We start from the raw sequence: 72,089 nt of genomic DNA, 5'->3' as shown, positions 1-72,089 counted from the left end.
TGAATTATCGTATATCGATTTGTAAGATATTATGTGTTTTTCAGTATCGATTTGTGAGATATGATTTTGTGTGTTAATATCGATTTGTAAGTTGTTATGCTTAACTAATGGGTAGTCGTTGTTATATGCATCTTGAATAAATCATAGTAAATATATGTGCTGGCTAACGCAAATTGATATTTTGCTCATGACAGTGTTGAGCATATCAACTAGTTGCAGTGAAGATGATGTATCTCAATCATTGGAAAGTTATGGAGCAATGGACATTCGCACTATCGACGCACCTGAAGAATTGAATATGTGTACTAATGATGCACATGATAAGAAGGGTGTAGGCATTGGATTCACTCTTGACTTGAATATTCCAGCAGACGAAATGCAATTCGATAATGAGGTAGATGATCACGACAGTGCACTTGACAAAGGTGCAGGCACCTCAAGTCTACATGATAGTACACTTAACTCTGTTCCCGTAGAGGGAATGCAGTTTAATAATGAGAAAGTTGCATACAAATTTTATGATGATTATGCCTTAAAACTTGGTTTCAGTGTTAGAAGGTATTCTTGGGCAAAAAATGCACAGAGTGTCGTGGTGAGAAAGGCATTTGTTTGTTCTAAGCAAGGTTAGAAGAAGTCAAGTGGAAATCAAACAAGGAGCAAGTCAGATTCAAGATGCGGCTGTCCAGCGAGAATGGCGTTAACAAGACTTCCGAATGAGAAATATGTAGTTTGTACTTTAATCAATGATCATAACCATAAATTAGCCGCTTCATTTATGACTCCTATGTTAAGGTCACATCGTAAAGTAACTAAAGTGCATGCTGCAATTGTTGAAATAGTTGATAGCACCGACATTGCACCAAAGAAGACATATAATTTCTGCGCGCATGTAGATGGTGGTCGCGAGAATGTACCATTCACACTTATGGATCTAAGAAATCACTTGAGAAGGAAGAGGTCAGAAAACATGAAGAATGGAGGAATATGTTCTTTGGTTGATTACCTACAGAAAAAATCAAACATTGACACTGGTTTCTTTAGTGCAATGCAACTGGATGAAGATGAGTATGCTCTGAATATGTTTTAGGCAGATTCAAAGTCAATAATGGATTATGAATGCTTCAATGATGTGCTTATTTTTTATACGACAATGAAGATTAATACGGAATAGTGGTCATTTGCGTAGTTTGTCGGAGTGAATCATCACTCACGGAGTTGCATATTAGGCGGCACTTTTTTGTATGACCAGACCAAGGAAACTTTTGAGTGGTTGTTCAGAGTATTTACACAGGCAATGAATGGGAAGCACCCTGGAGTTGTACTTATAGATGGTGATCATGTAATTGCAGCTACAGTGTCTTATGTATCGCCATATGCACATCATTGCCTATGTTTGTGGCATATCTTTCAAAATGTAGCAAAGAACATATGACACATTTTTAATCAGAAGACAAGGTTTGATAAAAACTTTAGACAGCGTATACTTGAGAGCATAGACGAGGTCACCTTTATGTCTGATTGAGAGCAAATGATTCAGATGTACGACCTTGAAGATTGTGCGTGGTTACAATATTTATATGCAGACAAAGAGAAGTGTGCATTGGCATATGGAAGACAATACTTTTATGCAGGTATGATAAGCACACAAAGAGCTGAATCTATGCATGCCACACTAAAAAAACCTTGTATTCATGTTTAACAATGTTTCGTTTCATGAAACAATATGAATTATTTATAGACGGTCTTAGACATAATGAGCTTGAACAAGATGTGAAATGCTTCAACACCCGCCCTGTAACTTTGGACATGAAAATATTGATGCGATCTGCAGATATGTATATACTAACTGTATTTGAATGGACTAAAAAGAAGGTTATACAAGTCATGAATTGCAACATAGAAGGATGTATGCAATATGAGAATATGCACAAATATCATGTTGTATGGGAGGGTGAAGAGCATCCAAAAAGGCAAGAAGCACATGTTACGTACAATGTTGACAACGGAATAGTTAAATATACGTGCAAAATGTTTGAATTCAAAGATATTTTATGTTGTCATGCATTAAAGACACTTAATCAAGAGAAGATATAAGAAATACCTGAGTCATATATAATACGAAGATGAATGAGACAAACAAAGATTGAACTGCTAGATACAAATAATGTCAGTCCATCTAGTATTGATGAGAAGTGTCAGATAGCCTCCCGTTACCAACAACTATATAGGTCACTTATGCATGTTGCAGATTTGGCATTGAAAAGCGAAGAAGCCTATGTATGTATGAGAAAAGTGTCAAGGGAATTACTTGAAAAGTACAGTTAATTTACCATGAGTCTGTTGCAACTCATGAAGACCAATCTAAGAAAACGGGATCGAACAACGTAGGTGAAAATCACGCTTTCCCTGACCCTTGTGAGAAGTTGCACCGAAGCGTAAACATCATCTTCGACAAGTCAGGAGTAAACGTTGTAGATTATGATGAAAATATTCACCTAGCAAAGGGTATCAAAAGGAAACATGCCTCTGATCGCAGTCGTCGGAGGACAAGGGGTGCACTGGACTTGGTTGGCAAGAAAATGTCTAAGAAACAACCAAGCCCTTCGCATGAACATGTATGTAATACAGCATATTGCTTCCCATGTAAATTGTATTACGTGCAACCTATCAATATCTAACTTGTGTAATTTCTAACATGCATCACTACCATACATATGTGCACTACAATGTTGGAACCTGCAATCCACCTGACCTGTTTGAGTGAAACGATGACATGAGTTTGACAAGTCTTTTGGTATGTAACAATTTTGGGAGGATGTTTGCATTTCTTGTTGACCTTAATGTAGTGTCTGATATTGTTATGTTTCATGACAGGCGTTGTTCAATTCAAAAGTGAGCAACGCAACACATGAATCACGTGTGGATTCTTCAGCTACAAAATAGTTGTAGCATTTAACTTTTATATCTTACAAATCGTTGTAATGCTTAGCATTCTATAATTCTTTTTTGTAGTTCTATAATTCTTTGTTGTAAATCGACAATTCTTTGTTGTAATTCTACAATAGAAATCATACTATAAATATCATAAAAATTGACACTAGAAAATAATAAAATCGATATACAACAATTGAGCATAATATATTACAAATCGATATACAAAAATTCAATAAAATAGCAAACAAATCGATATATAACAATTCAGCATAATATATTACAAATCGTTATACAGCAATTCAGCATAATATCCTACAAATCGATATACGACAATTTAGTAAAATATATTACAAATTGATAGTAACAAACAAAACAATATCTCATAAATCGATAATAGAAAATACATAATATCTTACAAATTGATATACGGAAATTTAACATAATAGCTTACAAATCGATATTAACAAATAAAACCATATCTCACAAATCGATACTCGAAAATACATAATATCTTACAAATCGATATACGGCAATTCAACATAATATATTACAAATCGATATCAACAAATAAAACAATATCTCACAAATCGACACAAGAAAACACATAATATCTTACAAATCGATATACGATAATTCAACATAATATATTATAAATCGATATACGGTAATTCACCAAAATATATTACAAATCGATATTAACAAACAAAACAATATCTCACAAATCGACAATAGAAAACACATAATATCTCACAAATCGATATACGAAAATTTAATATAATATATTACAAATCGATATTAACAAACAAAACAATATCTCACAAATTGATAATAGAAAACACATAATATCTTACAAATCGATATACGATAATTCAGTATAATATATTACAAATCAATATACGACAATTCAGCATAATATACTATAAATCGATATACGGCAATTCAACAAAATATATTACAAATCGATAGTAACAAACAAAACAATATCTCATAAATCGACAATAGAAAATACATAATATCTTACAAATCGATATACGGCAATTCAACATAATAGCTTACAAATCGATATTAACAAACAAAACCATATCTCACAAATCGATACTAGAAAACACATTATCTTACAAATCGATATACGACAATTCAGCATAATATATTACAAATCAATATTAAACAATTCAGCATAATATCTTACAAATCAATATAAGACAATTCTGCATAATATATTACAAATCGATATACGACAATTTAGCATAATATATTACAAATCGATATTAACAACCAAAATAATATCTCATAAATCGACACTAGAAAAACATAATATCTTACAAATTGATATATGATAATTCATCATAATATATTACAAATCGATATTAACAAGCAAAATAATATCTCATAATAATCGATATAATATCATATAAATTATAAGATGTGTCGATTTGCAAGATATTTGTATTATAATTTTGAAACGTGTGCTTGCAGAATTTACATTGTTGCGATTTGGGCACTAGAGGTGGCGATTTGCGTATTCAACACATGTGTGCCAGGTTCGTAATTTTGGTTTATGGATCAATGTGAATTTTGTACATAGTCTTACAAAATTTGTTACAAATATCTGTACACAAAAAATTTAGAAATTGAAATTTGAACCAAAAATTGCTCTCTCTCTCTCTCAGCAGTAGAACGTAACCCTCTTTATGTTATCCTTGAGAACAGGTAGACGTTTTAAATGACTTCCTCTTACTCCTGAGGGCCTCACGTCCTTCATAGCTTTCTAGGTAATCATGCAGTATGGGTTTTTGTATCTTCCTTAACTAGAAAGTCTTTCAATTTTTCGCATAGTTCTGTGCAGAATCGAGGTATAGCATCCTGAAAAAAAACCCTAAAAATCAGACCAATATAAAAATGTAGTCACCAATAATATAGGATAGTAAAACATGTTTAAGTATACAACATACAACAGTGAATTTTGGTGCTCGTCTATAGTATATTGCTTCAATATACTTCATTACAAAGATGTCATAATCGACGCCATTATTTTGTAAAGCAGCATCCTCTGCGACGTGAAGCCTCCACGGGCCAATGTTGACACCCAACATGTCTCTGAAAAATCCAACCTGTGGTTTATGCAAAAGCAAGTAAATTCCAGGCCACGGTACAAGATACGGTAATCTTAAAGATAGAAACTTACCAAATGCATAATGTCACGATCTACACCAATGTCATAGTCCAAGGAGTTGTATAGCCATATTCTTTGTTCTCGTACATCCAACACATATAAGATCCAATGCTTTTCCGATTGCCACAATGTAGGAATCAATATCTGCAAATTGTTTATAAAATATCTTAAAAAATGGATATGAAAATACATACTGATACCATAAAAATCGATGTTAAGAATCAGAACAAGATCTTAAATAGATTTAACATCCTACAAATCGATATGGTCATAAACCTTTTCACTTGAACAAAAGTTTGTCATTTGGTCATCGTTACCCCAGTCTTGTATTCCGTCTAGAAATCTAGCCACGTATGGCATTCAGTGGACAATACTTTGTTGAACGGAACACTAATAATAGTAAGTTTAAAACACGAAGGTACAATAATAAATAAAAATAGAAAATAAACATATAAGATAACCGATATGCCATAAAATAAAAGGTGACGATGCGGACCAACATGGTTGTTCCCTTGCTTTGAATATACATGACGAAATCGTGTATAGTTTGTTTACAACAAATATGCATTTGTTAATATACATACCCATGGCATACATAAATGTATAACTGATAGTGGTTTCATACATACAAAATTACTGATAGTGTGCCCTTCTGTAAATTTATCTTGCATCCGGTCGATGTTCTCTTCGAGTACTTTGTTAAATTTTCTGGCACCTTGTTTTGTAGATGTTGCACTGAAATTAGTTGAATATTCAATAAAATAACTGTAGCATTATATTCAGTAAACGAACTATAAACAACATAAAAAAGATAAAGCAGGTTATAGGAATCGAAGGTACCCTTTTTTATGGACGTTCGACTGAATCGTAGCGTCCTTCTTCGACATCGATGCAGCTTTTGCAACGAAGAAGGTTAGAGAAAATGTCAATTTTTATGTTCATTGCTCATGAAGCAGGTTATAGGAAAGGCTCATTTTCTTCTTTAAATGAAGCATCATCTATTCCATGCTCTTAAAAGAAACGTCTTATGTTCCTTGCCGAACACGTCACTTCATTCATTTATTCTTCACGTTGTTTTACATCCCGTCAGTTTTCAAAAATCACACAAAATGAATATTAACAAATAAATAAATTATATTATGCATTAATTAAAAGATGTCATTTCATTTGCTACTATCATCGAAACACTGTTAGTACGTATAAATGAATGATACGTCGCATAACATCAGTAGTGTGTCAGATGACGTCTCCCTAAACTCTAGACCCTAAACCCTAAACTAATGGTATGCGACGTTCATTGCAACTAAAGGAAATGCTATAAATAATAAACCCTAAACCAGTAATCGCTTAATGATGGAACAAACCTAAGTACAAATCGTGGTAACATCATAATCACTATACATAGTAAGCGCTATTACAGAAATCACTATACAAATTAAAACTCAAAACTAGTAATCACTATAGGATTTAGCAAACGAAAGTACAAATCATGATAACATCATAATCGCTATACCTATTAATCGCTCTACTAAGTAATCACTATCACAGGAAATGCTATAAGTAATAAAACCTAAACCGGTAATCGCTATACGATTTATCAAAAGTAAGTACAAATCATGGTAGCTTCATAGTCGCTATATTGAGTAATCACTATTACAGGAATCACTATACATAATAAACTCAAAACTACTAATCGCTATACGATTTAGCAAACATAAGTACAATTCATGGTAACTTCATAATCGTTATACCTATTAATCGCTATCACAGAAAACACTATAAATAATAAACCCTAAACCAGTAATCGCTATACGATTTAGCAAACGCAAGTACAAATAATGGTATCTTCATAATCGCTATATTGAGTAATCGACATATTAAGTAATCGTCATCACAAAAAATGCTATAAGTAATAAACCCTAAGCTAGTAATCGCTATACGATTTAGCAAACATAAGTACAAATCGTGGTAACTTCATAATCATTATACATAGTAAGCGCTATACTGAGTAATCGCTATCACAGGAATCGCGATACATAATAAACCCTAAGCCAGTAAGAGTTATACATAAGTACAAATCATAAAAGAATTATATAATTACAAACCTAAGTTTATGTAGTCTTGTCAATTTTTCAGTGGCACTTTTGTGTTACACTTATTAAGGAAAAAATTATATAATTACAACAAAGAATGACAGAATTACAACATAGAATTATTGGGATACACAAATCACATATGTTTATTCACTTACACTTGATGACTCAGATGGACATAGAAATTGTCTCTTTCTTGGACTTGGTGGAGTCTCTTTATTCGGTAGCCTCTTCGTTCTCTTAATCTCATAAAACCCACTGGTAATCATCTCAACCAGTGACCCAGTTTGTTTACTCAAATTCTGCACGTCCTTCTGTAACTCCTTATTCTCACTCTCCAGCATCGCCAACCTTTGGTCAGACGATACCTTCTCGAGCTGTGTTTTCTCCTTATCGTGTACTGCAATAAAGGGAATCGTAGTATCCGCCAAATGGACACGATGGACGTTACGTCTATGCTGGAGGACGACATGCTTGGTGACAAGAGATAACTCACTTTCAGGTTGCTTCTCCTTAATCTGTCGATTTCCATGCATGGGTTGCCAATATTGTTTGAAATAGTAGGGGTCATATTGTTGTTCTTTATAATCATATGGTATGGCACGAACACCTCCTTTAGTCCAGCTATCCAATTATTTCCTAAAGTGTTCGTGCCAATTCACGTTTGTGGCCCCACCACTATTCATCTTCCTTTTCAATGCCATAGGCAATTTTGGTATCGATTGTCCCAAGCCAGCTTGTAGGAGTACTCAACTACCATATTGCAACTCGGCTTCGAATTTGCTAAAGAGCCAAATATCACAGACAGACAGTCTCACAACCTCGTCTTTCTCATCCTCCCCATCCCCATAAGGTCTCCACACAACCTGTATAATCGAGATTATGGTTTAGATACAGACATAATGATTCATGCAAAATGTTGAATGCGATAACGATTTGTACTAAGGAAGACAAAATGTTGAATGCGATTATTAGTTAAGAATGCTAAACATTACGATGATTTACGATAAAAAAAGTTAGATGCAAATGCGATAACGATTTGTACTAAGGAAGACGAAATGTTGAATGCGATGATTACTTGAGAATGCTAAACATTACAATAATTTACGGTAATGAAAATTAGATGCAAATGCGATGACGATTTATAGTAAGGAAAACAAAATCCTAAAGCGATGATTACTTAAGAATGCTAAACATTACAACGATTTATGCTAATGAAAGTTAGATGCAAATGTGATAACGATTTATACTAAGGAAAACAAAATCCTAAAGCGATGATTACTTAAGAATGCTAAACATTACAACGATTTACGCTAATGAAAGTTAAGATGCAAATGTGATAACCATTTATAATAAGGAAGACAAAATCCTAAAGTGGTGACTACTTAAGAATGTTAAACCATATAACGATTTACACTAATGAACGTTAGATGCAAAGAAGATAATGATTTGTACTAAGGAAGACAAAATAATAAAGCGATGATTACTTAAGAATGTTAAACATTACAATGATTTTAAACCATTTACCTCATTTAATTGCAGCCCATCTAAAATGAATTGAGCATTTTCCTTCTTGACATTTATTGAAGCGCACTCGCCGATCTTGGAAAAACCACAAACTGCAGAGCCACATTGAGGACATAAGGTAACAATATGCTCCCACGTCCAGGCCTAAAAAAATAATATATTAGTAAGACTACAACCTTCAATGAGCTTAGTCCACAAGCACTAAATATGTAATAAACAAATACTTGAACAAATGGCTAAAACCCCCCAACGGTTTTTGTACCCCTACTTATACGGTAAGTTGACTGTACGAGCGTGTGAGCATAGCAACACCCCATACCCAGTTGTCGACTTCATCTAAGTCTTTCAGGAACTGCAGCCACAAGTAACTTATTCTCGAACCAGAACAATCGGAAAATAAAGTAAGTCCAAAAAAATAAAGAAGGAAGCCACACAACTCTTAGTCAGCTGATTCAGATGCACATGCAGCGGACCGGCCTTCCCATTTATTATGAAAAATATGAACTTTCATCATTGAAGAATTGTCTCCACCAGAAATACACTCATGTCATTCCTCCATCGACATTCCTAGAAGAGCCGTGCAATTGTCCCTTGGGTTATAGTTTGAATCCCGTGTTAGGACAACACTTCCATGGCACTTAAGACCCGTAATCCGTGTCACATCTTCTAGGGTCATGGTGATCTCAAAACCCTTAAACTAGAACGTGTTCGTCTTATGGTTTCACTTATTAACCAGGTGGGTCATAGTGTTCCAACAATTTTCAAAATAATGTTGGTCCAAAAGGCCGCCGAAGTGCATCTTTCATAATCGGCCCTTCTGATATTCACTCAGCTTTCTGAACCACGATAGAACTACAAGCCACTGACATCACCCTCTTAGCTTTTCACCTGCTGCTCTGCTTCTATTCTAAGCTGCCTATAACACAAAATATCAAATCACAGTTAATCGTTATCGTAGTAATCGCTATACAAAGTAATCGCTATCATAGTAATCACTATACAGAGTAATTGTTATATATAATAATAGTTATACATAGTAATCACTATTCATAGTAGTCGCTATTCATAGTAATCTCTATACATAATAATACCTATAACAGTACATCGCGATATACAGTAGCGATTAACGTACCTTGATCACACTTTTCTCCTCTTCATCCCCTCTCTTCCTCTGCTTTTGTACTTCTTCCTTCCTTCCTTCCTTCGCATCCATCGTATGCTTTTTCCTTTATGTTTCCTTCTCTTCCTCATCCTCCTTCTTCTTTCTTTATCTTTCCTTCTCTTCCTCATCCTCCTTCTCCTTCCTTTGTCTTTCCTTCTCTTTCTCGTCCTCCTTCTCCTTCCTTTGCCTTTTCTTCTTTTCCTCGTCCTTCTTCTCCTTCCTTTGTCTTTCCTTCTCTTCCTCGTCTGCCTTCTCCTTCTCATTTCTTTGCCTTTCCTTCTCTTCCTCATCCTGATGCTTCTTCCTTTGCCTTTCCTCTTCCATCTTCATCATTTGGCTTTCCTTCTCTTTCTCTTCCTTCTTCTTCTTCAATTGTTTTTCCTCTCCTCCTTATTCTTTTTTTGCCTTTCCCACTCCTCCGCCTCCTTCTTCATTTGCCTTATCCTCCTTTGCTTTTCTAAATATTCTTGCTTCATCAGTTGCCTTTCTTTCTCTTCCTCCTCCTTCTTCTTCTTCAATTGCCTTTCCCTCTCCACCTGCTTCTTCTTTTGTCTTTTCTTCTCTTCCTTGTCCTCCTTTGTTTGATTTTCCCTCTCCCCCTCCTTCTTTTGCCTTTGCTTTTCCTCCTTCTCCTTATTCTTCCTTTGCTTTTTCCTCTCCTCCTCCTTCTTTTGCCTTCGCTTCTCTTCCTCCTCCTTATTATTCCTTTGCTTTCCCCTATCTTCCACCTCCTCCTTCCTTTGTCTTGATTTCCTTTGCTTTTTTTCATTATCCTCCTCCTTCCTTTCATTTTGCTTCTCTTCGTCATCCTTCTTCTTCTTTTTCACATGTACTTCTTCCTCATCATTCTTCATTGGATTATCATCTTCAATATCTGACGAATTAGGCTCCGCTCTATACTTTACCAGCAATTGCTCTCTTTTTTTATCATTCTCAATCTTTATTATTCTGTAGTACACTTCTAATTGCTCATACAAAGCATACTGTTGGACGATTTCGTCAAGAGTTTTTTCCGCTGACGACGAAGCGTTTCTTCTCTTAAGAATGTAAGCCATTGGTAACCTGCACAACACAAAAACTTATTGAGACGACAAAGGGTGCTCTGGCGAAAGAAGATGAAGCATTAAAATTTTTATGGAACATTTAGGGGGAAATATTGCGAAGAACTCCTTTTATAGCTGAAGAGTTTAATGCTTATGGGACCCGCCAAAGATTTTTTGTCGATTCACATTTTTGGCGATTCACGTCTTATAATAAAAGATTTTATAATGACGTCGTTGTCGGCCACAAAGATTTTCCTTTGGTATGAAAATATTGTCATAGTATAATGCAATTCGATGATCAAATATCATACAAATCAATATGAAAATTACTGTTGATAGCTTATAAATCGATATACAGAATCAGGATAGAAATCGATATTTAGAATCAAGTCAATATCTTAAATCGATATTAAGAATCAAAACATGTTAAATCAATATGAAAATTCCTATTGATATATTAAAAATTGATATTTAAAATCAAAATAATGTCTTAAATTGATATTAGGAATCAAAACAATATCTTAATTCGATATTAAGAATCAACATAAAAATCGATATTAAGATTCAAAACAGTATCTTAAATTGATTTAAAAATTCGTATTGATATCTTAAAGATCGATATTTAGAATCAAAACAATATCTTAAATTGATATTAAGAATCAAAACAACATCTTAAATCGATATGAAAATTCCTATTGATATCTTAAAAATCGATATTTAGAATCAAAATAATATCTTAAATTGATATTAAGAATCAAAACAATATCTTAAATTGATATTAAGAATCAGCATAAAAATCGATATTAAGATTTAGAACAATATCTTAAATCGATTTAGAAATTCGTATTGATATCTTAAAAATCAATATTTAGAATCAAAACAATATCTTAAATCAATATTAAGAATCAAAACAACATCTTAAATCGATATGCAAATTCATATTGATATCTTAAAAATTGATATTTAGAATAAAAACAATATCTTAAATCAATATTAAGAATCAAAACAATATCTTAAATCGATATTAAGAATCAGCATAGAAATCGATATTAAGATTCAGAACAATATCTTAAATTGATTTGAAAATTCGTATTGATATTTTTAAAATCAATATTTAGAATCAAAACAATATCTTAAATCGATATTAAGAATCAAAACAACATCTTAAATTGATATGAAAAATTCTATTGATATCTTAACAATCGATATTTAGAATCAAAACAATATCTTAAATCGATATTAAGAATCAAAACAATATCTTAAATCCATATTAAGAATCACACCACAACATAGTAGATTAGCGACGACCATATTCTGTCGCTAATCCGTCGCTAACAGGCGTAGCGACAGATTAGCGACAACGAGGCGACGGTATGCTTACGTCGTAAATTTTTCGACGCTAACTGGCGACAGAATAAATCCGTCACCAGGTCCGTCGCTAATTGCGACGGACTAACGAGCGCTTTATTCTGTCGCCAATCCGCCGGTACTAAACGGCGACCTCGGCTTGGCGACGGATTTACGTTTGTCGCTAAGACGTCGCTAGATATATATACATAGCGACAGATATATCCGTCGCAAAAACAAAAAAAAATAAAAAAAAAATATTTGAAAATTAAATACTGAGAACGGTACAATTTATATTTCTTGTACAATTTATATTTTCTGTAAATAAAAAACAAACTACACTAAAAAATTCCATATAAAAGGAATCTACAACAATTAATCGTTCCACCTTAAAATTAACAAGTTTAATTATTTACAATTCAACAATTATAATTAGGAAACATAAAAAAATAGTTCTTCAACATAATTCTCTAATCATTGCGAAGATTTTGTGTGTTTTCTTGTTCATTGTCTTTATCTGTCCATTCAGCTCCGCTACGCTGATTATCGCTAGCAACCTACACAAGAAAAGAACAGTCAATATTGATAAACAAAATATAATGAAATAAATTACACACTATATGTGATTCTATCATGTGCTCATGTGTGTTCTAAGGCAATAAAAAAACTCTATATGTGATTCTATCATGCTCATATGTGCTCTAAGGCAGGCAAAAAGTTATATATGTGATTCTATCATGCTCATATGAGTGCTAAGGCAGTCAAAAAACTGAATATGTGATTATAGCATGTTCATATGTGTTCTAAGGCAGCTAGAAAAACTCTATATGTGATTCTACCATGCTCAGATGTGCTTTAAGGCAGGCAAAAAGCTATATATGTGATTCGATCATGCTCGTATGTGTGCTAAGGCAGTCGAAAAATTGAATATGTGATTATAGCATGCTTATATGTGCTCTAAGGCAGGCAAAGCAAAAAAAATTATATGTGATTCTATCATAAATGATATATGTTCTAAGGCAGTAAAAAAACTCTATATGTGATTTTGGCATGCTCATATGTGTTTTAAGGTAGTCAAAAAATTGAATATGTGATTATAACATGCTCATATATGTTCTTAGATAGTCAAAAAACTGAATATGTGATTATAGCATGCTCATATGTGTTCTAAGGCAGTCAAAAAAACTTTATATGTGATTCTATCATGCTCATATGTGTTCTTATACAGTTAAAAAACTGAATATGTGATTATAGCATTCTCATATGTGCTCTAAGGTAGGCAAAAAACTTTATATGTGATTTAGCATGCTCATATGTGGTCTAAGGCAATAAAAAAACTCTATATGTGATTCTATCATGCTCATATGTGCTCTAAGGCAGGCAAAAAGTTATATATGTGATTCTATCATGCTCATATGTGTGTTAAGGCAGTCAAAAAACTGAATATGTGATTATACCTGAGAGGGACCTGCAATCGAAGATCCTCTATTCAGCACAATACTGGTGATGTCATCTCGGAGAAAGGGGGCGACGGTGTCATGGAAGTAGTCATTCATTGTGTCCTTAATGATCTGGCGTACATCATCACCGGAAAGAATAGGCTACTGCTTGGAGCTTATGTCGGCAAAAGTAGCCTGTGAGTCGTAACTGGAAGAAGCAATAACTGGTGAAGTGTTCAGATTACTCCCAAACCCGAACACGCGACCTTTTTTGGGTTCATCTGCTGCAGTCACTCATGCTGCAGGATCAAATGATGGATGCTAAGTAGCGTCATTGCCATATCGCTCTACCATCTGTTGCTCATATGCCTCCTACAAAATAATGTTTAAAGTATGCATTAATAATTAATGATAACATTATGATAACTTGCATATTGCAATGATTATTAATAGAATAAATACATACCGTTGTCGTTCTCGCCTTCTCTGATACGAAGACTCTCGTGGTCTTCCGTTTATGCGTTTCAACAAACACATCCTTATATGGTACAATGTCTCCTTTTTCTGCTTCCTGCGAAGTTAAAGGACAAAATATTTAGTGCACAAGTTTGCAACAATACTTATAAAATTAATATTATATTTTGATGAGTTACCATTTTCTTCAGGTGGCTCCCAAATGTCTTAGATCCACCTGTGTGTAGATGGGCTTCAGGCATTTTCCCTCGATTTTGTGCAGCCTTCGCAGAGCGATTTCTAAATGCATCTTCCGCCCACTTATCGCACATTTCATTCCAGTAATCTCTCCTAATAGTAATAGGGCCATGGCCCTTCCACTGTAGTGGATCATCTACTACGCCAGATATTTTTTTTGCTGCAGTCTTCATAGTGTGCAGCATGTCTGCAAATCGATTGACAGTCACCTTCTGTCACACCTTCCTTACATCATTTTCTTCTACCGTAGTTGCGAAGCGATTCGAAGCCTACAAATATTTTCAGAAAGTTAGTAGACATTACTTAAAAAAATTAAATATGAAACACATTAACTATGAGGAACAACTGTATACCGTGAATGAGGACCACAATCTGTCTAACACCTCCTTTGGGTACTCTTTCCATTGAGCAACCAGTCCTGGTAGATGTTGAAGAAGTGAATTCCTAATCTCCCGTACTACTTCTTGTGGCTCAAACCTCATGCTGCACATGAATTGTTACACAGTAAATATCAATATAAAATATTTATAAGATATGCAATAATTGAAAACGAAATACTTACGGTCGATTATCGATATACACTATTCGAATGAGTCTTCTTGTGCCAGACTGAGAAGACTCTGCTTCCTGTGTTGGCTCCTGAATTGTGTGATCAACTGGTGTAGGTGGATCGTGTATAGGCGAAACATCATTTGTAAAAAAAATACGTTAGAAGTTCTCAGAATGCGTATTTGAACTAATCAAGCATCCAATTAGTTAATCAATATACCTATCACAGGAGCCCGTGAAGATGAAGGTTGGGCCTGGCTATTACTGGATGAGCGACCACTGTAACCTCCACGAACCATATTCTAACAAATAACATATGTCATACAATACAATCAAATAATTCACATCAAGTATTACAATACATTCAAGTCATTCGCATCAAGTATTACAATAATTCAAATCATTCATATCAGGTACTGCAATGCATTCAAGTCATTCACATCAAACATTGCAATGCATTCAAATCATTCGCATCAAGTATTACAATGCATTCAAATAATTCAAATCATTCACATCAAGTATTGCAATAATTCAAATCATTCGTTGCATAAATTACAATACATTCAAATAATTTAAATCATTCACATCAAGTATTGCAATGCATTCGAATCATTAGTATCAAGTATTACAATACATTCAAATAATTCAAATCATTCACATCAAGTATTGCAATGCATTCGAATCATTCGTATCAAGTATTACAATACATTCAAATAATTCAAATCATTCACATCAAGTATTACAATGCATTCAAATAATTCGTATCAAGTATTACAATACATTCAAATAAAATTTTTAATCATTCACATCAAGTGTTGCAATACAACTCATGCATTTGCATCAAGTATTACAATATATTCAAATAATTCAAATCATTCACATCAAGTATTGCAATGCATTCGAATCATTCGTATCAAGTATTACAATACATTCAAATAAAATTTTTAATCATTCACACCAAGTATTGCAATAGAACTCATTCATTCGCATCAAATATTACAATACATTCAAATCATTCACATCAAGTACTGCAATGCATTTAAATAGAGGTTTGTAGTACAAGATTTTGCTCACTAGCTTGAGAATTCTTCCTCGTCACCAGTTTGACTTTCTTCTTCTTCTTCTTCTTCTTCTTCTTCTTCTTCTTCTTCTTCTTCTTCATTGTTTGCCCATGCACTTGGTACATCATTTGGATCACATTCCTCTATGAATGTTTCATCGGCCAATGGAGATATGACATGCATATCATGCGCAACATCGTGACCATAAGCGAAGTCATAGACATCATCTGATTGATAGTAATCATTGTCTTCAGCTAACTCATCTTCCTGTAACTGATCATACTCGGGGTATAGTTTAGACTTCACCTTGCAAACTGCCCACCATTCATTTCTATCTGACTTTTTTATACTCGGATATGAAGTATAATAAACTTGTTGAGCTTGCGAGGCTAATATGAATGGTTCATATGTTCCAAACCTGGATTTATGATTCACCTCTACAATGCCTGAAGCTTTGTCGAGTCTTGTTGCAGTTGGATCAAACCAATGACACTTGAATAAAGTTACCTTGTTATTTATGCCTAAGTAAGTCAACTCCATTATTTCCTCTATAACACCGTAGTAATCATGTTCATTTTCACCGTAGTTGCTACCCTTGACACACATGCCACTATTTATCGTTGATTTGTTTATACCGTAATCTTTTGTATGGAATCGATAACCATTTATGATGTACCCGTTGTAGCATTGCACAACTTTGGTCGGACCATTTTCTAAATCACATATTCCTTGATCTTTAACATCACCATGGCGGACCTACGCACAGACATAAACAATGAATGTGATCACGATCAATTAAGTAACTTAGTGTTGTTTATAAGTACAAAATTTATGTTAGCTTCTTTACCAACTATTTCAACCACTCCACAAACTTAGTTTCACGTTCTTTTTGTACTTCTGCATCAGTGAGATGTGAAACTTCTCTTTGCAACTCCAAATCAAATTGTCTGCAAACCACAAATACTTATATTATCGAGTCATGTATCTACATATAGAACATAAAAAGATTTATAATTGTGTTGCATCTACATATACTTACTCGATGTATGGGTCGATCGCTGAGCAATTAAAAAGAATATAGATGTGTGTTGTGTCTTGCTCTCGATCTGTCAATAGCCTTGATCGACAACTACCAAATGCATGCCCAAGTGGTTGAAATATCAACAGCTTGTCAGCTACAGTTACTTGTTCTCCATCATCGTTACGGGGCAGACATGTGTAACGTGTTGGAATATGAGGTTTGAAGTACATAGATGAGAAATTTGAAATCCCTTCTAAAGTGTACGCCTCACAAATAGAGCCTTCTACTCTTGCTTTATTACGAACCTTTTTTTTTAGGTCGAACATGCATCTGACAAGAATATACATTTCAAATTTTAAATATCTGTTATTAAAGAGACAAATATAAAAAAACATATACCTTTCAAATGGGTACATCCATCGATATTGCACAGGGCCACCAACCCTTAGTTCATATGGCAGATGTATGATCAAATGTTCCATAACATCGAAAAATGCTGGCGGAAATATCTTTTCTAGCAGACAAACAGTGGTGATGACAGAGTCCTCGAGATTCTTTACATCTGATACTACGACCTCTGATGCGCACAATGTTCTAAAAAATCCGCTCAACTCAGACAATACCCCCCATATAGGTTTGTCTAACATATCATGGAATGCTAGGAGTATCAATCGTTGCATAAAGATATGACAATCATGGCTCTTCAACCCATATAACTGTCTATCGTCAATCTTCACAGCCTGAGCAATGTTAGAGACATATCCATCTGGAAATCTCAGTTGTCTCAACCATTGACATACATGTTTTATTTGATCAGGTCCGAGCACGTACTTTGCATTTGGTTTCAGTACTTTGCCATTATACTCTTTGAGTTCCAATTCTGGTCTTTTACATATTAATTTTAAATCCATACGGGCCTTCGGATTATCCTTCGTTTTTCCTTTAACATTCATTACTGTATTGAACACATTATCAAACACATTTTTCTCCACATGCATCACATCCAAATTATGTCGTATCAATAGGGTCGGCCAATACGATAGTTCCCAAAAAATAGATTTCTTTGTCCAATTGTGATCCTTCCCAAATCCATGGAAGGGTATAGGACATCAGGCATTTGTTAATACATCTGGAAAATATCGCAATCTTCTTAGAATCTCTATGCCAGACAATCTTAAGGATGGACCTTCTGTTTCAGTCGTGCCCGCTTTAAACACATTCTTTTATCGTCGGAATGGATGGTCGCTGGGTAGAAATCGACGATGGCACTCAAACCAGCAAGGCTTCCTTTCATGCCTCAATCTAAAAGCTTTGGAATCCTCCATGCAGTACGGACAAGCCAACCTCCCATGTGTGCTCCAACCAGATAGCATACCATATGCAGGGAAGTCACTGATTGTCCATAAAACAGTGACCTTCATGTTAAAATTTTGTTTTTTGTGGGCATCATACGTGGTAACACTGTCATCCCACAGTACTTTTAGTTCATCAATCAATGGCCTTAGATATACATCAAGATTTTGGTCAGGTGAGGTCGGACCAGAGATCAACAGAGACAAGAAAAGATTTGGACGTTTCATACACAAGCTTGGTGGAAGGTTGTATGGAGTTACAAATACTGGCCAGCATGAGTATGGAGTTGATCTACCCCCAAATGGATTAAATCCATTTGTACATAGATCGAGTCTAACATTTCGAACTTCCATTGCAAAGTTCTGATGAGTACGATCAAAGTGCTTCCAAGCTTCAGCGTCAACAAGATGCATGATCTTGTTTTCATCGTGTCGAACTTTATTTGCATGCCATCTCATGTATTTAGCTGTCCTTGAAGACATATATAATCGATGCAATCTAGGAGTGATAGGAAAGTAGCGGAGCGACTTGTATGAAACTTCCTTTGATCTCGTGCTACCATTGTCTCTTGTCTTTGGCTTGAACCGAGGATGCCCACATGACAGGCATGATATGTTGTTTTCCTGCTCCTTGAAATACAACATGCAGTGATTTGGACAAGCATCAATCTTTTTGTAACCCATACCTAGAGCGTTGACCATAACTTTTGCATGATAGAAATTTTGTGGCAATTTCTCATCTTTGGGCAACATACTCTTCACAATCATGCACAAATGATCAAAACATGATTGACTCAAATTATACTCGGACTTCAAATTCATTAGTTGAAGAACTGCAGACAAGATAGTGTGACTCTCACAACCGTTCCAAAATGGCTCATCAGCATCTCTAAGTAAATCATAAAATCTACTAGCTGCATCGTTTGGTGATTCTTTATCTATGGCAGTTCTTACATCACTAGAACTCATAGCAGAACCCAGTTCTGTTCCTGCGGCATCAAATATCAAATCCGTATATGGATTATCGTGCACCACATTCACCCGTGCATCAAAATCGTTTCTAAATTCTTCTCCATGAAACATTCAGTTCTGATAATCACTCACAAAACCCTTCCTGTATAGGTGATGTCTAACGCTATGAGGTTCTACAAATCGATTATTCTTACAAATCTTGCAGGGACACCTAATCTGACCTGTGGGATCCACTGTACTGACACTTGCCGTTGCAAATTCAATAAAACTGTCAACACCATCCATATATTCATGCGATAACTCATTGTCCACTATCCTACGGTACATCCATTCACGGTTTGCAGTCATTTTTTTATGATGTTACGAATAATAACCTAACGAATTAAAAGAGAACAATCAGAATGCTACGATGAAAAACATATCAAATTTATCATGCAATATATAATGTCATATAATAACAAGAATTTTGATGCATGCATTGATACCTTAATATTTTCATGTGCAAACTATTAATGACACGATACAATCATTTGAAACATGCTTTCATTATACAATTTCACATGGAAGTCATAATCAAATTGAAAGTTACATGCAAGCATGAATACAATTACATCAACATTGCAATACATTGTAATCATTCATATCAAACAAATGGCAAACATGTACCTGCAGCAAACACAGTTCAATATCTCACTAATTACTACCATGCCTAGCATGGACTCCGTACTCCAAAAATAAGAACACTTCAATATTCATACATTAAAATCATGCTCAGCATGATCTCCGAACTCCAACGAAGCAACCCTAAATATCAACAACTAAGTGAGTGTGTGAACAATAAAGTGTTACATCTAATAAATTAAATAATATGTGATACGCTTGCATCACTTACTCACCACGGGTATTTACCCGATTTGTATTATTTTTGGCACTTACTTACCACAGGTGGCTGAGCACGAGCTGGTTCCGTTGAAAAATCTGCACAAAAAAACACTGTTTTAAAATGAAGTCACCACGAAAAAAAATTTGTTCTGACAAGGGGTCGACTCCTCTGTTGTTCCGGCAGGGGGTCGACCCCCTTACGGAACATAGGGGGTTAACCCCCTTACGAAACGTAGGGAGTTAACTGACCCCCTGTTCGGGCAGGGGGTCGACCCCCAGCCTTTCCGCCAGTGAGTCGACCCCCTGCCGGAACAGCAGGGGGTCGCCCCCCTGCCTGAGCAGGAAAGGCTTGACCCCCTGCCGAAAAGGCAGGGGGTTAACCCCTGCCGGGGTCGACCCCCTGCCCGAGTCAACCCCCTGTCGGAAACGCAGGGGGTTAACCCCCTGCCGGAAAATGCGAAGGTTAACCCCCTGACTTTCCGACAGGGGGTCGACCCCCTACCGGAAAACGTGCGGGGGGGGGGGGGGCGTCCTTTACCTTTCTCCGGGCGGCGGGGCCGGCGAACGGTGAGAGTGGGACCGGCGAACGACGGGAGCGGCGAACGGCGGGAGCAGCGAAAGAAGAAAAGGAAAAGCTGTCTGGGATTAGGGTTATTCGAAACTTAGCGACGGATTTAATCCGTCGCTAAGCCCACGTAAATCAAATTTACGAAACCAGCGACGGACGATACGTCGTCGCCAAGTCTGTCGCTACTTAGCGACGGACTAAAGTTTGTCGCAAGAGTCGTCGGTAAATCGTGTGGACATAACGACAAAATAGTATGTCGCAAAATCCGTCGCAAAATAGCGACGGACTAGGCGACGGACTATATTTCGTCGCTAATTTTGTATGCTTCATGGTGTATAGCGACGGATGTTTTTCGCTCGTTAATCCGTCGCTAACTAGTGACGGAACGATATTAAGATTCAGAACATTATCTTAAATCGATTTTAAAATTCGTATTGATATCTTAAAAATCGATATTTTAAATCAAAACAATATCTTAAATCGATATTAATAATAAAAAAATATCTTAAATCGATATACAAAATCATGATAGAAATCAATATTATGAATCAAAATAATATCTTAAATCGATATTAAGAATATTATGCTGAATTGCCGTATCGATGATTAATACATTATGTGATATGTATATCGATGTGTAAGATATTAGGTATTTTCTAGTATCGATTTGTAAGATGTTATACCATATATTATTCTATCGTGATCTACACAATGATGTCTATGTCGGCCACAACTGGATAAAAATCGCAATTGGCATGAGCACAAATCATGATACAATTGTACGGACAAATCGTTGTCTCATCTAGCCTTCAAATTTACACATCATTATACACATCGTTTAGGGTTTAGGGTTTAGGTATAATGTTTAGGATTTAGGTTTAGGGTTTAGTAAGATATGACACAATTTATAATATATTTTTCCATATGTACATCGATTTGTAAGATTTTATGTGTTTTGCAGTGTCGATTTGTAAGCTATTAGGTTGAACTTCTGTATCGATTTCGTTCACAAATAAAGAGTTTTGGGATGAATCCATTTTCATGAATCGTGAGCCACAAAAATAGAATTGTTAATATTTTTTTGCATCACCATTCATGAAAATGGCTTCATCCAAAAAACACGTGAATTCTGTTTAATAATGTATCTTTCACATATATGAATCGTTATAACAGGTATCATTCACATGTATAAATCGTTGTCTCATCTAGCCTACAGAGCTACAATCTTGAAAGTCCTGTTGATAGCATCATACAAATCGATATGGAAAGTCTTGTTGATAGCTTATAAATTGATATACAGAATCAACATATAACTCGATATTTAGAATCATAACATATAAATCGATATTAAGAATCAAAACAATAACTTAAATCGACATCAAGAATCAGCACAAAAATCGATATTAAGATTCATTTAACGCAAATTGATGATCAAATATCATACAAATTGATATGAAAAATCTTGTTTATAGCTTATAAATCGATATAACGAATCATCTTCATAATCGAGGCTTTAAGTATAGGGTTTAGTCTATAGGTTTTAGGGTTAGGGTTAGGGTTAGGGTTTAGGGTTTAGGGTTTAGGGTTTAGGGTTTAGGGTTAGGGTTAGGGTATAGTAAGATATTAAGGGTTTAGGGTTGAGGTTAAGGGTTTAGGGTTAGGGTTTAAGGTTTAGTAATATATTAAGGGTTTATGGTTTAGCATTACGGTTTAGTAAGATATTAAGGGTTTAGGGTTAGGGTTTAGTAAGATATTAATGGTTTAGGGTTTAGGGTTTAGGGTTTAGTAAGATATTAAGGGTTTAGTGTTTAAGGTTTAGGGTTAGGGTTTAGTAAGATATTAAGGGTTTAGGGTTTAGGGTTAGGGTTTAGGGTTTAGGGTATATGATTTAGGTTTAGGTTTTAGGGTTAGAGTTTAGGCATTAAGGGTTTTAGGGTTCCTACTTTAAACGTACAAATCGGTGCTTCAAACATACAAATCAATGTAGAAATCGCACCCTTCATAAGTACATATAGTTTTAATGTTTGGACTTCAACATTAAACATCGTTGTATAATTTAGCAAACTTGATTACAAATCTTGGTAACTTTATAAATCATAAATCTCTACTACATTAAATGTATAAATCGTTGCTGCTTTAAATGCGTAAATCATGAATCATAAATCATAAATCGCCACAACGATTTACCTTTGTTACAAAAACATGTGTCATTCATTATTAAAGAAACGTCGTTTCACATCCCGCTCGTTGTCAAAAATCGATATGCCTTGTGAGACCTGAATTCCGGTTATGATGTTTATGATTTAAGAAATGACGTCTATGTAGGCAACAATGATTTGCCTTTGTATAGAAAATATTGGAATAGTATAACGCAAATCGCGGTTGTAGTAACATACTATCGATTTGGGAGATATTATTTTGTTTGTTAATATCGATTTGCAAGCTATTATGCTGATTTTTCGTATCGATTTATAATATATTATGGGATATGTATATCGATTTGTAACATATTATGTGTTTGCTAGTGTCGATTTGTATGATATTTGTATTATGATATTGAAACGCGTGCGTGCGACATTTACATTGTTGCACGATTGCGGTGGTGATGTGCATATTCAAATCGCTATTCATTTAGCGATTAAAATTAAAATCGCTTCACAGTGTCATAGATGTCATTAAATTATTGTCTCTTGAATCGTTATTGTCAACACACATATACGATAAGTCATTTTTTTTATTGGCACGGTAAATAACAACTTGATGCATAGTATAGTGCGATGCAACTGACGATCATGACAGATAACATGGAGAATGATGTGCATATAGATTTAATTTTGCATGGTCGGCAGGAAGAAATCTTTTTGCCTCATAAGTGCGCGTAGTTTTCATTCTCCTCCTCCTTCTTCCTTTGCTTTTCCTTCTCTTCGTCATCCTTCTTCTTCTTCTTCTTCTTCTTCTTCTTCTTCTTCTTCATCTTTAGTTCTTCATCATCTTTCTTCGTTTGCTTTTCATCTTCAATATCTGATGGATCAGGCTCCGCATAATAAATATCCAATAATTTGTTCCTGTCTTTTTCATTCTCAATGTTCTTTACATAACCCTCATATATATTTGATTGATGGATGATTTCTCCAAGAGTCATCCCCTCAAACGGCAAAGGCTTTCTTGTCTTACGAATTGTAGTCATTGCTAACCTGCATAACACATAAATTTAACTGCATCATTGTATGTTACAACTGCTTTCCCAAGTATATATTATTATAAATTATCACATTCGTTACACAATCACCAACATTACAAGCCGTGGTAATATTTGGCTTCATAAATAAACATCGTAGTACGATTTAGCAAAATTAAGTACAAATCAAGGTAACTTCATATTTACACATCGCTACTGCATCAAACGTATAAATCGTTGTTGCTTCAAACATATAAATCATTGTACAAATCGCACCCTTCATAAGTATATATCATTGTAACATTTTTGCTTCCTAAGTAAACATCGTAGTACGATTTAGCAAACTTAAGTACAAATCGCGGTAACTTCATAAATCATAAATACACATGACTATTGCTTCAAACGTATAAATCGTTGGTGCATCAAACATACAAAGCGCTCCTTCAAACGTATAAATCATTGTAGATATCGAACCCTTCATAAGTACATATCGTTGTAAATCATAAATCGCTACTGCATTAAATATATAAATCATTGCTGCTTTAAATGTATAAATCATGAATCATAAATCGTAAATCGCTACTGATTCAAACGTATAAATCGTTGTTGCATCAAACAAATCGTTACTATATTAAATGTATAACTCTTTGTTAATTTCAAACTTACAAATCGTTGTAGAAATTTAGCCATCATAAGTATATATCGTTGCCTTTCACGACTCTTGTTTGAGTATGAAAATAGGTGTTATTTAGCATGTATAGTACAACCACTTGTAAGATTTAGCATTCGGATTTACAAATCGATTTGTTTACATAACAAAAACTTACACAAAAATCACCTTCTAGGACACAAGTTCTGCTAATCCGACAGTGAAGGAGAAACACCTAGAATGTAGATGCAGCCGATGGTGGCAACAATGATCCAACTACGCTCCGGCGGCAGCAGACGATGGCAAAGGGTGCTCCGACGGCAGCAGACGACGACAAAGGCTGCATCGTCAAAGGGAGCTCCTGTTACAGAAGATGGTGTGTCGTCAAAGGGCGATCCAGAACGTTTAGGGTGACATATTGCGAGGAGCTCCTGTTAAAGCAGAGGAGTTTACTCTTTAGGGCGAAAATGATGATGATTTTAACCCTTTCTGGCGGGAGGACATTTTTGTCCTTTAATCAAAACATCATTTTATAAGGGTACTTAAGTATTTGCAAACTCTGACAGGAGGACATTTTTGTCCTTTACTCAAAACATCGTTTTATGGCGCTAATAGCGGGAAAGGGTACTTAAGTCTGTGCAAACGCACTAGACTTCGATGCTAAGTGATGCAGACACACATGGGGAAATGAGCCCCACATGCTTACATATGTGGCGCTCATTCAGACCCTAGAACATGCACCTGCGTGTTTCGGGGGGGAACATATAACCTGCTTCGGTATTTTTTTGTAGTTCGTGTAAGAGGACATGACATGAGAGCAAATTGGAGTATCCTTGATGAAATTGTGCATGTTCCCCTTAGAGCACAAAGAGAAAGACATGCTTCACATATTTAAGGAAGAAGAACCAAGCAAGTACCAAAAAAAAAAACCACTTCAATGAGGTTAGAACAAACACAAAGCACTTGATGCAAGGGTTTACCCCTAAGTTGTTGCATGAGGGTTTTTTTTTTCCTTCTTTTGGATGACAAAGAGAAACCACAGTCATGGTTAGGCCATCCTATATGCACGTTTGGAAGCAAGAAAGATGCAAGAAAAGTGATGCAAAGTGAAAAATCCGTACAAATTTTTTGACCCTTCCAAACGAGAGAGACTTTTTCGCTAAGAGAGTTTTTTTTAAAGTACACGTATTGATAGGAAACATTCCTCCATGAGGGGGGTGAAGGAATGTTAATTTTCTACGAAGAAAAATTTTATTTTTACACTCCCCACCACCCATCTCACTACCACCAACCATCTCATCGTCACCACCACCACTACCCTCCTCTTATCTCTCATTTTTTCACATTTTTCCACTATGTTTCTCATTTTACACAAACAAGTGAAAAACTTTCTTTTGAAAAACTTCTCATATAAAAAACTTTCATAGGCAAAACATTCTTTTCCTATAAAAGTTTTTTGCTCTTCCAAATGTGCCCAAAATCTGGTTACTTTATACTGCATCGCCCCTCCCAACTACACTCCCATCTCCATCGACCCTCCCAAAACAGGGAAACCAAACGATAGAGACTGATGGGGAGTCGGTGAATCTCCGTCTCCGCTCCCGTTGCAGACTCCGAAAAAGAGCCTAACTGTGGTCCTGTTTCTGTGTCAACGGTGTAAAACTTCATGGATACTCCCATGAGGGTTACCAAGCATAACTAGCCAATCTTGGTAGGTAAAAGACATTCAGACTTTGGGCTGACATGTCCAGATGTTTTTATGTGACTTTCGGTATCCCCTCATGAATTATGAAAAGTTTGATCAACCATCAATCTGATACATGAATGGGCATAATTGTCACCAATCACCATCCTAATGCCTACCATCTTCCACAACTGGGGCCCCAAACTTTAGCAGCAACCAACAGAAATTTCGTGCTGTTCCAAGACGACTTCAACCGAAAAGAGGATAAGGCAACGCGTTATCTAAAATGTTCCAAGACGACTACAACTGGGAATTCTGTATTGTTACATCATAGATCTGTTGTGGTCACAGTGTTCAGTTAGCAAGAGGAAAAAACACGCAAAAGAAAAACAGATATAGTTGGGGTAGTTGAATCAAATTAATAAGCATCCCACACACACGGACTATATTTGGTCAAATATCACCATCTTACCAATTTCGCGTAATCTTTGAATAGAAATCTGCATGTTCATGACCTTAGGAGCTTGGGAAAAAGCTATCCTAGATCTTGAAAGATTATAAATGCAACAACCAGTCTTAATATTCATTTTAACAGTAACAAATTGAGCATAATTGCATCATGGGTCAGCAATCTTACTAAAACTGCAAGATATGATTGTAATTATATCAAACATATGCACCAACTGTTATATATATATATATATAGAGAGAGAGAAGCATTATCTGATGCTCTTCCGCCGCTGATCCCGCAAAAATCAGCTGCAGAAAAAATAAAAAAAGTTAAAAGTTAAAATGTGCATTAGAGGCGATCTGGACTGCCACTAATGCTCATTTTTTTGTCCGGAGCATTAGTGCTGGTCATGACCGCGGCTCTATTTTAGAGCAAATCACACGAGCAAGGCACGTTCGACGCTTGTTCGATGGAACACCTATCCACTGTTACAGGCATTCTTATATATATATATATATATATATATATATATATATATATATATATATATATATATATATATATATATATATATATATATATATACTGTTTTATTCATGTAATATCTCATCCCCTTTACGGGCATTTTTGTTTTTTTATAATGTCTAATAGTTCCTATCCATTAGGGGCAGTTTTGTATTATTCAATTTTATTTTTTATTTTTTTATTCTAACCGTTTGGACCAGCTCAACTAGTTGTTGGGCTAGTCCAATTCTGCCCTCTTGCCGTTCCTTTGTTGTATATATATGGTATCTCTCTTATGTTGAAGATATGCTTCTCTTAAGCATTTTCTAAATGAATAAAATACTATTTTTTATATTTTGAGTGCTCGCTTGTAAGCGATTATGAAGTGTGTCCTTGTGAGTATATTTGCCTATTAGAGGCACGTGTATGGCTTTTGTGACTTTGTGTTTGTGCCCTACATTGTGTACTCTTATGTGCATTGTGATCATTCTTGTATTTGAGCTTTCATTTCATGGTACTAGAACCCTTAAAATCTTGATCCTTGGGCCTTGTTGACCGTGGTTCTCGTTAGGGGTGGCAATCGTGTCGGGTTGGCGGGTCAGCATACCTCAACCCGAACCCGACCTGTTTATTAAATGGGTCGGCTGTGGCAAACACGAACCCGACCCGTTTAATAAACGGGTAACCCGACACGACCCACCAACCCATTTAATAAATGGGTTGGGTCGGGTAAACGGGTTCTCAGGTTCATGGGTCAGGTTGGCGGGTCGGGTTGACGGGTCGGGTTGGTGGGTTGACGGGTTGACGGGTCGGGTTGGCAGACGGGTTGGCGGGTTGACCCACCCGCCTAACCCGTTTATTAAACGGGTCAGCCGGGTTGGCGGGTTGGCATACCCCGAACCCGACTTGTTTAATAAACGGGTTACGCGGGTCAACCCGTTTATTAAACGGGTTGGCTTAAGCCCAACCCGAACCCGCCTAAGAGGCGGGTTGGCGGGTCGTGTCAGATTTTTCCACCCCTAGTTCTCGTGTGATGATCGTGCATGTAGTGCTCATATCATCTTTCTTCCTTTCACTTTCTTCCTCGTTAGATAGTGGTGATCTTAGGTCATTGAGTGCTTGTTGTCATTCTTTCACATTTCTTTTCTTTGTAATAGCCAATAAAAAAGACTAAAATTGAGCTCTCATTCAAATTAAATAGATTGAACTACTTGATGTGGGTGGCCACAATAGAGAATCACCTCAGAAGAAAGAAACTTTAGGGTTATGTTTGTGACATAGTTCATGTGCCACAACTCAAGCTCACAAAAAATGAGGGAGATCAATAAAAGGATCTTGTTAGAGATGAAAGAAAAAATCATTTAAGATTATCAAATGAAAATGAAGGATTGAGAAAGAAATCATATTAATATTTTGACATGTTTTATGAGCAATGTGGAGTTAAAGATTTGTGTCAATCTTGCCAAGTTCAAGAAAGCTAATAAAGCATGAATCTTCGTAAAGGGCATGTACACTAAAAAAAATCTTGCATTTCTTTCAATTTTATGTTTTTCGCTCAGAATTTAAATAAGATTGGGCCTCTTTGCTTCATAGAACATTTTCTTATCTTTTAAATGAATTTCTTAAAAAAATATGGCAAGAAGAAACTTATTTTTCTATGCCTAAGGAGGGAGATGAGGTGCACACCATCTCAAGATCGAAGAATAATATAAGGACCTATAAGCCTCCTCACTTTGAGAGGCAAAACAATGAAGAAATGAGAAAATCATTTCACTTTTACAATGAGCCCGTACATATCAAACCCAATTATCTTAACTCAAAAAGAAAGTGGCCTTCATTGGAGAGAAATCAACTAAAGCAAGTGATGATTCAAAGGAAGGAGGTGATCTCATGGATTTATCCATCACTCTATTGGCGGAAGCTCCCAAACAAATTTTGAAGACTAACACCTCTACTCCATCCACATTTGGTGTCGCGGTCTAATCCTTAACTCCTGCTGGTATTTCTTAGGTACTTGTCTCGAAGGCTTTTTTTCACATGATACCTAATGCATTTTTACTATCCAATCAATGCACCAACTCTTGTACATCTTTTGTTTATACCGGTGATTTTTTTGAAAATCAAAAGAACTAAAATTTTGAAAAAAGTTTTAAAAAATTCTAAAGAATATTTTATTCTCAAAATTGAACTTAAATTTATTTTTTGTTTCACAAATTTTCAACCATGGTTGTAAAATCTCCTTCTCACCTATGGGCTGGTTGCAAGATCTCTAGTCAAGGAAGTTGATTGGGCAAGGTCATAGTAGAGGAGATCTCTATTACATAATTTTTTTGTCTCTCTCATTTAAATCTTTTTGTAATTATGTTCACGACAAATATATTGTTACTTAACACAAAAGACTTGGTCATCTAAGTACTTTTAAATTGTATCTTGTTTTATTTTAAAAAAAAATTGTAATAAAAGGGAGTTCATTTGTAATGATTGCATTCTTGAAAAAATGCATACTCTTCATTTTTTAAATAGTAGCTTTGTTTCTAAGAGACCTTTTGAGTTAGTGCGGATGTGTCGGAACCCGTGTCTATTATGTTGAAATGTTATTATTATGTTATATTTATTGATGATTATATACATGAATCTACTTTCTTATATTTAAATCAAATGTTTTCACCTATTTTAAAGAATTTCACATGCTTGTCAAAAATCGATTTCAAACAAATATTTCTACTCTTTGCTCAGATTCGGGTAGAGAATATATGTCAAATGAATTTTAAAATTATTTGAAATAAAATAAGATTGTTCATTAAAGATCTTGTTCAAAAAACTCCACAACAAAATGGTCTTGCCAAGAGAAAATATAAACCTATAATTGAGACAACTAGAACCTTATTTATTTCAAAAGATGTTTCTAAGAATTCTTGGGTTGAAGCCATGCATACCGCTATTTATTTAATTAATATAATGCCTTCTTCCCTTAAAAATATTTCACTTTTTGAAATTTTGTTCAAAATATCTTCAGAATTTAAAAGTTTAAGAGTTTTTTTATGCAGTGTTTTGGACTCTTTCAAGGAAATGACAAACTTTCATCAAAAGCCATTGAATGAGTGTTTATTAGTTATGTCCGAGATACTCAAGAAAAAAATTGAGAGTCAGTGATAGCACTCTATTAAAATATCCTACTCCCTATCGTCAACTAATTAAGTTTCTTACGTACTTGTCTATCATTCGACCTGACATAGCATATGCAATTCACAATGCAAGTCAGTTTCAGCATTCACCCACTTCATTCCACATTGTAGTTGTTACGAGAATTATCAAATATTTGAAGGGCACTATAACTAAAGGGCTTTTCTTATCTTCTTCTCCATCTTTTAAATTGATTGCTTACATTGATTCAGATTGGGGAGCCAACCCTAATTATCGTATTTTCACTACAGGTTATTGTGTTTTTCTCATCGATTCGCTCATATCTTAAAAGTTATTGTATCACTTTGCTCCATTGAAGCTAAGTATCAGTCAATGACTATTACCATCGAGATTATTTAGCTAATAAGTCTATCAAAATATATGGGTGTCACCATGTTCACTCCATCAAAGATAGATTGTGACAACAAGAGTGTTATCTACATTGCTAGCAATCATATTTCATGAGTGAACGAAGTACATAGAGATAGATTGTCACTATGTTTTGGAGGAGTTTCTCAGAAGCACTATTGAAGTACCTTATGTGATATCTGAATACCAAATTGCAGACTTCTTCAACAAGGCTTTGCTGACGAAGCGTATATATGGGGTGATATATATATATATATATATATATATATATATATATATATATATTTATTTATTTATTTATTTATTATTTTATTCAGGTAATAGGTCATGCTCTCTAAGAGTTTTTTTGTCTTTTTACAATGTGTAATAGGTCCTGCCCATTAAGAGCAGTTTTGTATTTTTTAATTTTCTTTTTAGTTTTATTTATTCTAGCCATTAGGACTAGCCCAACTAGTTGTTGGGCTAGCCCAACTGCTAGTCAATAATCTAACGGTTAGTTGGACTAGTTCTCTTGACTTTCTTTTGTTGTACTCATGTTGAAGATATGCTTCTCTAAAGCATTTTTTAAGTGAATAAAATATTATTTTTTATACTTAAAGTGATCTCTTGTGTATTTTTGTGAGCTGCCCTTGTAGCCTTCTATTTGCTCATTAGAATCTTGTTTATTGCCTTTGTGGCTTTGTGTTGTGCCTTACAATGTGTGCTCTTATGAGCATTGTGATTGTTCTTGTATTTGGGCTTTCATTTCACCACCACCATGCACAGTGTGCTGAACACAAACAGTTGTGCATAGTACCAACTGTGACAACCGTTTTTTTCATCATGGAAAGTCCAAAGAATACTTCAATTGGCTTATTGTGAAAAAACTGGAAAATGCCTGTGTTTTGAAATGAATAATGAACTTACTGCCACGTAACAAATCACATACACTGTTAGCTCTAGGATCTATTATGCACAAAATTGAAACTTCTACAAGCTATAGATAGCATCAACTATACAGCTTATACAACTTCATGCCTCATTAGTGCTAAACCAGTGTTTGTAATCATCATCATCATCATCAGGATTGGTATCATAACCATCATCATGCTCATTGTCTGTGTCATCCAATTCGCCTTCTTCATAGTCTTGTGTCAAATTATGCAACTTTGCCTCATTGGAAGTGTAAGAACTCCAGCTAGAAGGGAAGGTCCTCTGCAAAGCTTCTGTAAGCTTGCCGCCTGACCTTTCAATTTTGCGTAGGCACTTGGACCAGTGAACCGCTGTACCCATGTCAACAGTGAGGCCAAGCTCCACCATTTCTTTACAGATGCTTAGGATCCCAGAGCATATGTACTCATCAGTGACAGCTGCCCTTGACAGTAATGATGTCATAAGGCAGTGATATACTGCTTTGTCTGGCTTCAATCCGGCATCCTTCATCTCTTGAAAGCACTCCAACGCTTTCTCAGGAAGCAAAGCATGCGCCCATCCATGTATTAGTGTGGTATAGGTTTTGACATTAGGATCCACTCCAGCAGCTTCCATTTCTTCCAGCGTCTTTGTGGCTCTCTACCCAACAGCCAAAGTATAAAGTTATAACATGCATTTCAAGGAAAGAGAAGGGAATGAAATTCTTAGCAAGAATATTCAAGGATAATGCGATCACCTGATATCTTACATTTGTATATAACCCCATAACATCTCTCTCTCTCTCATATTATTATTCATTTTTATTTTTATATTTGTTGGGGGGTGGGGAGGAGGGATGCAGGGTGGGTGCAGGTTAGTGAATGTTGGACCCAAGAACTATGGACACAATACCAATATAGTAGCACCCAAGAACTATGAACACACAGTACCAATATAGTAGCATCACTGCCACCAACAGCAATTATTGTTATTGACTTTTTTTTTCTATTATATCATAAATTGGTTGATGAGACTACAAAACAGTGTGAAACAGTTGATGACTACATAACAAAGGAGTGCTTCTAGTAGTACCACCAATGCTTATATGCTGAACCAGTGGAGAAAACAAGATGATTATGAACATTAGAAAACCTAAAATGTCATAGAGAACCAGCAGTGACTGGTGGCAGCTGTTGTTTTTGTTCTTACTAGTGTCGTGTTATATAAACAAAGACTGAAACCGAGGTTGCCAGGATACAGGTGCAGAATACAGGAGAAACTTTTGTTATATTGCTTTTGGAAAAAATGTGGGGGTAGCTAGGGCTGTCAACAGGCCAGGTTTGTTTCAGGTAGCCGATCCGATCCAGGTCCATATTGACAGGTTTGGCTGAAAACAGAGACCAGAATAAAATACTACCTGGTTTGGGTTCATTTTTTCAAACCCAGCCAGCTTCTGGTCAAGTTATGAATAATATGTAAGAGCAACTTGTCAGGTACTGACTTGGTAAAAGATGTATTCCATTTTCACATTGGTGTCAGATACCCAACCCAAAGACTCATGCATGCCCACATGTACGTTTACTTTAAAAAAGTAGGGTGAGAACTTTAAAAAGGTAGGGTGAGAACTTTAAAAAAGCATAGTGAGAAGCCAGCCCGCTCTATTGATCGCAAAACATTCCTTGCCATAAGACTGCATCTTTGTTGTCTATGGTGGTGAAAACATTCTATAAAAATCACAAAGGAACCCAACATCAAATCTTGACTCTGATCCAACCCGCAGTTAGATAATATTGGGCATGGGATTCTGAAAAAAGTTGGTCTGGTAGTGAGAAGCCAGCCCACTCTATTGATCGCAAAACATTCCTTGCTATAAGACTGCATCTTTGTTGTCTATGGTGGTGAAAAAATTCTATAAAAAACACAAAGGAACCCAACATCAAATCTTGACTCTGATCCAACCCGCTGTTAGATAATATTGGGCATGGGTTTCTGAAAAAAGTTGGTCTGGTATGTGATCTCTGATATCTGACCTGATACCCAAACCTGAAACTGAGTCCCCTATATGATATATGGTCAGATTTGGGAAAATCCAAATGGGTCAGATACCCGACCCCTTGACAGCACTAGGGATATCACGACGGCTCTGATCATTTGATAGGGGTGATTCATGAATGCCACCAAGTAGACAAGATGTCAAGAGTTTGAAATGCATGGGTCCTTTGTCACAAGGCCGAAGCTGGGTGTACTCCATGGTGGGCACGAGGTTTTATGCCAATGAACTCAGTGAGCAGACAATTTTTCCCAAGTTATTAGAAAAAAAAAGGTAAGAGAGAACGTGAGGGGAGGGACATGAGGTATGGTAGTCAAAATGGAATAACTTAGTGTTATGGTAGTAGAAATCATGAAGAGAACAGTAAATATACAGCTGATATATCAAGATCAACGGCAATGAATACCATAAAGGTTTCAAACCACAATATCATGGGCAGTGACAACGAATCAACAAGGTTATAATCTAATTTTCCACAATCGCTGCAGAAGCTATAGCTTAAAAGAAGAATACAGAGTTTGCATGAAAAAAAAAATTAACTACAACATTTAACAGAGATCCAATCAAATAAAAGATTGACTATCACAAACAATATTACCTGCATATCCCCAGCCTTGCTACATGCATTAATGAATGATGTATAAGTATGGATATCCGGCAGAACTCCATCGTGTTTCATTTGTTGCATTAAATCAGCAGCCTCCCATACATCACCTCTTCGAGCCCATCTATAAACCAAAATATACATATAAAGTTGGACAGAATCAAGCAACAAACATAATCCAGAATGGCTCATCATGAACTCCTTCACTGACTACAAGAATTCCAAGTAGCTGGAAAAATAAAAATCAAAGAATACAAACCAGTGGGCACACACGATCCTATAAATCAAAGGCCAAGTGTAGGAAATAGTAGCTAAAATTTGTCTCTCAGTATATGCATGAACCAATAGTACACATGGAAGAAATTAAAAAGAATATTAGGATATCTAAAAGAGGCCCTTGGTGATGGTACTAGCATAATAGAAATGGTTTTATGATAAAGTTTCGTTATAACTATTATGTAAGCAAAAAGTCATTAAAAATGTATAGATTGGTTTTTTTTCGTTTTATAGCCAAGCTGGCGATGGCCCGAATAGGATCAAACCAGATATCCCTTGGTTAAGAGAGTGCAAGTCTCACCGGTCCACCTATCTTATTCAACATTAAATAGCTGAGGGATTTACAAAATAATAAGCATGACATATCAAAAGAACATTAAATTTGCAATGGGGAAATGAAAAACAAAATTCAGGTGTTGCATACTGACCAAAAGGGAGACCTACTCAACTTATGCCTTACCGTCAGATTAAAGTAACAGATATGATATGATAATAAAGAGGTAACTAGCATCAATTAACAAAATAATAACTGAGGTCTTAGACAGAAAATTTCTTCGCATTGTTATACTAACAAAAAAATTTGAAGAATAATCTAGGGGCACTCTTACACAGGGAATTAGTAATTCAGATGACTATACTCAGAGAGATAGAGGCATTCTTTCATGAGTAAACAAGAAAAAAGAATTACTTAAAACTAGAGTTACCGGAAGCGCCATAGGACTTGGGGAAGCACGCTTCCCCGAAGCGCGTTTCGGAAGCGCGAAACGTGGTGCTTCTGAAACGTGCTGGGAAGCGCCAAAAAATTGGGAAGCTCGCTTCCCCTTTTTTTTGTTTTTTTCTTGTTTTTCTTTTTTTTTTCTCTTCCCCCTCGCTTCGTAGGTCGCTTCTCTTCTCGCTTCCGAGACGATTCCTGGTTCGCTTCTAAGTCATCCCACGCTTCCCACTTGCTAAAATTTTGGAAATGCCTCGCTTCCCGCTTCCACTTCCTGAATCGGTTCCCGCTCCCACTTTCCCGCTTAAAACCCAACTAATGTAAGATGAAATGCTTACCCATCAATCAAAATGTTGTAGATAAAAGTATTTCGAGGAATTCTTTGTGCACTCATTTCTTTTGTGACAGCCAGAGCACTCTGCATCCGGCCAGACTTGCAACATGCCTTAAGTAGTGCCTCATAAGAGAACACATCAAGCTTCAAACCTTCATCTTTAATTTTTGTAAAATACTCAAATGCTTTGCCTGTTTCACCAAGAGAAGCATAGCCTTGCATTATCGTGGTGTAAGTGCGCTCATTTGGAACTATGCCAGCCATAGACATCTTATTAACGATATCAACAGTCTTTTCCATCTGCTTATGAAAAAAAAACAGCTGAAATAATTCTAGTTCCTGGAATGATATAACAAGAAAATGCAAGGGTCTAAATATTATTCATTTATAATAGGAATCATCAGATAAATACTGCATAATAATACCTGTTTATTCTGAACAAGGCCAAGAACTAGAACATTGAAAGTCTCCACCATAGGAATACAGCCAGATCGTCTCATCATATCAACAACTTCCAAAGCCCTTTTCATATCTCCAACCTTTGCAAAACCATGTACGATAGGTGTAAATGTTCTAGATGAAGGCTTGTGCCTCTCTTTACACATTTTTTCAACAATACATAAAGCACGATCCATGTTACCCATCTTACAGAATGCATTGATAATAATATTGTAAAGGACAGCATCAGGCTTCAAACCTTCCTTTATCACGTCTTCAAAAATAGAGAAGGCATTTGCACAATCATTAAGATGCACAAAGCCACTGATCAACATTGAGTATGTTTTGCTGTTATGCTTTATGCCTGCAGCTTCCATGGTTTTGCTTACTTCCAGAGCCTTATTGACCTTCCCCATCTGAATAACAGAAAATTATATCAATAAGATAGCTTATGGTATATTGAGAAACAGAGACATTCCTGCATTTTTTAAAAATTTAAATAAATTTACATTTTTAAACAAGTTGAAGAATTTTTGTCAAATCCTAGAATTTCCACATTAAAAGTACAAAAACAAGATATTAAAATATTAGATTTTGAAAAGTAGCATTGCTTTGCTAGTAAACATCAGTATATAAAGAAATACACAATACTCATCTTGAAGTAAACTTGAATGTTGATGTTGAATTATAAGCTATGCCACTAGAACTCTAGGAATGCATAAGTGAAGTGACAAACTTGCTTATGGCACATAGGTTTTTATTAATGAAAGGGAACCTTTCATTAACTACAAGAAGTCACAACAGAAAAAGTATCAGAGACAGTCAATAGATGTACTTGGACATATTTAAGATTTACCATAAACTTGTTATGCAGGTCCTAATAGTCTGCTGAAGCCTTAAATGATAGACATCACCTGGTTACTCTTGTTCTTTAATACCCATATGTTTCTCTAAACCACCAGGCGTGAAAGAGCCAACATTTCCAAAAAACAAATTACAACCATTTCCGTCTAGATTTAGCCCAAGGCTGGTGCCAGATTAGCCTCTCCTCAGGTTCTAGGTACTCCAGAATCAAAACAGGACACATTTTTGAACCACCAAAATTAAACATTCTTCTCAAGGATGATGACAAAAAGATAGAATGCACTTTATTTTCCATCTATCAACAACCTCAAGTAATTGAAAAAGTATTGCAAGAACAAGAGAAGCTACAAAGAAATGAATACAATCATGCTCAAAAGAGATACTTCTGCCAGCAATTTGCAGGATGGAAACTGCAATTCCTTGGAACATTATACTTCCATCAACAACTTTCCCAACTCAGTGATCTATGTAATGAAACAAGAGGAAGTACAGAAGAGAACCCACTAAGGGTATACAAGAACAATAAAGTGTGCACAAGCACTAATCCATCAAGGGACAATACAAGAACTAAGTAGAAACAATCACAAAAGCACAAAAGTGCAAACAATAGCCACTATGGGCAAAGCACAAAACATAAAAATAATAACTCTTTATTCACTTGAACAATGCTTGAGAAAGCAATACAAGAGACTTAACCCCCTTTAAATAGGCACATTGGACTCCAATGTAGCCATCAACAGCTATATTGGACAAAGTCCAATATGCCCTTACATGAAAATAAAAAATACAAAAATAAAAAATATATACAATGGCAGAACTGCCACTAATGAGCAGTACTAATTACAGACATGTAAAAAGACACAAATGCCCCTACATGGGCAAACCTATCACAATGAGAAAATGTTCATATATATAAATTATATATACATATATATACTCATATATGTATATATACAACACTATAATTTAACAAATATAAACATAAGCTAAGCAATTATTAATTACATTATATATCAATAAATGCATCACCTTTATGTAGAGGTTAATCAGACATCCGTAGCTGATTACTGAAGGAGTAAAGCCTGATTCCTGCATAATCATTTAATGAGTTAGGAAAATTGCTTGTGGTGAAGGAGTGAATAAACGTGGATGGTTCCAATATCATTTCTATGTTCTAAACATGTGCAATCAGAAAGTGCATGTAAACTAAAAAAACCAACTTTCCCTAGAAATAAAAATTTCTTATAAATTTCAAGATGCTTTTGTCAATATTAAAATCATAGAAAAGTATCAGTGTCATTAAATATGATGGAAGTCTTCAAAACTAAAGTCTTCCATATTAATATCTTTTCTAGCATCACATGCCAAGTACAAGTAATCATGCTAAGACTTTTCTTGCTTTCATTCACCCAACTTTGGCTCTTTTCCTGGTGCATGCTACTCCTTTGTTGCATATCTTCCCTATCAATGTGTTTTCTCCTTGAAGGCATCTATCTAGCTCCTCTCTGGCTTCGCTTTGGAAGCATGTGATCTCTATATGCACCTTTTGTAAAACCTGTAAATTTTTAAGAAAAAATAAATAAAGGAAATGCTTTATTTTGAGTTAAAAATATGTTTTTATCTTTTATGGTCAATTTGGTGTGTTTTATACGCTTAATTTTATCTTTCTGACAAAGAAGGGTAAAATGGTCATTTCAATAATTTACATAAATAAAATACTATTAAAATATTCAATTTAATCATTTTAATAAATCACAAACCCATTTAAGGCGTAGTTGTTGTTGTTGTTGTTGTACAAACCCATTTAAGCGTTTTGGAGGTGTTTCAAACGTAACCGGACATATTTTGATGGCTCTCGAAATGATTTTGTAAAAAGGGTATTTTATTCATAAAAGTTAATTTCAAAAATATTGTAATTTAATAAAATATCAACTTTAAAATCAAAATGTTGTTTAAAATAGGATTATTAACCTTCAATTAAATTAAATATTTTATTATCACATTTTTACACAACCCATTTTATCATGAAAGTCCTAGTTTGAATTTTAAATGGTTTTTGTTAGCTTTTTCTAATTTTTTTTTGTTTTTATCGTGTTTCACGGGTCGGGCCCAAACCAGACCCGATGATACACCCGTAAAGGAAGCAGATCAGGTCATGCTGAACATGAGCGTTTTTGCTCATGCCAACATCGTGGCCATACGATTTGCATTTTAAAAAGCTCAAAAGTCAACAAAACCACGTGGCATTCATCCAAAATGCAAACAGAAGGCCACGATGTCAGCATGAGCAAAAACGCTCATGTTCAGCATGACCTGATCTGCTTCCACCCGTAAATGCCCTAACGCAAAACCTATTCCCATTTTCATTTCATTTTCCTTCACGCAGCCGCCGAACCCCCTTCCTTCTCCTTCCTTCCCCATTCGAAGACTAGCCGGAGCCGGGTGCCATCATCGACCCCCACCTCACTGACGTTCCCTCTTCCTCACCCGCAAACCAGCCTCCCTCTCCTGTTCCTTTTCCCCACTCATCACCTCTTTCCCTTCCGTCCGAACACCGGCCAGCAACCGACCTCCCCACGCCGCCACCGTGACCACCACCGCCCCTCCTTCTTCCTTTTTCTTTCCCTCTTTTCTTCTTCTCCCCTTCATTTCCTTCTTCCTCCTATTCGAGTGCCAACGACCAGGAGTCGCAAACCAGCTACTGCCAGAGTTTCCTTCGGCTGTGATGGTTTGTCGGTGAGTCCATCCCCGAATTCCTCTTTCCTCGTTTCTTCTTGTTTTTATTATATGGCTTTGAGAATCCTTCCTTCTTCCAACATCTAGGGTTCAGTTTTCACTCTCTGGCTGTTCCTGATTTCTCTATACAGGAGGAGGGCGGAGCAAAGGGCCAGATCAGATCATGATCAATAAGCGTGTATTCATTTGATTTGAGTTCTTCTTTAGGGTGATTTCTCTTCTATGCTATTTGTGATCTATTTTTGAGGAAAATGTGGTGTCGGTTTGGATTTTATTTGATATAAGATGATTTTGAGGTATTGATTTCAAATATTTTCTTCGCCTTTATGATCTTGCTTTAAAGGATTCGCGGTAGAGAAGACATATGAGGGAAAGGCAGCCTTCTGTTGGTTAGTCCCCTGCTGGTACGTCGTTCTTCTACATATGACTGCTGAGTTGAAGTTTTTGATTTAGGCTCGTGGTTAGTATGGTACAAGCAAACGGGTAAAAAAATTTCTTCATGGTTAGATGTGCGGAGATGCTGTGAAGGGTTTTACCATTCGGGTGTGCCATTCTTTGTTGCGTCCTATTTGGGAATACCGTAGGCAATGTGATTAAGAAACCTAGGTCGTTAATAGGTAATTTTTGTGCATGTTGTTAAACACATATTTTTTGTTTAAATGTCTATTAGAATATTTTTTTTAGCTGTGATTTAGCATATCATAATGCTCTATTAAGAAAATCTGAGAAGAATAGGTGGAATATATACATACTTTAGAATTTATAGACTATCACGAGTCAATGCTTGCAGAGTTGATTCTCGAGTTTATAGTCTCAAAACATTGTGCTTGACATGACGACATTCGATGTTATTCCGGGCATGGATTGGCTCTACGAGCACTATGTCATTATCCATTGTCGTGAAGGTACAATGGTCTTATCATGACCTAATTGTCCTGAGATTGCTTATCGTGTATGTAGACCTTCTTTGGGACAACGTGTTGTTTCATCTCTAAAAGCTCAAAGGTATGTGAGCAAAGGAGATATTGTTTTTCTTGTGTGTTTGACTTCTGAGAAGCCTAAGGTCACATCTTTGAAGGAGTTGGAGGTAGTGTGTGACTATTCAGATGTTTTTTAGGACGAATTACCAAGACTTCCTCCACTTCGTGATGTTGAGTTTGACATTGAGCATTTGTCAGGGACTGCTCGAGTCTCCAAGGCTCTGTGTCGTATGTCGGCAGCTGAGTTGGAGGAGTTGAAGAAGCGACTCCAAGAACTTTTAAAGCGCGAATTTATTCGACCGAACGTGTCACCTTGGAGAGCGCTCGTTCTCTTCGTAAAAAAGAAAGATGGATCTATGAGGTTATGCATCGATTATCAAATGCTTAACCAGGTCACCATTAAAAACAAATATCCATTACCCTGTATCGAAGACCTTTTCGATCAGTTGCAAAAGGCAAAGGTAAAGATTACTTTATAACTATGTGTGCATGATTGTAGTGTTGCTTGTTTGTGTGATCGTTGTTGTAATATATGCGTAGGTCTTCTCAAAGATTGATTTGAGATCTGGGTATCATCAACTGCGAATTAAGGCAGAAAATATATCCAAGACTGTGTTTCGTACTCGTTATGGGCATTATGAGTTCATGGTGATGCCATTTGGACTCACAAATGCTCCAGTCGCGTTTATGGATATGATGAATCGTATTTTTCAATAATTCTTGGATTCTTTTGTAATCGTGTTTATCAACGACATCTTGATATATTCAGAGAATAAGATCCAGCATCAAAAGCATCTACGTGTGGTTTTGGAGATTCTTAGGGAGCACCAACTCTATGTTAAGTTCTCCAAATGCGAGTTTTGGCTAAGGCAAGTCTCCTTCCTTGACTATGTGATTTTTACAGATGGTGTGGTCGTGGACCCCTCCAAAGTTGAGGCAGTGTTAGATTGGAAACAACCACAGAATGTTCAGAATATTAGGAGTTTTCTTGGTCTGGCTGGTTATTATCGGCGATTTATTCAAGACTTTTCTCATATTGCTTTGCTGATGACGAAACTTCTGAGGAAGGGAGTCAAGTTCGAGTGGTCAGAGAAGTGTGAAGAGAGCTTTCAGATGCTTAAGCAGAAGCTCATTTGAGCTCCAGTTTTGTCTTTGCCATTAGGCAGTGGCGGTTTCGTGGTTTACTCAGATGTATCTGGCACGAGTTTAGGTTGTGTTTTAATGCAGAATGGCAAGGTGATAGCGTATGCATCGCGTCAATTGAAGGTATACGAGCACAATTACCCGACATACGACCTCGAGTTGGCTGTTGTAGTTTTCACGTTGAAGATATGGCAAGATTACTTGTATGGTGAGCAGTTTGAAGTGTTTACGGATCACAAGAGCTTGAAGTATTTGTTTTCGCAGAAAGAGCTAAATATGCGGCAACGTAGATGGTTGGAATTCATCAAGGATTACGACTTTTCTTTGTCTTATTATCCGGGTAAGGCAAATGTGGTAATCGATGCGCTTAGCAGAAAGACTAGTGGTGTTCTATCCAGTAGCTTTAGTGGAGGATAGAAGCTATTAGAGGATATTATTGCGTGAAAGCCCTTTGTTGTGGGCCAGGGCACAATTAAGCTAGCTAGCCTAGTCGTGCAACCAGATATCTTCAACATGATCATTGCAGCGTAGCAGAAGGACCCTCAGTTTGAGAAATTGAAGGCCCTTACCCTGGTGAGTGACACCTCTTTCCACCTTGGAGAGGATGGAGGTATTTATATGAGAGACCGTATTTGGGTACCCAACGATCTTGATTTGAGGCGTGAGCTCCTTGACGAGGCTCACAAATCCCGATATACCATTCACCCTAGCTCGACCAAGATGTTTAAGGACCTTCAGGGTGGAACGACATGAAGAAAGATGTTGCAGATTATGTTTCGAAATGTTTGACTTGCCAGCAAGTCAAGATCGAGCATTAGAGACCCGGTGGTCTATTGCAACCTATTGAGATTCCGCAGTGGAAATGGAAAGAGATCACTATGGATTTTGTCGTGGGACTACCCAAGACTCGTCGTTAGCATGATGTCACTTGGGTAATCGTTGATAGATTGACCAAGTTAGCACATTTCTGGCCTATTCGTGTGACTCAGACTCCTGAGTCTTGCAGATCTTTATATTAAGGAGGTAGTTCGTTTGCATGACATACCTATATCAATTAATATTCGATCGCGATACTCATTTTACTTCACGTTTTTTTAATCAGTTTTAGCAAGCTTTGGATATGAGGTTGAAGTTTAGCACGGCATTTCACCTTCAGACAGATGGTCAGTCTGAGAGACCATTCAGACCCTCGAAGATATGCTTTGAGCATGCACTTTAGATTGGAGAGGCGATTGGAATAGTCACGTGATTCTCGCAGAGTTCGCATATAATAATAGTTATCATGCGAGCATTGGCATGGCACCCTATAAGGCACTCTATGGGAGGCCATGTAGATTGCCTGTTTACTGGGATGATGTCGGCAATTGCAGTGTTGAGTCGCCTATGGTAGTTCAGCATTATATAGATCAGGTACAGATTATTCGTGATCGTTTGCGTTCAGCACAGAGTCGTCAAAAGAGCTACGTGGATCGTCGACATAGGGAGCTTACTTTCGAGGTTGATGACCTTGTGTTCGTTAAGATCTCTCCAACCAAGAGTGTCTTTCATTTTGGCAAGGGTAAACTCAATCCAAGATATGTCGATCCTTTCAGGGTTTTAGAAAGGATTGGCAAGGCAGCCTATCGCATGGAGTTACCACTGCAGTACTCACAGATTCATGATGTTTTTCACGTGTCCACGCCCAGGAAGTATGTTCAAGATCCTTCTCACGTCATTCAGTACGAGGATGTGGATATTCAGGAGGACCTATCTATCATCGAGGGGTCAGTTCAGATTATTGACAGGAAGGAACAGGTTCGGCGAACCAGGATCATTCCTTTTATCAAGGTTCTTTGGCAGCATCATGGTACCAAGGAGTGCACTAGGGAACCCGAAGCGGGAATGAGAGAGAAGTGCCCTCAGTTATTTGTATCTGAGTAAATTTCGAGGATGAAATTTATTTTAAGGGGGGTAGGATGTAAAACCTTTAAATTTTTAAGAGAATAAATAAAGGAATTGCTTTATTTCGAGTTAAAAATATGTTTTTATTTTTATGGTCAATTTGGTATGTTTTATACGCTTAATTTTATCTTTCTGACAAAGAAGGGTAAAATGGTCATTTCAATCATTTACGTAAATAAAATACTATTAAAATATTCAATTTAATCGTTTTAATAAATCACAAACTTATTTAAGCGTTTTGGAGGTGTTTCGAACGTAACAGGACATATTTTGATGGTTCTCATAATGATTTTGTAAAAAGGGTATTTTATTCATAAAAGTTAATTTCAAAAATATTGTAATTTAATAGAATATCAACTTTAAAATCAAAATGTTGTTTAAAATAAGATTATTAACCTTCAATTAAATTAAATCTTTTATTATCGCATTTTTACACAACCCATTATCATGAAAGTCCTAGTTTAAATTTTAAATGGTTTTTATTTGCTTTTTCTAACTTTTTTTCGTTTTTCTCGTGTTTCACGGGTCAGACCCGAACCGGACCACAATCGAGTCCGAACCGGACCCGACGATACACCCATAAATGCCCTAACGCAAAACCCATTCCCATTTTCGTTTCATTTTCCTTCACGCAGCCACTGAACCCCCTTCTTTCTCCTTCCTTCCCCATTCAGAGACCGGCCGGAGTCGGGTGCCATCGCCGACTCCCACCTTGTTGACGTTCCCTCTTCCTCACCCGCAAACCAGCCTCCCTCTCCTGTTCCTTTTCCCCACTTGTCGCCTCTTTCCCTTCCCTCTGAACACCGACCAGCAGTCGACCTCCCCACGTCGTCGTCGTGACCACCACTGCCCCTCCTTCCTTTTTTTCTCCCTCTTTTCTTCTTCTCCCCTTAATTTCCTTTTTCCTCCTGTTCGAGCGCCAACCACCAGGAGTCGCAAACCAGCTACTGCCAGAGTTTCCTTCGGCCATGATGGTTTGTCGGTGAGTCCATCCCCGAATTCCTCTTTCCTCATTTCTTCTTGTTTTCATTCTATGGCTTTGAGAATCCTTCCTTCTTCCGACATCTAGGGTTCGGTTTTCACTCTCTGGCTTTTCCTGATTTCTCTATACAGGAGGAGGGCAGAGCAAAGGGCCAGATCAGATCGTGATCAATAAGCGTGTATTCATTTGATTTGAGTTCTTCTTTAGGGTGATTTCTCTTCTTTGTTGTTTGCGATCTATTTTTGCAAAAAATGTGGTGTCCGCTTCGATTTTATTTGATATAAGATTATTTTGAGGTATTGATTTCAAATATTTTTTTCGTCTTTCTGATCTTGCTTTAAAGGATTCGTGGTAGAGAAGGCATCTGAGGGAAAGGGAGCCTTCTGTTGGTTAGTCCCCTGCTGGTATGTCGTTCTTCTGCATATGACTGTTGAGTTGAAGTTTCTGGTTTAGGCTCGTGGTTAGTATGGTACAAGCAAACGGGTAAAAAAATTTCTTTGTGGTTAGATGTGCGGTGATGCTGTGAAGGGTTTTACCATTCGGGTGTGCCATTCTTTGTTGCGTCCTGTTTGGGAATACTGTAGGCAATGTGATTAAGAAACCTAGGTCGTTAATAGGTAATTTTTTTGCATGTTGTTAAACACGTATTTTCTGTTTAAATGTCTATTAGGATTTTTTTTTTAGCTGCGATTTAGCATATCATAATGCTCTATTAAGAAAATTTGAGAAGAATAGGTGGAATATATACATACTTTAGAATTTGTAGACTATCAGGAGTCAATGCTTGCCGAGTTGATTCCCGAGTTTATAGTCTCAAAACATTGAGCACAAACGAGCCTCGATTTTTTTTTGTGCTATCACTGGGGTGATGCATTGGGTAGCGTGCAGCCTGTGGAGTTGCTCCACACGACTGTCCAATCTTGTTTGGACTTGTTAGGGTATTGCTTCGCAGTTTTCGCCAATCGAATTACCAATTTACGTTTTGATTTTTATCGCTCATGTGCAAAAGCATATTTAGATAAAAGTTATCATTCTTTGTGCAACATTGTAGCACCCTCTCATTGTGAGAAGGACAAGTAGATCGTGTTGTGTGGCAGTTGCACTGGACTTTTAAGATCTCGAGTTTCATTTCACATCGAAAAGGTAAAATTCCTAAACTAAAATTTTAGAATGTTATTCATGTTGTATGATAGAATCTAAAAGTTAGTTAATATACGCACTGAATTCGTAGCACAGTCACATTGCTAGAAAAGGTTAGAAATGTATTGTATTGTCTACATAAATGTGCATTGCAGGTGCGTAGTTGAGCAAATTGCGCGATGCTTAATGCTAAGCATCGCACGCGGCTAAAAATGCCATGCAAAAAAAAATAAGAAAAATACAAATACAAAAGCATGCAAATCAGGTAAATACTCGTGGTAAGTAAGTGGTGCAAGCACATCACAGGTTAATTACTTTCTTGAATGCAATACTCTCCTGCTCACACACTCACTTAGTTGTGAATATCTAGGACTGTTGACAATTGTAGTTTGGAGACCATGCTGGTCATGGTTGTAGTTAGCGGGATATTGGAGTGTATTTGTTGCAGGTACATGTTTGACATTGTTGTGAAATGAATGGTTGACTGTATTGCAGTATTTGAATTGACTGCATCAAATGTTTGCATTACATTGTTTTTTTTATTAAACTTGCCATGCATGTGAAATGTGTATCATGAAAACATGCCTAAAATGAATATATCATGCTTGTTACGATGATTACATTTTTCTGTATATCCTGTTAATGTGTGCAAGTATGATGTGATGTATTTTGCGCATGCAATAGTTGAATTATCTATGCATGCATAATAGCTCATGTGAGTGTATCTTGTATTAAGCATGTTGAGATTAAATCATGCATGAAATCATCTTAGAATTGAATCATGCATGTAAGCTTGTATAGTTGAATCATGACATGATAAGGTCATGCATGAAAGTGAATACAAATTAGTTATGAACATGCATGAGAGTATATAAATTTGAATTATGCAAGTGATATAGACTTTGATATCACGCATGAGAGCATGTAAATTTGAATTATGCAAGTGGCATAAATTTTTATATATGTAAGTAGCATAGACTTTGATATTATGCATGAGAGCATGTAAGTTTAAGTTATGCAAGTGACATAGACTTTTGAATTCATGCATGAGGGCATGAGAGTTATCTTGTGATAATATAATGTTTGGCTCTGACCTATGACTTAATAATAAAGATAACCCCAGACTATTGGTTCATTTGAGACACCGGCAAGGCCAGGCTCTCTGAGATGACTGGATTCGTTCTGATCTCGTGTCCTTCCAGGAGAGGGAAGGGCGGTATAAGCCTCGTGGGACATGTGTTTTCAAGGGCTGAAGGCGTCTCTTGTCCCCGTCCCACGGAGGTTAGGGGACAGGTCTACCAATGAGTCCTAGGTGGTAGGATCACAGCTCTGCAGAGTTAGCGATGTATGCCCCATTTTTCGCCAGCGATTTTGATTTGGCATAAGCCAAGACTTGGGACTATGGGTCCGTTCTCCCAACCACTGCATTGCGGGGTTGAATCGCTCGACAAAGAACCACTTAAGTCATAGGTGGGCAATAAAAAATACATAGAATAATGAATACTCCTATGCTTGTTTATAGATGTCTATACCATTTTTTTGTACCAAATGGGTTTAAATAAGCAAGAGAAACAATTAATTAGATTTTTAGGATAACTGATTTCATATGTATAATCATATATTGTGAACAGGTAGAGACTTTTAAGATTTTACATGATCATTGCATATGAATTTGTTACATGTGAATGAAAAAGACATGTTTATGTTTGATCATATGATTTGACCTGTTGATACGAGCCAAGGGCTTGAATGATGCACGTGAGGTGCTTGTGTGTGCGAGGCAAATGGGAAGGGTCAAGATAGGACATGTTCCATTATTATATTTGAATGCAAAGTGCATAAATGATCTGATAAATGCCATGTGAATTTGTAATTGAAATAATGCATGCCTTAGTCATAAGTTGGACATAAGCATGTTCCTTTTGATCATAAAGAAAGTAAATGATGGCATTACATGATATATTGCATTTTTACTTCACTTTGGAGTATGCTATGAATTGTTAGTTTCATATATCTATGCAAATGATTATCATGTATACGAATGGTTATGAAATTGTGTAATAACTGCAAATTTTTCCATTAAAAATTTTAATGTTTTATGCGTAAAATAGGTTGAATTGGGCACGGATCCAAGTTTCGGATCCAGAACCATACTTAAGTGATACCCTTATACATATAAACCTATTAAATATCTATATATACGTAAATAAGAAAATAAATAATATATATATATATAGATTATTAGGTGGGATTTGGACCCAACTATGGGTCCACATCTTTAAATAAGACCCGGATCCAACACGTGGTTGGATCCCGAGTGCGGGTCGCGGGTCGGACCCGGACCCGGCCCACACCCTGTAAGAAGGATACAAAAGGGGGGGGGGGCGATAAGGGGGTTGCCCGATAAAAATGAAGGGGGAAACCCCCCGATAAGTCACTGGTTAGGGTTCTTTTGAACCGTAACATTTGGAAATGGGAGGGGGGAAGCCGAAGCCGCCGGGCTTCCTTCCTTTTTGGAAGGTCACCCACCTACTAAGGGGGACCCCAAACCCTTCCTTCTCCCTCTCTCGCTGTCCCATGCTCCCTCTCTTCTCTCTCTAACCCTCGGATTCCCCTCCCCCGAGCTCGGGCCTGCTGTTTGAAGCCGTGTCAGGAGACGCAACCGACCTCTCCGGTGGTGGTGCTGTCCAGGCCGACCGACCCCTCCAGTGGATGCCGCAACACCCTCGCCGGATAATGGTAGGGTTTCTGTAAAATTTTTGTTCAGGTCGAGCATGGATCGGGTGGGATGTGGGTTGTCCGAAACCCAGACTGTCGAGTTGTAAATGGGGAAAAATCTCCAGTTGGGGGTTGTCTGTCAACCCCAAACCGGGAACTCCAAATCAACAATTTGGGGTTTCGGATGCTTCCTTTCTTTTCTTTTTGAATCATGATCTAATCCCTGTGTATGTCTCTTTGGGATTTCATGATTTAATTAGACCTAATGAAATTTGTGATTGAGTTGTATACACGTTCATCTGAATTTTTTTTTTGGTTTATGTATATATATATATCTGTAAATATATATATACATTCATGTAAATGTTATGACTTAGCATTGTATATAATCTTTGGGACTGCATGACTTGGCTGGGACTATATTCTCTTGAATTTAGAATTTATTTTGTGCAAATCTTTTGGACTGATTATGAAATTGTTTTTACCTAACTCGTGAGAGGCTGATCTAACTCGTGAGAGGATGATCTATGATTTACCTGCGGTTTTGGGTTGTAGGGACTGGGTGCCCACTAAAGAACTAAAACGGTAGATTGTGTACCTTGTGTATTAAAGTGGTGGTTAGTCGCATACTTAAGCTCCTGCGCTGTGGTGTTTTATGTTTTGGAAAATTTGCTGTAACAGAGTTGAGGTGTTATAGTAGACTGACATAGAGTCTGTGCACATATGGCCATGCTTGAGGGTTGTAAAGGTCTGGACTTTTGTTTTGCATAGGCTTAATCAAGGTGAATGCATGTTTAACTCCTATGTTTTTAGTTGAATTACTTATGATAAACCAAGGTGCTGCCAATAATTGAGTCTTGTATCTGTTTAGTGATAACGATTGTTACCTAATTAATCAAGGTTGGTTGTATGTATTCCAGAGGGTGCAAAGACTAATCAGCTGTCTGTTATAATGGTCTCCCATGTTATATGAAGCTGCATGATTAATCAACTGCTAGATGCCTAGTTAGCTGCATTATATGATCATATTCGTTTCATATGAAACAACATATTAAACTGTTACTCCATGTCGATTTAGTTGCATGTAAGGTTGAGATTCAATCTAGTATTTAATTTCGTATTCACTTTATATTAAATGCTTAGATAGTTGCATATTAAATTGCATAGTAACTTGTAAATTTAAATAGATGATTAGTTGTATATTAGGCGGCATGTAAATTTGGTGTTCACTCCATAGTAACTAGCAATTTAAAATGATGTTTAGCTGCATATTAAACTGCCTAATTTATATGGGTCAACTGCATATTCATTCAAAGGGTTCCAATGATTCTTTATGTGTACATCTAGAAGATTCAAATGGCCATTAAGATGTTTATTTTCCAATGTTCATAGGCTTGTCAAATTGTATTTTTGCTGTAGTACTATTGCCTAACACTACATACTTGCTGAAAGTATCAAGTGCCAAATAAGCTGTATATCTTGTGGAATGTTCGAATGAGAGGATGTTGGGAGAAATACATATATTACCAAATCTTTAGGACTATACTGCACGTTCAATAAAGTACACCAACTGTGTTTTTGCTTGTTGTCAGAGCTTGTATTACATGCCACCCTTCATAATACCCGGAGGAGTTGTAGCAATTTGCTATTAAGGAATAAATAAATGATAATAAGAATGATAAATGAGGTTTTGATAACCGAACATACGGGTCGGGTTGTTGTGGACATATGGAGGTCTAGCTAGGGTATTGAGGGTCTTGAATAGGCCGTCGAAGTTATGATGTGAACCCACATGAAAATGAAAGTAAAATATTGTTGCTTGATTGGTTTAAAGGCACCAGAGCGCTTTGAGTAGGTTATGCAATCAATACGACAAAGGATGGGAACTGTCTATACACCTTGGTAAAATGATTAAGGTTGGGAATTCTACTGTTAGGATAGTAGAAGGAAGTTGGGGAAATGCCCTGTACTTCGGGAAATAAAATAAATGAAAAGCTTAACCCACTCAGTTCGGGCTTACCTTGGAGAGGGTAGGTGGTACAAAACTTCGGGGACGTGTTTTCTGTTCGAGCTAAAGTGACTCGTTGGTCCCCAGTCCTCGGAGTTGGGGGACCCAGACTACCAATTGGTCCTAGGTGGTAGTTTTATGTACTTTTGCAGAAGTTAGGGATGCATCCTGGTTTGGTTTTGGCCTTTGGGAGTTTCTCTCGGTCACTGGCCGCTCCCTTGGGATTTCAGTCACAGTTAGAATGTTCGGGTTAATAAAACAACTTTGAATAATATACCCCCGAACGTCCTCTTCTGTGATGGTTGCCTTGGCCCGTGTGTACCCGCGGGATAAGAAAAGATAAATATTAACTAGAACAGTTAGGTATCACTGTGTTGGAGTCATTAAAGAGACAACTGTTTACTTTTTTATCATGCTTTATATTCGGTGCTTATGATAAAACCACATCCTAAACTGTGCGCATAGTAGTTAATTTAGTTCATATTATGGACTTTATATAGATGTTATTCATGTTAGTGTAAGTTCTGCTTTAATTGCTTAATACCTTGTTTAATTGTTGTAGTTGAGTAAAATGCTTTTTGTGCTTAAGTATAAACTGTTACATCATCTACCTTTCTATTCAGATATATGTCTATTATTGCTATTGCATCGAATTCCCTATGTGGTTATGTTTAGACTGAAATTCCAACACAACACCCACATCACATCTGACACATGATCTACTTGCAAGAATAATTACAGTTTTCCTACTTAGACGTGGTAGTCTAATTCCTATAATTTCTATTATTTTCAGGAGAAGAGTAGTTCTATGAGCGATACGGGATGAGGCGCTGACCGAGACTTGATCCATTTGTTCCCTGGCGGTTCTGCTTACTTTCAGATTGAGATTTTTGTTTTGAGACTAAATGTGAAAACTCTGATCTTGGATTTTATTATTATTAAAGTGGAAATAAATGGTGTGGTTTGCTTTTACCTTCCTGTATCGTTCTGAAATGCTTAACCCGAGAATTATTAGTTGTTTCCGCTTGAAAAAAAAAATTCCTAAAAATTTGGGTTAAATTTCGGAGCGTTACAGTTATGGTATCAGAGCCTGGGAACAATAAATCAAGGATCACGGTCATGCCACATCCTGAGATCGCTCTGTGAGTATATTTTTATCATTCTTACTTTATTAGGCCTGATAATTGCATTGTTTTCTATATAAGTTTAGATATATACTTGTGATAATTTTATGGACACTACAATTCAAAGATAGTAAAACTGTGTGTATTGAAATGATTATTAGATGTATCGTCGATCCCAAGCTAGTTCGAGCACGGCGAACGAATGGCAGGACCAAAGGGGTTTCGTGATGGAAACTCTCGGTAATCTGGCTCAAACCATGGACACTCAAATGCGCCATCAGGCGGAGTTAGCCGCAGCCATAAGTGAAAGGCATAATACAAACACAATCACCTATGAGAAGTTCTTGAAGTTGAACCCGCCTACCTTCTCAGGCAAGGCTGATCCTGAATTAGCTGAGAGTTGGATTGCCGAGACAGAACGAGCTTTTCGGGTTCTGTCTGTTCCCGAGGATAAGCAAACGGACTTCGGCACCTACCGCTTGACGGAAGATGCACAGAAATGGTGGGACACAACCCGCACCATCCACTTTGCTGGAGTGGATACTATTCCATGGGAAGATTTCAAACGAACATTTCTCGAGACATATTTCCCCCAGTACGCTCGTGATCAGAAGCATCAGGAGTTCTTGGAGCTTACACAAGGAAATATGAATTTGGTGGAATACACTACCAAATTTCGGACCTTGGAGCGTTATTGCCCAAATTTGTTCGCGAATGATAAAGCCAGAGCAACTAGGTATGTCCGCGGACTCAAGGACGGATTGCGACCACGAGTGATGATAAATCTGCCATCCACCCTCGCACAAGCCATTGAAAGTGGCTACTATGCTGAATGAAGAATGGGAGAGATCAAGGAAGAGTCAAAAAGACACACCGGGGAAGCGGGTAGCCGGTCCGCCTCAGCACCACGGTGGTAAGAAGTACCAGCCACCTTACAAGAAGCAGAAGTACAACGGTGGAAATCGTCCTCCGCAGCAACAAGGACAAAATCGGGTGTGCCAGAAGTGCAACCGGTCCCACTATGGACAACCTTGCCCTAGAGACACAGGAGCATGTCTTTACTGTGGAAAGATGGGTCACTATGCCCGTCAGTGCCACAAGAAGATGGCGGATATGCAGAAACGAAATGCCGGGGGAGGACAGCAACACCAACCATCTCAGCCGCAGCAAACACCGCAGCAAAATGCACAGAAGAGGGTGCCGGGACGAGTATATGCCACCACTGCGGAAGAGTTGGAGAAAGGAAATCTGGTACAAGGTACTGTATTTGTCAATGGTTGTGCTGCACTTGTTCTATTTGACTGTGGTGCTACACATTCGTTCATATCCGTAGAATTTGCAAAGTTACTTGGTGCACATACTGAATCTCTGAAACATGAATTATATGTGTACAATCCGATAGGATATAATTCGATATGTGTAAACTACATCCCTGATGTCATAATTGTACTGGAAGGGCAGAACTTACCTGCTGACCTAATCTTGCTCGATATGACTGAATATGATGTCATTTTGGGGATGGATTGGTTATATGAACATTATGCCAGCGTTCTCTGTCGACAAGGGAAAGTGGTTTCGTCCCGACCAGGATTGCCAAAGGTTGAGTTTCGACTCTCTAGACCTACAGTGAAGGGCCGAATGGTATCAGTATTAAAGGCCCAGAAGTATATGCGACAGGGGTGCCGAGCATTCCTAGTAAATGTATTCTCCTGCGAGTCGAAAGTCACACCATTAGAAGAACTTGAAGTGGTTCGAGAATTCCCGGAAGTGTTTCCGGATGAGTTGCCTGGACTACCTCCACCGCGTGAGGTGGATTTTCATATCGAGTTGGTGCCTGGGACGACACCGATCTCGAAAGCGCCTTATCGTATGGCCCCAGTAGAGTTGGAGGAGCTGAAGAAACAACTCCAGGAGTTGATGGAGCAAGGTTTCATTAGACCGAGCGTATCACCATGGGGAGCACCAGTTCTTTTTGTGAAAAAGAAAGATGGTTCTATGAGGCTGTGTATAGACTATCGGATGTTGAATCAAGCAACAGTCAAAAATAAGTATCCCCTACCTCGTATTGAAGACTTGTTCGACCAATTGCAAAAGGTTAAAGTGTTTTCAAAAATCGATCTTAGATCTGGTTATCACCAACTTCGGATAAAGGACGATGATATTCCTAAGACAGCCTTTAGAACAAGGTACGGTCACTACGAGTTCGTAGTTATGCCATTCGGACTGACAAATGCTCCTGCAGCATTCATGGACTTGATGAATCGAGTATTCAGAGCATACTTGGATACGTTTGTAATTGTCTTTATTGATGATATACTCATATACTCATAAAGCATAGAGCAACATCGTGAACATTTGAGGATCGTATTGGGGACTCTCAAGGAACACCAGTTGTTCGCCAAATTCTCCAAGTGCGAATTCTGGCTCGAGAAGGTCATGTCATATCGCGAGACGGAGTCGCTGTAGACCCGGCTAAGGTTGAAGCTGTATTAAATTGGGGTCAACCGAAGAATATCAGTGATATCAGGAGTTTTCTGGGATTAGCAGGTTATTATAGAAGATTCATTCAGGACTTTTCACGGATTGCTATGCCCATGACCAAGCTCCTGAGGAAAGGAATCAAGTTCGAATGGACGGATAAGTGTGAGGAGAGTTTCCAAATCTTAAAGAAGAAGCTTACCACCGCACCAGTGTTGGCTTTACCTTCAGGTCATGGTGGTTTTGTGGTCTACTCCGACGCATCAGGTACTGGGTTGGGATGTGTTTTAATGCAAAATGGTAAGGTGATAGCTTATGCCTCTCGCCAATTAAAGACTCATGAACGAAACTACCCAACTCATGATCTCGAATTGGCAGCCATGGTGTTCGCGTTGAAAATATGGCGACATTACCTGTATGGGGAACAATTCGAGGTATTTACTGATCACAAAAGTCTCAAGTACCTGTTTTCCCAGAAAGAGTTGAACATGCGACAACGACGATGGTTGGAGTTTATAAAGGATTACGATTTTACCATTTCCTATCACCCAGGAAAGGCAAATGTGGTAGCTGACTCTCTCAGTCGCAAAGCTGGTTGCAGTTTGTCTAGTCTTTTGACAAAAGGGTGGAATTTGGTGGAGGAATTCATTGATTGGAAACCGTTCGCAGAAGTTGTGGGAAGTATCAAATTATCTAATTTGTCTGCTCACCCGGAGATCCTTACAAAGATTATTGAAGGTCAGAAAGAGGATCCCCAGTATGAGAAACTGAAGTCACTAGCCCAGCAAGAAAATTCACACTTCTCACTCAAAGAAGATGGCAGTATCTGGATGAAAAAGCGACTTTGGGTCCCTAGTGACCCCAAGTTGAAAGAAGAACTATTGGGAGAAGCACATAGGTCCAAGTACACCATACACCCGGGGGGCACAAAAATGTTTAAAGATTTACAACGAGGGTATTGGTGGAATGGAATGAAGCGTGAGGTCGCAAGTTATGTCTCGAAGTGTTTGACTTGTCAGCAAGTCAAGGTAGAACATCAAAAACCTGGTGGAATGATGCAGCAGATGGAGATTCCACAGTGGAAATGGGAAGAAATCACCATGGACTTCGTGGTGGGTTTGCCCAAAACACGGAAACAACATGACGCTATATGGGTAATAGTGGATCGACTAACCAAATCGGCTCACTTTCTACCCATACGAATAAATCAATCCCTCGAGAGCTTAGCAGACTTATACATCAGAGAGGTTGTTCGACTGCATGGAGTACCAGTTTCTATTATATCAGATCGAGATCCTCGATTTACTTCTCGGTTTTGGGGTCAGTTGCAACAGGCCTTGGGTACGAAACTGAAGCTGAGTACTGCTTTTCATCCCCAGACTGACGGACAATCAGAGAGGACTATCCAGACACTAGAAGATATGCTGCGAGCATGTATGCTGGATTGGAAAGGTGAGTGGGACAAGCATGTTGTGTTAGCCGAATATGCCTACAATAATAGTTACCATGCGAGTATCGGCATGGCTCCTTTCGAAGCTCTGTATGGAAGACCATGTAGATCACCTGTGTATTGGGATGAAATTGGTGAACGGTCGGTAGAATCACCAATCGTGTTACAACATTATACCCAACAGATAAAGATGATAAGAGATAGACTGCTCACAGCCCAGAGTCGACAAAAGAGTTATGCAGATCAAAGGCGCAGGGAGCTCACTTTTGATGTGGGGGATCGAGTCTTTGTGAAGGTATCACCCACCAAAAGTGTATTTCGTTTTGGTAAGAAAGGAAAATTGAGTCCCAGATATGTCGGACCTTTTGAGATTTTGGAACGGATTGGAGAAACGGCCTATCGTATAGCCCTACCTCCTCAGTATGCTCAGATACATAACGTATTCCATGTATCTATGTTAAGAAAATATCTTCAAGATCCGGCACATGTCATCCAATATGAGGACGTAGATATAAGGGAAGACCTAACAATGGAAGAAAAACCAGTGGAAATATTGGAACGAAGCGAACGAGTCTTGAGATCAAAGACCATTCCTCTCGTCAAGGTGAGATGGCAACACCATGGCATCGATGAAAGCACGTGGGAACCGGAGGCTAATATGCGGGAGAAGTACCCCAACCTTTTCGAGTAAGCAACCACAGGTAAATTTCGAGGACGAAATTTCTTTAAGGGGGAAAGAATGTAATAACTGCAAATTTTTCCATTAAAAATTTTAATGTTTTATGCGTAAAATAGATTGAATTGGGCACGGATCCAAGTTTCGGATCCAGAACCATACTTAAGTGATACCCTTATACATATAAACCTATTAAATATCTATATATACGTAAATAAGAAAATAAATAATATATATATATATAGATTATTAGGTGGGATTTGGACCCAACTATGGGTCCACATCTTTAAATAAGACCCGGATCCAACACGTGGTTGGATCCCGAGTGCGGGTCGCGGGTCGGACCCGGACCCGGCCCACACCCTGTAAGAAGGATACAAAAGGGGGGGGGGGCGATAAGGGGGTTGCCCGATAAAAATGAAGGGGGAAACCCCCCGATAAGTCACTGGTTAGGGTTCTTTTGAACCGTAACATTTGGAAATGGGAGGGGGGAAGCCGAAGCCGCCGGGCTTCCTTCCTTTTTGGAAGGTCACCCACCTACTAAGGGGGACCCCAAACCCTTCCTTCTCCCTCTCTCGCTGTCCCATGCTCCCTCTCTTCTCTCTCTAACCCTCGGATTCCCCTCCCCCGAGCTCGGGCCTGCTGTTTGAAGCCGTGTCAGGAGACGCAACCGACCTCTCCGGTGGTGGTGCTGTCCAGGCCGACCGACCCCTCCAGTGGATGCCGCAACACCCTCGCCGGATAATGGTAGGGTTTCTGTAAAATTTTTGTTCAGGTCGAGCATGGATCGGGTGGGATGTGGGTTGTCCGAAACCCAGACTGTCGAGTTGTAAATGGGGAAAAATCTCCAGTTGGGGGTTGTCTGTCAACCCCAAACCGGGAACTCCAAATCAACAATTTGGGGTTTCGGATGCTTCCTTTCTTTTCTTTTTGAATCATGATCTAATCCCTGTGTATGTCTCTTTGGGATTTCATGATTTAATTAGACCTAATGAAATTTGTGATTGAGTTGTATACACGTTCATCTGAATTTTTTTTTTGGTTTATGTATATATATATATCTGTAAATATATATATACATTCATGTAAATGTTATGACTTAGCATTGTATATAATCTTTGGGACTGCATGACTTGGCTGGGACTATATTCTCTTGAATTTAGAATTTATTTTGTGCAAATCTTTTGGACTGATTATGAAATTGTTTTTACCTAACTCGTGAGAGGCTGATCTAACTCGTGAGAGGATGATCTATGATTTACCTGCGGTTTTGGGTTGTAGGGACTGGGTGCCCACTAAAGAACTAAAACGGTAGATTGTGTACCTTGTGTATTGAAGTGGTGGTTAGTCGCATACTTAAGCTCCTGCGCTGTGGTGTTTTATGTTTTGGAAAATTTGCTGTAACAGAGTTGAGGTGTTATAGTAGACTGACATAGAGTCTGTGCACATATGGCCATGCTTGAGGGTTGTAAAGGTCTGGACTTTTGTTTTGCATAGGCTTAATCAAGGTGAATGCATGTTTAACTCCTATGTTTTTAGTTGAATTACTTATGATAAACCAAGGTGCTGCCAATAATTGAGTCTTGTATCTGTTTAGTGATAACGATTGTTACCTAATTAATCAAGGTTGGTTGTATGTATTCCAGAGGGTGCAAAGACTAATCAGCTGTCTGTTATAATGGTCTCCCATGTTATATGAAGCTGCATGATTAATCAACTGCTAGATGCCTAGTTAGCTGCATTATATGATCATATTCGTTTCATATGAAACAACATATTAAACTGTTACTCCATGTCGATTTAGTTGCATGTAAGGTTGAGATTCAATCTAGTATTTAATTTCGTATTCACTTTATGTTAAATGCTTAGATAGTTGCATATTAAATTGCATAGTAACTTGTAAATTTAAATAGATGATTAGTTGTATATTAGGCGGCATGTAAATTTGGTGTTCACTCCATAGTAACTAGCAATTTAAAATGATGTTTAGCTGCATATTAAACTGCCTAATTTATATGGGTCAACTGCATATTCATTCAAAGGGTTCCAATGATTCTTTATGTGTACATCTAGAAGATTCAAATGGCCATTAAGATGTTTATTTTCCAATGTTCATAGGCTTGTCAAATTGTATTTTTGCTGTAGTACTATTGCCTAACACTACATACTTGCTGAAAGTATCAAGTGCCAAATAAGCTGTATATCTTGTGGAATGTTCGAATGAGAGGATGTTGGGAGAAATACATATATTACCAAATCTTTAGGACTATACTGCACGTTCAATAAAGTACACCAACTGTGTTTTTGCTTGTTGTCAGAGCTTGTATTACATGCCACCCTTCATAATACCCGGAGGAGTTGTAGCAATTTGCTATTAAGGAATAAATAAATGATAATAAGAATGATAAATGAGGTTTTGATAACCGAACATACGGGTCGGGTTGTTGTGGACATATGGAGGTCTAGCTAGGGTATTGAGGGTCTTGAATAGGCCGTCGAAGTTATGATGTGAACCCACATGAAAATGAAAGTAAAATATTGTTGCTTGATTGGTTTAAAGGCACCAGAGCGCTTTGAGTAGGTTATGCAATCAATACGACAAAGGATGGGAACTGTCTATACACCTTGGTAAAATGATTAAGGTTGGGAATTCTACTGTTAGGATAGTAGAAGGAAGTTGGGGAAATGCCCTGTACTTCGGGAAATAAAATAAATGAAAAGCTTAACCCACTCAGTTCGGGCTTACCTTGGAGAGGGTAGGTGGTACAAAACTCCGGGGATGTGTTTTCTGTTCGAGCTAAAGTGACTCGTTGGTCCCCAGTCCTCGGAGTTGAGGGACCCAGACTACCAATTGGTCCTAGGTGGTAGTTTTATGTACTTCTGCAGAAGTTAGGGATGCATCCTGGTTTGGTTTTGGCCTTTGGGAGTTTCTCTCGGTCACTGGCCGCTCCCTTGGGATTTCTGTCACAGTTAGAATGTTCGGGTTAATAAAACAACTTTGAATAATATACCCCCGAACGTCCTCTTCTGTGATGGTTGCCTTGGCCCGTGTGTACCCGCGGGATAAGAAAAGATAAATATTAACTAGAACAGTTAGGTATCACTGTGTTGGAGTCATTAAAGAGACAACTGTTTACTTTTTTATCATGCTTTATATTCGGTGCTTATGATAAAACCACATCCTAAACTGTGCGCATAGTAGTTAATTTAGTTCATATTATGGACTTTATATAGATGTTATTCATGTTAGTGTAAGTTCTGCTTTAATTGCTTAATACCTTGTTTAATTGTTGTAGTTGAGTAAAATGCTTTTTGTGCTTAAGTATAAACTGTTACATCATCTACCTTTCTATTCAGATATATGTCTATTATTGCTATTGCATCGAATTCCCTATGTGGTTATGTTTAGACTGAAATTCCAACACAACACCCACATCACATCTGACACATGATCTACTTGCAAGAATAATTACAGTTTTCCTACTTAGACGTGGTAGTCTAATTCCTATAATTTCTATTATTTTCAGGAGAAGAGTAGTTCTATGAGCGATACGGGATGAGGCGCTGACCGAGACTTGATCCATTTGTTCCCTGGCGGTTCTGCTTACTTTCAGATTGAGATTTTTGTTTTGAGACTAAATGTGAAAACTCTGATGTTGGATTTTATTATTATTAAAGTGGAAATAAATGGTGTGGTTTGCTTTTACCTTCCTGTATCGTTCTGAAATGCTTAACCCGAGAATTATTAGTTGTTTTCGCTTGAAAAAAAAAATTCCTAAAAATTTGGGTTAAATTTCGGGGCGTTACAAATTGAATGTCATGAATTAAAATGAGAATGATTTTAAGTTTTCATGCATACAAGTGATATAATTATAAATGTCATAAAATTAATGATGATTTATGTGATTGAATATCATGTTCTTGTTATGATGTGGATTTCCTTGACTCTCATTTTTAAAATGATGAAATTACACTTGATTACATCATTTCCACTTGAATTGCATTGTTCAAGTTTAGTTTTGGTTCCCTACAGGTATGTGGTTGATGCCCTACAATATTTACAGATAACCTCATAGAGGATTGAAGTGAAGCGCAGGTTGTTGCGTGGTTGAAGGCTCCACTCTTACCTACTACGATTCCTAGAGGTATGAGGCAAAAGTTTGAGATGGTTAAAAACTTATATAAATTTTATTTTTTGTCTAAATCCTCACATTTAAAGAAGTGTAATATTTTAGAATGAGAACATTTTTAAATTCTATCATTCATTCATGTTATGTTCTTGCATATGGTTTAGAACTTTAAATCTTTACGTAACTCATCAATTATCTTAAATCTTGATACGTTTTGTCTTCCGCATTTCCTTTTTCACATGTGAGAAGCTTTTAGAGTAATAATCTCAATCAAGTTGTGTCTATGAATGATTATGTACTAGATCTGATACTGGGAGGCTAATATACACTCGCGCTTGCGCTCAGGTGAGCCGTCTAGTATTTGGAACAGTTGGAATGTAACCATAGATGAACTTGTTGGCATATTACTTTCGAGAACCATGTGAATTGTTTATATAAATAAAAAGTTTTAAATTTTTCTCAAAATTTGGGGTTTGAAAAAGTTTTAAAAATGTTGGATTTTTTAGGGACGTTACACGTTTGCTCTTGTTTTCTTCCCAGGGTATGCTTGCCTTTTGGTGATATCTGCTGGATCGTATCCATTTTGTTTTAGTGCAAATCTACAAGACTAAAATGCTTTATCTACATGTCTTTGTCATGCATTCTATCGAACAAGAAAACTTTAGTTGCTCAGGCATCTATTCAGTTTAAAAAGAATTATCTGAAATATTGAAGGTAACTTCATGCAAACAGGTTTGGGTCGCTCTATTTTGTATTTAAAACCTTAAGCAAATTTGAGTTTGGGCATCCATTTTAAAGAGCACACACATTTTGAGTTGTGAAGCTTATTTATATAGTCGGTACTCTAGTCTAGTGCATAGTCAGCTGCTTGATGTTTGCATCACTGCAAACCAAAGCCCAAAGACTCTGGTAAGTAGGGGGTGGAATCATAAACTAAAAAGTGTTTGGTGATGCTTGGAATGCCGAGTCATGGGTCATTGAGATGTCAAAGCATAGAGCTGGGTAACTATGTTCTACTGGTTTTTTGCACTGCAAGCTCTTCTACCATCTAAGGTGTTTTGGAGTCTTTTCCTAAGTAATCCTTCCCAGGAAACCCAATTAGCCTTTTAGTAATCTGGATGGCACCATTTGTCAAATGTTTTGATACATATTGGGCTTGATCCGCCTTTTGACAAGTTTGAAAAAGTTGTTAGTGGCACATTATTTTGTGGCCAATAACTTTTTCACCATTATAAGGTGAAAAATTATATCTATTGTCCTGAAAACTCCAATCCCTTTAGAGGAATAAACTTGGGTGAACACCTAGTCCATCTAAGAAAGGCTTATTTTTTATTTATTCACCTTATTGGCTGTTCATGACAACCTCTGATATTTTACTAGCCAAGAACCTAACGTGACACAGACCAGATGCCTAGGCACAACAAACCATGGTTATAGTTGAGATTGACAATTAGTTTCAGTACACTGCTGAACTAACCTTAAGCCTTTGAAAAACAATCAAGCATTTCGACTCATTCCGTATATTAGTGTAACCATCCATCATTGTGTGATATAAGTCAATAGGAGCATCAATTCCTTCTCCTTCCATATCTGCCACCAGCTCTTCAGCTCGAGCTAAATTTCCAACTTGGCTGCATGACAGTTATGAAATATTAGAAAAAAAAGTCCTACCGAAAAAATGTTATTATCAAAAAACAAATCCAAGACTACTTAGTCCAGCAGACGTTCCCTCTGTTCATCTTTCATAAGCTACAAGTACCTAAGCAAGGGACTACTCAAGATTGTTCATGAACTATACACGATTAAACAATTCAAATAACACTCATAAAATGGAGTTGCAAAATCAACAAACACAATGAAGCTGGGTCTGTACAACAGCACAAAGAAAGGTTTAAATGATCAATGAATAGAGACTAAACTCAACCAGGATAACTTATTGCAGAATGTTCCAAGCTGAAAAATGTTAAGGTAAATTTTTATGCTAATTAATCAAATTTCATACCTTTTTAATTTAAACACAGACAAGTAATCAATGAGTAGCACCTCATTAAGGCTTGCAGAAATTTCTCATTCATAATGAATATAAAATGCCCTAACAGATGCTCTGGACTATTCTCTTTGGGTTGAATCAGCTTGACCCATGGGCATTGTAGCCTAAAATTGTTGGCCACCATCCTCCCACGCACAAATAAAAAAATACTGGCTATCTCACTCATTCCACTTACCCTAGCTTCATCTCTGTTATCACACTTCCTAGAGCATGAAGACACATACAAAACTGTCTCCTGACATTGCCATCTCTGTCATCAATCCCCCATTTGTGTCAATTCCTTAAGTCAACACCCAAAAGGCAAAAATAAGAAAAGTCTGCCCATTTTGCATGTTCTACTACATAACTCTAATCCTTTCATGAAAAAGATTAATTTTCAATTGTAATTTTCACCATAATAACAATATGTCCACTCTAGGAATTTGATAGAGCGAGCATTTCCATCTTGATAAATTCACAATAGTTGTTCTTTTTTAGCTTCTGGAAGCCACAGTAAACGAGGCAGCCCAAGTAGACCACAGTTGTTCAATTCAGGCCAATTTCACTGCTAAAGCAGCCCTGCTGTTAAATGGATTCTACCAGCTATGGGGCTCGAGTTATTATTTGGTTCATTAAACAGAGTTATCCACGCATGTCAAGATATATTTGTGCAGTTAAGACAGAACATGGACAGGTGAACAGGCACTGAGAACATCAAAATGAGCAACAGTTACAGTAATCCAATGGACTGCTTAAGCAATAATAAGAACTAAGTGCATCATTTAGGAATGATAATGATAATACAATCATATATATTTAAAGATTTGTAGATAATACTCACCAATGAGCATATATGATGTTACTGTAGACAATTGCGTTCAGGGATGTATGTGTCCTCTTTGCCTCCTTAAACCAATATTCTGCAGCTCTTCCAAAGCAATATAAAAGATTATATAATGGAATATTTTGAACAATTATAGAGAAGATTCACAGCATGCACTATAGCAGCATACTTTAGCAAGCTTAAAAAGTTAAAATAATCTAATCTCAATTGTAACTAAATGGTATACATGCACAATTACAATGACTTTTGCATGAAAATCTGGAAATAGGGAAAAGTAAATGAAAGACCACCAGTTAATGAACAAGCAACAGGGGAAAAAAACTATGATTCTGTTCAGATCCTATTGAAAAAATCAAACAGTATGATTTTATAGGCATAAGAAACATGAAAAATCACTCATTTCCCTCAGTTTCCAAAAACTATTGAGCAATTCCTCTACGATGACTCATAGTAGTAAAAGTACAACAAATGTGTCTTTTGATTCTTTTCTTCATAAGATCACATAAACAACCCAAGTAATGACAATTAATGTATTCAATCACCATATTATAAATTAGTCAGCAGCAAAAAGAAATGCGAACTTGTTGGCATCCAATCTTAACGAACACACACACAATTCACAATGCATTTGGTATTTAGACATTTGACATCTACCATGAACACGTGTAATATGGAAAGAAGGAGCCATATATCAAAAAGAGGAACTCTAATCAATGAAGAAAGGGTTACTCATCTACAGAAAAAGCCTGCTGCAAGAAATAGAGAATCCATGGGGAAACCCGTACTGCCAAGAATAAGGCATTAACTATGGTACAACATACTAAGTATATTATAATGTGTAAAGAGTTTATACCAGAAGGTGCTTATTAATGTTACGAGCCCACCACCTTCGTAGTAGTGTAGTAGGTTTGATTAGTAATATGTTGAGTTTAGTTGTATTTCTTGACATATTTTAGTCTGAATTTACATGAGTCTTCATGGTTCTTAGTCCTAGTTAGGAGTATGCATTTGGATCTTGGATCCGAATATCGTAATTGGGTTGATAATTTGGGTCTAAACCTCTAGTGAGGAAAGGAGTATAAATACATGAGTCTTCCATTGTAAGCATCTATCCAAGTAATGAAAGTGTAAAGAATTCTCTAGAATCCTATGGAGGCAGCTCCTTCCTCGAACTATGAAAATTAGGAGACCCCTTCTTCCTGGAATTAGAAGGAAACCCATCATATATTGCATCATCTACTGAATTCGGCGAGTTGACACTAGCCAATTCCCACATCGAGCCTTCAGGAACTGTTAGGAATCCGATCCAAGAATTCAGAACCAAACATTTGATTTTCAGTTTAAGCTATGCTTAAAATCATGCAAAATAATACTTAATAGCAGTCAAGCCCAAAATGAAGTTTTCTGAAGAACGAACACTGGATTTCCAGAAGAGAAAATGATAAAAGACTCCCATGTCAGAATTTGAAAACTTAATAACGAATAAGAAAAAAACACAGAAAAAAGCTGCATACAGATGCATGGAGCTACTTACTTAGAATCACCCATGTTGGCAAAGCCAGCAATAAGAATACTGTATGTCACCAAAGTCATCTCAATGTCCTCAGACTTCATTTCCTGCACACAAGCTACTGCCCCCTGCATGTCTCGGGCAACTGCATAAGCGTGAACAAGGCTGCATGAAACAATCTTAAACTGAGATTATGCAAAAAATCATACTAGCATGGGCTGTAATCTTATCAGAATTTGTAGATGCAATCAATTTGGTTCACTTCTTCGAAGAAAGATAGTTCATGCACCTAAATCTTTCCATAGAAGAGGCATACTCTGAAAAGATTATAATGGCTGTTGATCACAAAGACAATAAAAAAGTTGCATTCATCATATAAAAGAATCTAGTAGAAGATAATGAAGGATCTGGACCATTTAATGGGCATTTAATCACATATAAATCCTGACACAACTTTTATATAGATCAAAATTGACCAGCCATCAGGCAAATGGCTGATATAGACCAAATGAATCAAAAGTAAGTGCGAGAACAAAGAGGACAGAACCATAACCAAGAATAGTGTCCTCCAATATTCCATAAGCAAAAGTTTACATCTCAAGACAGCAAAAGGGCCCTATATGTTAAAATATATGTATCATTACATATATATATATATATATATATATATATATATATTTATATATATATATATGTAATACACCATAATACCCGATAGGGGTATTATGGTCATTTCACACAGTACCCGATAGGGGTACTTGTTTTTCTTTATTTCCTGTAATTTTCTATTTTTATTTTTATTTTTATTTTTATTTTTATTTTTTACATTTTCTTTAAGCCACTTAAGGGGCCCCACCATAGAGTCGTTGGGGCCCCCAACGGTCACAATTGTGACCGTTGGGGGCTCCCAATGACTCCATGGGAGCCTCCTTTTGTGGCTCTCCTTTTGAGGCCACGAGGCCTCCCTTCCTCTCCTTTTCTTTTGTATAAATAGAGGTGAACCCCCTTTGTATTTCATTCATTCTTGAGAGCTCTCTCTCTTTCAATAAAGAGACATTTATATTTTGTGTTGTGTTGTCCCTTTGTGGACTTGGCTATTGTATCTTTTGTTTGTCCATTGTAGGACATTATAAGTGCTTATAGCACTCTTTGTATTTCCGCATATATCTTTACACTATATATATCTGAATTCTGAAGGCAAATAGCAGACAAGTCAGCCATTGTCTCTCTTATGCTGATGTTTATGCCAAGCCTTACCAAGAGACGGAAAAGCTATTAAACTCTAGATGTTAAAATAAATAGAGTAATGTCTTCTATAAGATGTAGTTATAGATGAAAGGTTGTAATGCAATAACTGGAGAAAATCTCTTGGACTAAATCAGGTTGGCCTATAATTATGTTATACGGGAGTAATTTTAGCATGAACATTAAAAGTTGATGAAATTAAGCACAGAAAATCAGTGAGCCCTTATATACACAGTTTTACTAAATACATGTAAGTGTAGCCTCTGAATTAATAGTCGAAGATCATGACAGGGAAGCCTCCAGCCACATTTTATGCAGGTTTTAAAATAGGAAGTTGTGATGTACCTGTGATCAATTCGTAGAATTCATGCAGCTTGTTCAAGTCTCTCCCACCCAATACCTCTCTCCCAGCCAAAAACAAGGGAAAAGAAAAAAAAAAGTATTGTCCATATCAAGATGCTGACTAGAATAGAGATTCAATTATAAATCTCATATGCAGCACATGTACACATGAATAACAATAACGTGTTGACAAAAAATCAATTTGGAGATGAGATGAGTGTTCTATCTTTTATGCAGCTGCCTAATAGTAAAATGTAGCCATGACTTGTAAGGCATGTCCACCCAAGCATCCCATACACATCCATAACAATAAGATGTCCATACAGGCATAAAATGCAGGAAATTTTGTTAATAAAACCATCACTCTCGATAATTATAAAAAATAAAGCTTATAGGAGGAAGTACTTATATCTTTCTCAGATAGTCTCACAATATTTTAGGTGCCTATTAGAGTACAGACTTTTCTTCTTCATTATGACAGTTATTATGTATGTGTTTTTTTATCAATATAACTGTTTGCGACTTTAATGTTTATTAGAATCCCATAAAATTATATTTTTTATTCATGTTTGTATTACTTCCACTTTTATCCGCATTTGTTTCATCTTCAGCTGAAGTATTTCTATACTTTATTTGTATTACTCCCGCTCTTAATCCTCCCATCTGTTTCATCTTCAACTCAAGCATTTCCATACTTTATATGTTGAATAGACAAAACCAAAAATAGCATAAAACCACACCCAGAATAAGGAGAAAAAGAAATTAAGAATAAAAATTACACTTACTTGGTATAGACATATGCATTTGGTTCTATTCCCCTTGCTCTCATACTCTCAAAGGTTGCACGTGCGTGATGCTTGTCACCTCGTCTAGCATAATAATTAACCATTAATCCAAACTCCCTTCTTGAAGGCTGAAAAAGATTAGCATTTAAGCAAGCCAATAAGTTGCATTATACTCCTCAAAATCAGTTAGAACTAATACATCTATAGATAAACAACAGCAAGCTAACAAAATTACAGGAAAGTATTCTACACGCTAAATAAGTAAGCCATCTCTCATTGATGAGCGAGGAAGCGAGAGAGAGACAACTCGCACACCTTCCTTCAATTGACATAGGTACGCATGCAATTGCATAAGCACGTTCAATAAGAACATCTTGCTATCAACTGAAAATTATACCAAAGTGCTGGATTACTTCGAGTACAAATAGCAACCATATGCATCCATTATTATTGAATCATCTTAAACTGAACACCGTTATAAATATCTGAGATAGAATTTTAGCTAAAAGCGCATTTAAATGTTGTCAAAATGTATTTTGTCCTCTACAACATTTGTGTACTTCAGAATTAGTTCATAGAGCAGGTACATTATAAAAAACACACATTTAGATGAACTCACTTACTAAAACATTTCACTTTACAATTACATAGCATCATATTTTCTTCTTTCAACATTCATTTCCTTCTACTAGAATTTGAAACTAATTGTAACCTGTCTATCCATCCATTTTCGAACACCAACAATTCAGTGCATTATAATCGACGTTGGTACCTTCTTAATCCTTTGGAAGCTTGAAACCACAGCCTGCCAATTCTCTGGCTCAGTATCAAGGACCCTCCGGAGCTCTTTGCAGGAGTTATGCCTCTCCTCATGCCACTTCGACCGGTAATCCTTCGAATCCGATCCCTCCAACCATTTCGATCTCTCCGCAGATCTCACCTTCAGCCTCCTCCCATCGTCCAGCTTCACAGTGAGGACCCTCCCGTGAAACTCGACCCCATCGAATTCCACAGCCTTCGCCGCAGAATTCGCGGCCGTAGGCCCTCCATAGATCACGAAACAGTAGCCCATGTTCCTCTCTGGATCGTCGTGGCCCTTAATCAGAACCACGTTCTTCAGAGGCCCGAATTGCCTAAAGAACTCGGCGACCTCCCTCTTCTTGATCCAGAGCGGTAGATTCCCCACGAAAATCTTCCCTTCCTCCCTGTACGCCGCATCTGAAGGCACTCCACTTCGTCTTTCTTCTCGAACTTCGTTCTCCGCAGTCCCGGTCGGTTCCTCTGGGGGCTGGGAAGGTGGGTGGTCGGCCGGGGACAGATCCAAAGAAATCTTGCTGGAGAGCCAGAGCTTCTCCGAGACCTTGGAAGAACCGGCGAAATTGCGAAGTAGGTTCGAGTTTTTTGATGGGTTGGGTTTGGTTTGGTTGGATTTCTTGCCGGAGGAAGGACTAAAGGTTGGGTTCCCGGGACGACGGACGTTGCCGGAGATTGGAGAAGGGCCGTTGAGTTCGTGCGGTTTCGAAGAAGAAGAGCGGGGGTGAAGTGAGAGGTTGAGAGAAGAACGGCGAGCAGCTTCGGGTGCCGTACGCTTTCCGGTGAGACCCACCGGAGAATGGGGGAGGGAAGAGCAGAGGCAGGACGTCTCCATGGCCGCCAGTGGCCCCCCAACGGGTGGTGGCGGAAGTGGAACTGGTTCAGTGCAGCATTTTATCATATCAACATTCACCTCTCTGCACCAGCCTTAGCCTATCACTGGTAGTTGGTAGGACTGCAAACGGTTCGGATACGGTCCTGATCTTTTTTATCCGAAACCAGATCCAAATATCCTGCAGCCAAACTTAATCAAAATCCGAATAAAATCCGATGATGTAAGATTGGCAGGAGAGAAATCGTTGGAAAACAAAAAAGAAAAAATGAAAATCTTGATATATATTATCAGAAATATTAACAATATAAATTGTTTATAATGAAAAGAAAACCATGCTCTGCAATACATTTCAAGTGTTCACATGATATAGAACGCTGCATCATGGCACAGCGCTGCATGTATTGCAATATAATTGAAAATTGCTTGGCCATGAAATATTCTTTGTTTTTTTTCTAGGCCAATGAACCACACTTAGCAGTGGACCGGGGTGGAGGCGGGTTCAAGGTTTGCACCCCTGACCCGTCTCATAATTCTGTCCTCCATCCCTTGCCTTAATCCCTGCATGGGTTTTGATTTTAACCTCCATCCCGGCCTCTATCCTTATTTCATGTCCTCTATCCCCAATCCAAACGGGGTGAAGCAGCCCCGTTTCTCCTCGATCCATTGTCATCCTTATTGTAAAACCCGCATTTAAAAAAAAAAAAAAATCGGACCCGGGTCGGGTCCGGACCCGACACAGGAGGTCTTTCTCCTGTGCGCCGCACCCCCCACCGCACATTCGACCCGATAAGGGAAACCCATCAGGGTTTCCCCTTTTGTCGCCCCTCTCCGAGCTCTTTAAGAGCGTTGCGGGAGGGGAGGATCGATGCCCCGCCCCCCTTCTCGTTCCCTGCAGGCGACAACCTCGTCGGCAACCCCGACCAACGCCTCCTCCTTCCCTGCGCACGTAGCCGACCGCCAGCCACCTCGCCTCCTCTCCTTCCAGGTACGTCGTCTTCACCTTCTTCTCCTCCTCCCCCTCACATCTCTCTCTGTCACCTCGCCAGGACGCCGGCAGGCGGCGCACGGCCTCTACTGCGCCCTCCCACCTCCCTCCTTGCCCATTGGAGACCTGACCGGGGGCCTACAGGGCCCCTGTCGTCCCCTTCGCTCTTTTCGGGGTTCGCCGGAGTGCCGACAAGGGGCCAATGGCCCCTGCGACACCCTCTCGCCCCGATCTCTCTCTCTCTCTCTCTCTCTCTCTCTCTCTCTCTCTCTCTCTCTCTCTCTCTCTCTCTCTCTCTCTCGGCAGGGGTTTGTCCCCCTGCCATCGTCCTTTCGCCGGACGGCAGGGGCTCGGCCCCTGCCGATTCGCTGTCGTCCGCAGGGGTGCGACCCCCTGCCGTTTCAGTGTTGTTGGCAGGGGAGCGACCCCTGCCGATTCGTTGCTTTCGGCAGGGGCTAGCCCCCTGCCGATTCGCTGTCGTCGGCACGGGTGCGACCCCCTGCCGTTTCAATGTTGTCGGCAGGGGAGCGACCCCTGCCGATTCGTTGTTGTCGGCAGGGGCTAGCCCCCTGCCTATTCGCTATCGTCGGTAGGGGTGCGACCCCCTGCCGTTTCAGTGTTGTCGGCAGGGGAGCGACCCCTGTCGATTCGTTGCTATCGGCAAGGGCTCGGCCCCTGTTGTTTCAGTGTTATCGGCAGAGGAGCGACCCCTGTCGATTCGTTGCTGTCGGCAGGGGCTAGCCCCCTGCCGATTCGCTGTCGTCGGCAGGGGTGCGACCCCCTGCCGTTTCAGTGTTGTCGGTAGGGGAGCGACCCCTGTCGATTCGTTGCTGTCGGCAGGGGCTAGCCCCCTACCGATTCGCTGTCGTCGGTAGGGGTGCGAACCCTTGTCGTTTCAGTGTTGTCGGCAGGGGAGCAACCCTTGTCGATTCGTTGCTGTCGGCAGGGGCTAGCCCCCTGCCGATTCGCTGTCGTCGGCAGGGGTGCGACCCCCTGCCGTTTTAGTGTTGTTGGCAGGTGAGCGACCCCTGCCGATTCGTTGCTGTCGGCAGGGGCTAGCCCCCTGCCACTTCGCTGCTGTCGGCAGGGGTGCGACCCCTGTCGCTTCAGTGCTGTCTGCAGGGGCTCGCCCCCTGCCGCCTCGCTATGTTTGGCAATGGCTCTTTCTCTGCCACCTTGCTGTTTTCGGCAGTGGCTCGCCCCTGTCGTCTAAACCTACCCATGTCCTAATCGCACCATTAATTATATTGAATATTTAACACTCTTGCATATTTACGCAACAGGTCCCGATCATGCTCCACGGCTCAACCCTCGTATTATCCTCTCGCGTAGGCGTACGCAGCTGCATGACATCCCAAGGTAGGGTAAAGTCGTACAAAGGGCAATTGATGAACGTATTTAAGTTGAAATGATTAAGATGCCATGCTAGATATGCTTAGAGTTACATTGCTTCTGCATTGCGTATTATCATGTTTGTATGCTCATGGGTCGATGTACAATTTCATTCTTCGATCATTATTTTGCATAGTTGCTTATGAGTTTGAGGTGTGGTTTCGTACTTCGTGCAATACCTATGCTCTCGTTTGCTTGCATATATTTTTGCCTTCACGTTTCCTTTGAGTGAGGTACAACGTCGTGTCTCATGAATTACTTATGACCTTATGTGTTTGCCTATCTAAGTGGTCAAGGTATGGTTTTGGCACCTCGTGTGTTACTTATGTGTTTTTCGCTCGATGTGCGGCGTCGCAAGTCGAGAGTTTCTTGTTGTCATGTTATAACCTGCATATGCTCACATGTATGGTAAATATGTTCTTACATAAATGTAGTCATGAGCCTATGAGTGAGTGGGGTTCTGTAAAAGGACCCATTCTTTATTTATTAAACCTAGTGTCGCGTATCGTGCGAATCAGGTTGATACTAAGATAAGTTTTGGATGCAAGATTGATAGTGATATGCCTCGTGTGAATTACTTAATGTGGCATTATGGCTTTTAAGGATGAATCGTGCCAAATGAGCACTCCTATATTCTTTGGATCGTTATGAAGTTGTGTGTTGGGTGTTCTTTTTGAGAAGCCCACACACCTCCCTTGTTCAGTGTAGCGTACTTTTAGACATGCACGACATGTTAAGTACTTTGTTGATCGAACGAGAGGTCCGAGACGACCTTGTATCAT

General features: G+C 37.9%; 1 protein-coding gene across 1 annotated transcript; it reads right to left on the bottom strand.

The window, feature by feature from the left end:
• Positions 1 to 31,734: 31,734 nt before the first annotated feature.
• Positions 31,735 to 69,008, bottom strand: LOC149837876 (uncharacterized). The gene is made up of 10 exons (XM_090006246.1): positions 68,055 to 69,008; positions 67,283 to 67,410; positions 64,935 to 65,075; positions 63,398 to 63,484; positions 62,005 to 62,158; positions 38,051 to 38,110; positions 36,145 to 36,573; positions 35,724 to 36,019; positions 34,392 to 34,521; positions 31,735 to 32,403 (listed from the first exon to the last, which is right to left on the bottom strand). Exons 1-10 carry the CDS (start codon positions 68,994 to 68,996, stop codon positions 31,864 to 31,866), a joined length of 2,907 nt encoding a protein of 968 aa, XP_089862372.1. The 5' UTR covers positions 68,997 to 69,008; the 3' UTR covers positions 31,735 to 31,863.
• Positions 69,009 to 72,089: the final 3,081 nt, after the last annotated feature.

Source organism: Nuphar pumila, chromosome 5, assembly GCF_984573655.1.
Source record: "Nuphar pumila chromosome 5, dmNupPumi1.hap1.1, whole genome shotgun sequence".
Taxonomy (NCBI): Eukaryota; Viridiplantae; Streptophyta; class Magnoliopsida; order Nymphaeales; family Nymphaeaceae; genus Nuphar; species Nuphar pumila.
Note: the sequence above shows the minus strand (reverse complement) of the source record. Positions and strands in the feature narration are given on the sequence as shown.

What these genes read in the sequence shown, in the direction of transcription:
- LOC149837876 (XM_090006246.1), bottom strand. Translation starts at nt 68,996, where the DNA reads ATGATAAAATGCTGCACTGAACCAGTTCCACTTCCGCCACCACCCGTT. An exon ending in GCTTCCAAAGGATTAAGAAG is followed by an intron (nt 67,411 to 68,054) that starts GTACCAACGTCG and finishes AATCTTTTTCAG; the next exon opens with CCTTCAAGAAGGGAGTTTGG. An exon ending in AACATCATATATGCTCATTG is followed by an intron (nt 62,159 to 63,397) that starts GTGAGTATTATC and finishes ACTGTCATGCAG; the next exon opens with CCAAGTTGGAAATTTAGCTC.